This window comes from Helianthus annuus, chromosome 3 (assembly GCF_002127325.2).
Source record: "Helianthus annuus cultivar XRQ/B chromosome 3, HanXRQr2.0-SUNRISE, whole genome shotgun sequence".
Lineage (NCBI taxonomy): Eukaryota > Viridiplantae > Streptophyta > Magnoliopsida > Asterales > Asteraceae > Helianthus > Helianthus annuus.
In genome coordinates, this window is record NC_035435.2 from 79,661,344 (window position 1) to 79,733,432 (window position 72,089).

Consider the following 72,089-nt stretch of genomic DNA (forward strand, 5'->3'; position numbering starts at 1 on the left):
ACATAGCTTGCACATAACATCGCCCCGATAGATATTTCGTTTACGAAGTCCGCATAAAGTCGGTAATCTGTCTTGCTCAGCTCTCCATCCAAAAATACATACTTTTTTAGGCAGCCATTTAACCCATTCGAAAGGATAAAATGGAACCGCGTACCTGCCTAAAACCTCCCGACAAGATCTGACCGAAAACCCGTTATCCAACTCCCACACCCATTCATCCTTACAGTCCCGTAAGTTAGTCTCGCTTACTATACGGTTACACTGATCTAGTTCGTCCAGCTCCTCCGGTAGCATAGGTGACCTACTCCACTCCCATCTCCCAGTCGGGTTATTTTCATGACAATTTATTCTATCAGCCACCGTTATATTTTTATTGGATTCAATCGTAAATAATGTAGGAAATTTGTCTTTCAAAGGCGTGTCTCCCATCCATTTATCGATCCAATACCGGATAGTCTTGCCGTCCCCCAAATTCCCTTTAAACAAATCCCCCACTTGAATATTATATCCTTCTAAATCAGTTTCCAGCTTCACTATTGCATTCCAAACACCAGCAACTCCGGCCTTCACAGGAAAGTTCGACCAAGCTCGTGGTTTATAGTGTATTGCTTTGATTACATTTCTCCACAGTCTGCCTTCTTCATTTTTATATCGCCACCACCATTTTACCAACAGACTCACATTCATATCTCGTAACGATCCCAACCCAACCCCCCCTTTTTCTTTTGGGCCAATTATCCGTTCCCAAGCGACCCAATTCGTCTTCTTTTTTTCGTCGTTCCCGCCCCAAAAAAATCTCCTTCTAATACCTTCAAGAACCTCCAGAACATATTTGGGAGCTCTATAAAGTGAGAAAAAGTAGAGCGGAAGGCTATCTAAAACCGATTTTAATAGTGTTGTTCGCCCCCCAATAGACAACATGGTCGCTTTCCACCTTGATAATCTTGTTTTAATCGCCTCGATCACAACATTCCAATTACGTGCAAGGTTCATATTTGCCCCAAGTACCAAACCTAGGTATTTGCAAGGAAATCTACCAACTTTGCAATTTATAGCCGCTGCCAAACATTCTACAGCCACATCTCCAACGCCGACCCCAAATAAATTCGACTTTTTGTTATTAATTTTCAGCCCAGATATTATGTTAAAACATCTCATCAACCTGATGATATTTTTAACATTTGATTCTCCCCACATTCCGGTAAACACTATGTCGTCGGCATACATGAGATGACTAAGGCAAGGGCCGTTATTTGGTAATTTAATCCCATTTATTATTCCTAACATTTCAGCTTTTTTGATAAAACCCGTAAGGGCCTCCATTGCTAAAAGAAATAGGAAAGGAGAGAGCGGATCCCCTTGGCGCACCCCTTTCTGACACCTGAATTCACGAGTGGGCGAGCCATTAATAAGTACCGAGGCCCTAGCAGACCTTAGTATTCCCCGAACCCATCTACGCCATAATTCCGGGAACCCCATTTGGTTTAAAACTGCATCAATGTAATCCCAGTTGATTGAATCATAAGCTTTCTCAATATCGATTTTCAATACGAAGGCTTTACCTTTAGATTTTTTCACCCACGCTATCGTTTCGTTTAGGATCAAAGGTCCATCTAAAATATTACGGCTCGACAAGAAAGCTGATTGGTGTTCGGAGATCACCCCGTCCATCACCGGTTTAATTCTTTTTGCCAGCACCATCGAAATAGTTTTAGATATAACACCAATTAAACTAATTGGTCGGAAATCGCTAAATGACAGGGGATCACTTACTTTAGGAATTAGCGCCAAAAAAGATGACCCGCAGCCAGCATTTATGATCCCTTCCGAATAAAAATTATGGAAGACATTAGAAATATCATCTTTAAGAACCTCCCAGAAATGCTTTACAAAACCAAAGTTAAATCCGTCTGGACCTGGTGCTTTATCTGAGCCGCACTCCCACACAGCTTCCTTAATTTCCTGAACTGTAAATGGTCTAACTAGATTATCCGCCTCCGCTTCCGATATTTTGTTAAGCATCGGACACAAAAACTTCGGTCTATTATGGAACTCCTCTTTGAACTTGCTTTCAAAAAACTTTTTTGCCTCAAATTTAATCTCAGTAGGATCCGTAACCCATCGACCATCCACCTCAATACCATTGATGCGTTTATTCAGAACATTCTGGTTAATACAGCCGTGGAAAAAACCTGTATTTTCGTCTCCTTCCACTGCCCATTTCACCCTAGCCTTTTGCTTTAAATCGCTCGCCTCCGCCATCTTAAGAGTATCCCATTGTTTTCTATATTCCACCCATGACTCCCGCTCCGAATCCAAAAGTTGTCTTGTTTCCATTATTTTTTCCAACCTCCCCAAATTCTTCTCAATATCATCTTGTTGCGTCTTGTTTCGGGTCTTTACCTCCACCACCCAATTTTTTATGGCATTCTTTATTAGCTAAAGTTTACCCGCCAACACCACATCCGCTGGTCCGACACCCGGATGATTTGAAATTGCGTTAACAACCACCGAATCTATCTCCGGCTTGCACAACCAAGAGTTGTAAAAACGAAACGGTATGGCTCCAAAATTTTGTGCACCAGTAGATAAAATCACTGGACAATGATCCGATGTAACCCAGGGCAAAGCTGTAACCGACGCGTCTGGCCATTTGTTCCAAAAATTACTACACACCAAAAATCGGTCAATTTTACTGAATTTGTCACCCGTATCTGAAACTCTCGTGAACCTTTTACCCCCCCATAGCATACTCGAATAAACCATTATCTTGAATAAAAAAGTTGAACGCATCTGCACACGACTGACTGAACTCCGTGTTGAGGCGTTCATTCGAATTGCGGACGGCATTAAAATCCCCCATTATCACCCACCACCCATTCAAAGATTCCATTGTATCCGAGATTATAGACCATAGTTCACGTTTGGCCCCAAGCCTCTGTGGCGCATATACATTTATAAAGTGTATTGGTTCACTCACCTGAGCAACCAAACCGGAGACTACCAGAAAATTACGGTGTTTTACTGACGAAATTCGCTTGAAAAAGCCTGGGTTCCACATTGTTAACAGACCCCCCGATCTACCATCCGCCACTACCCAATCGAACTCGACAGGTCTTCTACCCCAAATACTTCTAACCTGAAATTCTGGAGAGTTACCCAGCTTTGTTTCTTGGATTGCGGCGAGACACACCCGATTTTGTTTTATCACCTCCCTAACTGCCATAATCTTGTGGTCCTCCCCTATCCCCCTGACATTAAGTGTCATGCAATTCATTGGGAAAATTCTCGATCTCCCTCCTCCTGGATTGATGTATCTAGGATACCTTCAAATCCATTCAACTCGATACCGATCGCTTCACCAACCTCCATCGTGCGATTAACTTCTTCAGTATTGCTTTCAGGTGCCACAATTGGGTCGTCACCGGCCGGCGGATTTGGCACAAACGTATGAGGGAATTGAACATGTGTCGTCAAGTTCGTCAACGGATTTCGTCTAGCACCATACCTTCGGTTTGCCGCAGAAGCAGTCGCAGGTCTGGCTTCATCTTGACACCTTCCCAAAAAGCATTCCTGGAAGTTGAGAGAAGACCTGTTAGGAGAATAATTGAGATCAAAAAAATTTTGATCATATGGACCAGACGAATAAGTAGGCAGCCCATCCATGGCCCAAGTGTCAGTCCTGATTCTTTTCCTAGTAGACAGCCCATTAACTGAAATTTCCGGCCCAACTGCACCAGGCCCGTCAGACCTTTGAGATCCTCCACTAACGTTGGGATTACCACCCCCATGCACCGGCACCTGAATCGTCTCTCCCCCATTCCCCATGCAAACCTTTTCATTAACCAATGAATCCGTTACACCTTCCAAGAACTCCTTTTCCGGCTGCCGTACATCTGATTCCGGCATCTGTTCGTCAGCAACCTCCTCCACCGTTGGACTCTCATTAGATTCCACCGGAATTTCACCCTCCTCCAGACCTTCCCCTGTTGGGATTTTTGAGTTCGGATTATCTTTCTCCACCACCACCTCTTCCTCCAGGATAGGCCGATAAGACCCATCACCTACGTTCAACTTGCTCCGTTTATTAGATTCGTCAGATAAAAAATCAGGGCACCAATCGTTATCAACTTCAGAAACCCATATTTTAACAATGACCTCCTTCCACGCTAACGAAAGTTCTTCCTTAATATGACGTCCATGGTTTAATAGCACACCCACCCTTTCGGAATCTAGATTACAATCTCTACTTGACGCAGGCGAGTGATGCACTACCTCTCCAAACTTGCTAGCAATCTGATCAAACACTTCCTTGTCCCACAGGTTTATAGGTACCCCAACTATTTTCAGCCAAGCGATCCGTTGAAACTGCAAGTTCTGTCCTTCCCAAGCCTCAAACCTCGAGAACCAGTCCTCCCAAACTACCCGACCGTCTTCCAGGAAACTTTTTGTGCTCTGGGAATCTTTGAAAATTAGAAGGACCCTCAAACCACCCACATATTTGATTTCAACCCCTTTCAATACTTCAAGATTAATTAATTCATCAATACAACATAGCCGATTAACATCCCGAACCGTACCGATTAAGGTACATTTTCGCATATACATTTGTATCGGGTAAATCTTACCCGGTATCCGAAGCCACCTGGTATTCAAAGACTTATCTGGCACCTCCTTTCCGTTTACACTTGTGTTTGTGTTATCCTTGGGTCTCCATGCACACGATTGATGATTCGCTTGTGGTGGTTGAACGGCTTCCGGGACTCCATCCACCGGGTTTTTCCCATCTCTCCTGTGTTGCTGTTTATACCCCATACTATCCTCCTTCCCGAACCTCGCAACGTTTACCCTTAACAAGCCGTTTCCAAAAGGTGCCCTGCTTAGTTCCTTAGCAAAGTTTAACTTGTCCACTATCCCGTCAAATCGTATGAATGCAAACACTCGCCCCGCCTTATCTTTTCTCCTTGGTAAATACGCATCGGACATCTTCCCGTGATTTCTGAACTCCTTCCATAAGGTTCCCAGTGTGCAGTTATTTGGCAGATTAGATACAAAGAAGGTGGTTTGCTCTTCCCCTCCCCCGTTATTCTGTTGGACATTAGCGTTAGATCTTTGTCTCCGGCGACTTTGGTTCTCCCATGGTTGTTCCCCTGACGATGGCTGTTGGTCTCCTATCGTTCGAGAGAATATCACCTTTCTTCTAACTTCTTTAACGCTCTCGTGTTTATGAACTTCTTGATCCGATGTTGAGTTGATTACCTTTGTAGAATGTTAGAAGCATCGCCCCTCCAATGCCTACAAGAGTTCCAATGACTTTTGCTTTTCCTCTAATTTTACCTATCTCAACCTTCTCTAACCTTTAATTCAAAATTTATTTGTTAATTATATATAATTAAACTAATAGGATAATAATGAAGTGAAAATATACAAAGTGTCATCACACACACACACACATATATATAGGATAAGGTTTATTTGAGAACCACCTTTATTGTGAGAACCATGAGAACCAATTTAAACACCAAAAAAACCTAAAAAACCTACCCCCCCCCCCAAGCTAAATGCTAAAAACGAAACCCCCCTCCCCCCCAAAAAAAAAAAAAAAAAAAAAAAAAAAAAAAAACCTACAAAAAAACCTAACCCCCCACCCAAGCTAAAATGCTAAAAATTAAACCCCAAAAAAACCTTTAAAAATTATTATTTTTTATGTAAAAATCGCAACTTTTAGTAGCTAAAAAAATTTAATAACGAAATATAGCAATTTTAATTCAAAAAATATTAAAAAAAAATTTGTGGTTTTTTTCAGGTATTTTTGGTTGTGTTCACATTAGTTCTCGCAATAAAAGGTGGTTCCTAACGGATCATTCTCCTATATATATATATATATATATATATATATATATATATATATATATATATATATATATATAGTGGAGAGTTTAAGTGAGAAGAAATTTTTTGTTAGAAGAAGAAAGAAGAATTTTTAACCAATAAAAATGCTTTATTTTGTTTCATTTAATATTTGTATTTAATATTATTGTAAGGGTATATTGGTAAAATTAAATAAATCATTAATTACTAGTCTTCTTCTTTAATTAACTACATTAAATTTATAACTTAATTTAAAAAAAATAAAAAATAATAATTTAGAATGTAGGATACGTTAGACTTGTGTATGATAAATTACGAGCTGTGTATAATAAATTTCGATATGTGTATGATATATTTCAATATGTGTAGGATAAATTTCGAAATATGTAGGATAAATTTTGATGTGTGTAGTCAAAAAAAATTTTTTGTGGAGGGTGATAGTCTTTAGGACTAATTAATTAGTCAAAGATAATAATAAATAACATGGAAAAAAATATTTGATGTTTTACAATTTTACCCTTTGTTCTATTTCTTCTCAACTAATTTTTCTTCTCAAATGAACCGGCCCCTATAAATAAATAAATAAATATATATATATATATATATATATATATATATATATATATATATAAGGGATGGTTCAAATGAAAACCACTTTTATTGTGAAAACTCAAAAACTAACTAAAAAAGCTTAAAAAACACACAAAATTTTTTTTTCCAATATTTTTATAAAAATCGCTAGTTTTTTTATATAAAAAATTAAAAAAAAAATTTGTAATGCACATGTGTAATAATTCACATGTGTATACACATGTGTAATATTACACATGTGCACTACAATTTTTTTTTTGAAAAAAAAAGTTTTTTTTATATAATTTAAATATGGCATGCAAAAAAAATTGGTATGTTTTTTAGGCTTTTATAGTTAGTTTTCGAGTTTTCACGATAAGTAGTGGTTTTCATTTGAACCTTCCCCTATATATATATAGGATTAGGTTCAAGAGTGAACACTAGTGTAGCTTGCGAACTGAGTGAACTAATCCTGGCCATACACGTGTGTAGATCAATGGTCAGGATTTGATGTTGAAATACACTAGTGTATTTTACGATTTGATGATGAGATCCTGGCCATACACGTGTGTAGATCAATGACCAGGATTTGTTCACTCAGTTCGCAAATACACTAGTGTTCACTCTAGAACTGTCACACCCTGTCTTTTGCGGAAGCGTGATTATGTGTGACTTGCTTAATATCATTGCATTCAATCATAACAACAACTATATGATAAAACTAACAAATCATAACAACAACATGATAAACCTAACGATGATCATCCATTAAATAAGTTTAAAAACGTAACAACATTGTCTTGAAACATAGACTTCAAATTCGAGTACAAACCATGTAACTTGTTTAAGAGTTCACAAGGACTCGACAAAAGACATTACATAAAACCAGGCTTTAGAAGATGTGTCCCGTCCAGGATAAGACACACTGACCAAACTCTAAGACCATGGATGACATCTTTTATTCTTAAACAACACTTGGAACTTCCAAACGCCCGCCAGATCTACATTTAATTCCCTGAAATACATGTAGTTTGAAAACATCAACAAAAGTTGAGCAAGTTCGTGTGTTTGTTTATGTGCACGAATAAACCTTTCAAATCAGTGAAAGTATGTATGTATGTTTGTAAACTCCTGGTATGAAAGCAACAAGGAAAAAAGATCATTAATGGTTTGCAAGGCCATTAATATGTGTGACGTGATGCAGGAAGGCTCAAACCTAGCAGACTTTACACCGGGCATCCGGCTGTAAGACATAGTCATCCCATAGGCCAAACCCTGGTCTAACATGGGCGGGGCTTGCTACACCCAAATAGATCTATCACTCATGTCCCTCGGTCCTACAACGAGGATTAATGGTCTTAAGCGTCATACCCACCACTCACATGATCTAGCAGTACCCTTCCTTAGCTAACCATACCAAATAATAGCGTTTGTAAACAGTTGTAACATGTACTTAACCCCCGAAGTTATAAAACTGAAAACAGTTAAAAGAAAAGGGGGTCACGAACTCACAGTCTTGCGTCTTCATATCACCATAACTCAAGCTTCGCCTATGTGACAACTGTCAAATTTGCAGGTATCCGTACGACTATTAAATAATGATTAGTGTTTAATGATGGTGCTGAACTACAATTAATGACTTGAATTTCTTTTTGATTATTACCATATACATACATGTGCATCATATATTGCAAATGACATACCGTTATTGTATGCAAACTTTATTGATTCAAATGATGCACGAAACACGGCTAGCACAACTATCAGAAAATGCCGACGGAGTTCAATAGATAGACAGACAGTGTGCTAAGACACAGAATGACCCAGAAACTAAGTCTTACACTAGTATAGTGTGTAGGAAAGTAAGGATCACAAAACTACCTTCCTAAAGATAGTTTAAGTGCCGGAAAGTGCCTAAAACTCACATAAACTGCAGAATTCTGCAGAAAATAAGCAAATTCAGCATTTCAACCCTCTAATATCATGCAGAAATATGGTTAAGTGGTCCTGAATGCTTTCCTAAGTGTCGGGAATCAAAAGTGTCACAAAAGGGTACATAAAGCACACTAAACTACAAAGTTTAGCACTTTAACGAACCAGTAACCAACCGAACAACCGGACACTACCCGAAACACCAAATTTACACTAGAAGCATTGTTTTAACATTACCAAGCTAGTTATGGTCCCTGAACATCATAACACCTCATAAAAATATCAACTAGAAGCATTGTACCAGGAACCCGCACCCCAATACCCAAACCCAGTCCCAGCACCTGCACCCCCAATAAGTGCAGTAAATGTGCAAGAGCTCCGAACTTTCGGAGAAGAGATTTTAGAGAGTAGTGAGAGGATGAGGTAGGTAGGAGAGTAACTCGTCTGGAAGTACGACGAGCGCAATATGGATTCCTGGATGAATCCATATCCGTGATGGTGATGGTGGAAGTGGTAATAATAATAATAATATAATAATAATATATAATATGCGTGTATGTTTGAAAAAAAAATCTAAATCTTAACTATGGATGCCTACTAGTAGTGTAATTTCAATTTCAGTCGTATTGTAATTTTTAATTTCAGTACTGGTTTGTATTAGAAGCATATATATAAGAAAAGACTAAGTCGCAATGATCGACGTTTTTGACCAATATGCGTGTTGTGTGAATGGTTGTATCAAGTATTATTTTGTGATATTAATACATGGTAAATGTTTAAAAATCCAGATGGACAACGAAGTGAATCAAGAAAACCAGAATAATAACAACCAGAATGAGAATAACCCGAATAATGAGAATCCGAACAACAATAACAATGGAAACCTAGCAGATAATAGTGCCATCCAACACATAGTGGCACAAGGAATCATAGATGCAATGTCATTTATTATTCAAACAGTTAGGGAAGTGGATAATAAAAGTAAACATAGCAGTAAGCGACCAACTGAACCAGAACACAGCGTAAACAATGGACCGTTACTTCAAGCGCCCATTCCCAAAAGAAGAAGAACCATGCCTTATGGTTGTTCTTATAAAGAATTCTGGTCCTGTAAACCAATGGAATTCTCGGGCAATGAAGGGGACATTGCAACTCTATGCTGGATAGAAAAGACTGAGGCTGTCTTAAAAATAAGCAAATGTGCTGAAGAGGATAAGATAATGTTTGCTTCTAATCTATTTAAGAATTCAGCCTTAGAATGGTGGAACACTATCCTCCAGTCTAGGGGAAGTGATAGGGTTTACAATATGGAATGGGAGGAATTTAAGAACATAGTGGAAAGGAAATTCTGCCCTCCCAATGAAAAAGAAAGATAGCAAATAAATTCCTAAACCTTAGAATGACTGAAGTAGATAGCAAAGGGTATACTACGTTATTCTTCGAATATGCTAGAATAGTGCCAACCCTTGAATCACCAGAACCGGTATTAATCTCCCGTTACATCTGGGGATTAATCAGAGAGATTAGGCATGTAGTCAAGGCAGCTAGACCTCAAACCATAGAAGAAGCTGTAGAACTAGCAAATATCTTGACAGATGAATTAGTGCGTACATGAGAAGAAGACCAGAGAAGAAACCTAGCTTAAAGGCTTACCCAAGAATTTCGTTATGGAAATTCCAACCATAGGAATATAGGTTCTACCTCTGCACCTTACTGCAAGGCTTGCAAGAAAAAGCATTCGGGAAAAGGCTCCACGTACTGCAATTTCTGCAAGATACCAGGGCACAAGGAAGAAGATTGCAGGAGGAAACCTAATAATGGAATGTGCTTCAACTGTGGAGAAAAAAGCCATATCAAGCCCAACTGTCCGAAACTAGTTCCAGCCATGGGTAGCAAGAAAACTAAAAATGCTAGAGCATTTGTTCTGACAGCAGATGAAGCCAAGATGATTCCGGACGTGATAGCTGGTACGTTTTTAGTTAATGATGTTTTTGCTAAAGTATTATTTGACTCTGGTGCAAACCAAAGTTTTATTAATACTTCATTTTTCAAACTTCTCAATCAACCATTAACTAAACTCTCACAAGAATGTCTAGTAGAGACAGCAAATGGGGAAACCATTAAGATTTCTGAAATCTTGCAGGGAGCAAGAATAGAATTTTTAAATCAAAAGTATATTGCAAACCTTTGTCCAATGAATCTGGCAGGATTCGATGTCGTTTTAGGAATGGATTGGTTAATAGTCAACAAAGCCAGTATTTTATGTGATCAAAAGTCAATCCAAGTAAATTCACCAAAGGGTGAAAAGATCATAATTAAAGAAGATAAGCCGTCTAGATCCACAAAATTCATCTCTGTGATGAAAATAGCAAGTTGTATAAGAAAAGGATCTATAATGTATTTGATTTCTATAATTACTAACACTAAAGGAAAAGAACTGAAAGATATCCCAGTAGTATGTCAGTTTTCAGATGTATTTCCAAAGGAATTACTAGGACTACCTCCAGACAGGGAAGTTGAATTCAGAATCCATCTGCTACCAGGAACAGCACCAATTGCCAAAGCAACTTACCGTTTGGCACCCGCAGAAATGCAGGAACTGAAGAAACAGCTAGACGAATTGTTAGAAAAAGGATTCATACAGCCAAGTTCATCACCATGGGGAGCACTTTTATTCGTCAAAAAGGACGGATCAATGCGTATGTGCATTGACTACCGTGAGTTGAACAAGGTCACGATTAAGAACCGGTACCCATTACCAAGGATCGATGATCTGTTCGATCAACTGCAAGGAGCTCGATTTTTCTCTAAAATCGATTTAAGGTCAGGATATCATCAATTAAAGGTACAGGAAGAGGACATTCCTAAGACTGCTTTTAGAACAAGGTACGGCCATTATGAATTTATTGTCATGCCATTTGGTTTAACCAATGCCCCAGCTGCATTTACGGAAATGATGAACCGAATATGTAAGCCATATTTGGATAAATTCATAATTGTTTTTATAGATGATATTCTCATTTACTCTAAAAGTAAAGAGGATCATGCAAAGCATTTGCACGCACTTCTAAGTTTATTAAGGAAGGAAAATCTTTATGCTAAATTTTCGAAATGCGAATTTTGGTTAGAACAGGTACAGTTTCTTGGACATCTAGTCAATCATGAAGGAATTCATGTGGATCCTACCAAGATCGATGCAATTATCAAATGGAAAACCCCTGAGTCACCAACCGAGGTTAGAAGTTTCTTAGGACTGGCCGGATATTATAGAAGATTTATTCGAGATTTTTCTAGAATAGCCATTCCCTTAACTAAGCTAACTTGTAAATCTGCTAAGTTTGAATGGGGACCAACACAGGAAGAAGCCTTTAGATTTCTTAAGCAAAGATTAACCCACACACCCATACTAGTATTACCAGAAGGAACTGAAGACTTTGTAGTCTATTGTGACGCTTCTAAGTTAGGTTATGGATGTGTATTGATGCAACGTCAAAAGGTTATAGCCTATGCGTCCAGATAACTTAAGAACCATGAAGAGAACTATTCAACCCATGATTTGGAGTTAGGAGCCATCATTTTTGCCCTTAAAATTTGGAGACATTACCTCTATGGTAGCAAGTTTACCATTTTCACAGATCATAAGAGTTCAAGGTATGTTTTCGGGCAAAAGGAGTTAAATATGAGGCAAAGACGTTGGATGGAAATTCTTAGTGATTATGATTTTAATATCCAGTATCATGCAGGAAAGGCCAATGTGGTAGCTGATGCTTTAAGTCGAAAGTATCATGAAAAGCCAAAAAGGGTACGTTCTCTTAAGTTAAAGCTACAAGTAGATTTAAATGATCAGATTAGAAAAGTACAAGAATCAGTAATCAAGGATGATACTGAAAAGTTAAAAGGAATGATTAAGGAATTAGAACAAGGAACTGATGGAATTTGGAGATTCCACAAGAAAAGAATGTGGGTACCCAAATTAGGAAACCTACGTCACCATATACTAGAAGAAGCCCATAAGTCTAAGTATACGATACATCCTGGAAGTGATAAGATGTATCAGGACTTAAGAAAGAATTTTTGGTGGATAGGAATGAAAAAGGATATAGCAGCTTATGTTTCTAAGTGTCTAACTTGTTCACAAGTTAAAGCTAAACATCAGAAACCTTCAGGTTTGTTGCAGCCATTAGAAATGCCAGTGTGGAAATGGGAATCGATAACAATGGATTTTGTTACCAAGAAAAGGTAATGATACAATCTGGGTGATTGTAGACAGGCTAACTAAGTCAGCTCATTTCCTACCGATGAAGGAAACTTTCAGTATGGAACAATTAGCTAAGTTATATGTAAATGAAATAGTTTCATTGCATGGAATTCCTTTATCAGTTGTTTCTGACAGAGATAGTCGTTTTACCTCTCATTTTTGGACAAGTTTCCAAAAAGCAATGGGAACCAAGTTGAATCTAAGCACAGCTTATCATCCTCAGATATACGGACAAAGCGAAAGGACAATTCAGACAATGGAGGACATGCTTAGAGCTTGTGTAATTGATTTTGGAGGTAATTGGGATGATCACTTACCGTTAATAGAATTTTCTTATAATAACAGTTATCACACAAGTATCAATGTTGCACCCTTCGAAGCACTTTATGGACGAAAGTGCCGAACCCCAGTCTGTTGGGCAGAAATTGGGGAAAAGCAACTATCTGGACCAGAAATAGTGTAAGAGACAACCGACAAGTTATTCAAGTCAAGGAACGACTGAAAGCAGCACGTGATCGACAAAAGAGCTATGCAGATAACAAACGCAAGCCATTGGAATTTCAGGTAGGAGACAAAGTGTTATTAAAAGTCTCTCCTTGGAAAGGAGTGGTAAGATTCATCAAGAGGGGAAAGCTAAGTCCCAGGTATGTTGGACCTTTTGAGATTATTAAAAGAATAGGACCTGTAGCCTATCAGCTACAACTGCTAGAGGAAATGGCAGGGATACATGATGCATTTCATGTATCTAATCTCAAGAAATGCTTAGCTGATGAGTCACTGATGGTATCTCTTAAAGATATAGAGGTAAATGAGCAGTTAAAATTTGTAGAAAGACCCCTACAAATTGAAGACAGGAAAGTTAAGAACCTCAAACACAAAAGATTAGTTCTGGTCAAAGTGAAATGGGATCCAAAAGAGGACCAGAATACACATGGGAACTTGAATCAGAAATGCAAAGGAAATACCCGCATTTATTCCAGTAGATCTCGAGGACGAGCTCTAAAATAAGGCGGGGAGGATATAAAAACCCTCCTAATTATTTTCGACACCCTTATATATATTAAAATATCCCAATATGTCTTAAAATACACCCCATATGCAAAAACGGACCCCCGATACCTTTATTTTTATAAAAATTAAATAAAAACAAGTTTTATGTGTCGCTCGCGGGTCGCGTAAGACCACACCTGGGTCTACGCGGGGCGCGACAGCCCTGCAACGAGGCGTAGTCCTGAGCCGACACATGTAATGATCGTGTCGGATCTATACCAATGAATCAGCAACCCTAGCAGCTACAACCCTACTACGCGGGCCGTGTAAGCCTCAGCCTAATCTTACGCGGGCTGCGAGGAACTCGATTCAGGCCCTATATAAAGGAGGCATTAGCAGTTCATTCGAATTCGCTCACATTTCTTTTCTCACTCAAAATTCTAAATAGTAGGCACTATAATCGGGTATAATACCCCCCCTAAATAACGAAGTTATGCTCCGTTGTAAGTATCATAACCCCGGTTACGTATTAGATACGCTGCCGATTGATCCAGGGTTCCGTAACGGCTGTCGTGGTTCTGCCCGACGTAGTCGTTGGAATGCCGTCTCGGGGAGAGTATCGTTAATATCAATGTTGGGTTATTATACTAACGCGTGTGCATTTGTGTAAATTATAGATAATCACCAGGAAACCCTTAAAGAAAACCTAAGACAATAATGTGAGTAATCTCCTTTTTGTTAACTGTTTTTATAAAACCTCACACAATTAATAATATATTAAACCATTATTAAGTAATTGTATTCTACAATTATCGTCGGTATGTTGGGGTTTTGTATACAAAATTTGTTACTGCCTTGCGAGGAGTAACATGACCACAAGTCGGGTTGACAGTACCGTGGGTGGTAATTGAACCGATGGAAACAAATGTAGTTGCGCGACCGCCCTCAATATTGTACAATGGTCTTTATTAAACTTGAATAAACTGGGATTCACTCACCAGTATTTCCCACTGACAAAATGTTTTTAAACGCATTTCAGGTAACAAAATGTGAAAGCCAAATAGAAGCCAGCTGGACAGCACTGAAGGCTTGAAAAAGTGGCAATAAAGTTACCTAAAAATAAAGAGATGTTTTATTAAATAAAATAGGGTTTAACCCTATGAAAATGTGTGTACTGAAAACTTGGGATTTTTCCCACATATTTAATATATTAAAAGTGTGGTATTTTACTCTGATAAAATATTTCCTAACTACGGTCCTGATGTAATTTCCGCTGCCAAAATGGATAAAATAAGAGATACCACCCAAACTGGCCGCAGCCGCCCGTTCCCGGGTTGTTAGGGGATGGGGGGTTGCGACAAGAATGGTTCGTTAGGAAGAGTTGACCATGGGATTAGTTCATTTGAGTGATTCGATGCCCATGTAGAGAGGTAATTTCGTCGTAATTCTTCACAGTATACAAAAGCAAATTAAACTAGTAAAGGTTTCACAAACAACTTGAGACGGGCTCAGGCTTTATTGGTCTCGGGTAATTTTGACTAAGCTTGATGTCACCTTTACTACTTTATATACCTTCATGATGCAGGCTAGACGACTCAATGAGAATTCAAGATCAATTTGAGCTCGACTCAAAAGGATTAACTATCTACGTTAAAAGTATTTCCAAATTCCAATACAAATTATATTTCATAGCATAACTCATTTCGTATTTCCAAATTCCAATACAAAATATATTTCATAGCATAACTCATTTCAAACTAAAAGACACAAAAATCTGACTTCAAATTGAGCAACATTTATATATTCATTCTGAAGACAATGAAAGCCAATAATAATATCAATCATTTGCACATATCAGTGTAATATATTTATATATGTCCATAATTATAAACCTAACTTATTGAATCTTATAAATTTTAATCAACAAATTAAACTTAAAATCAACAATTTACAAAGTATAAACAAGCCTCCAGAGAGTGAGAGAAGGGGCTGGTGCGTGTGATGGCTGGAGTGGCTCCAGGATCCGGCAAGCGGTGGCTGGAGGTCAGGAGGATAGTGAAGGGCTGAACAAAAAAGGAAAAAAAGGCCAAGAAATGAAACAAAAAACGCCAACTAGAATCAAACTCGGAACCTCAATGTTATATACCAAGCAGACCACTAAACATATTTGATTATCGGTTCCGTGACAAAATATTAAAGGGTTCCTTCGTAATTTTCTATATGCTTTTACACTATAAATTACAAACCGAACGGGTTCCTAAAAACTCCCTATTTGACTCTAGATCCGCCCCTGAATTTAACCATCCATTGACAAAACGTGTTTGATTCTGTTCAGGTTCACCGTAGCAATTTAATGGTAATGGGTTTTTGCGATGATCGTTGTGATATACATGCATACATAATTGCGATTTTTCTTAATGAATGCTTTGATACAAACAAACATAATCACAATTTTTCCCTATTAGTTATACTTATGCAATAAAAATCCTATAAACAATAATATTTATTATTTATTTTCCTTATTATAAGTTTTACTTAGTCAGCATGCCATTTGTTGCAACAACAACTATGTCTCTATTAGTGCTTTTGTTTCATATGGCATTTGGTTGTAATTAAGAAAATAATAATAGATAAATAGAAGTTATAGCAAAAACAGATTGATCCCTTACAAAGAATCAGGTGGTATTTGTTTTCTTTGAGGTAAAATGCCTGTAGTTTGCGGATTATATCTACAAACATCTGTAGAAAAAGAGGTGGACCAAACCTCTGCAGTTTGCAAGAAGGAGACTCTTTGTGTTTTAACGTATGTAGAGTTCTAAAATAAACTCGTGGTGGTGGTGGGTGGTGGACATGGACAGTGGTGGTGGGTGGTGGGTGGTGGTGGTGGTGTTTAACCCTCTGCAAATATTAGAAGATCTTAGAAGTGGCTGGGCTAAGTCTGCATCAAAAAGAGTTCACGCAGACATTTTTTGATAAGACGTCTTCGAAGAAACAAACAGTCTGCAAATGACAATGTCTGCGTGGCTCAGACAGAAGTGCCTGCGTAGAGGTTTTTTTTTTTTTTTTTTTTGAAAAACAAACACCACCTCAGTAAAATGACTTGTAGTTAAAGGAAAACTAACATGGAGTAAATTATTTTCATAAAATAGGTAAATCTTATATGCTGAGAAAAATCTTGCTTTCAGTTGAATGTAAAAATTTAAGATTAAAATGCGTGAAATTGTAAAAGTTTTAACACATGGTTAAACAATCATATATGCTATTTCACAGTGGGAATTTCTATTAGAATAGTCTTTAGATCCGTGTTATTCACTTATTCTTACATGTATGTATATTCACTTATTTTACATGTATATATCATCAAAGATCAAGAATATCAGCCAAAGATCAAATAAGATATCAGTTAAATAACGTTTTGCTATTACATGATGTCTGGATTAGGGGTGTTTAAAACCATCCGTATCCGAAAATCCGATCCAAAATATCCTATATCCGAATCCGAAATATCCGAAAAATCGGATATCCGAAATTTCGGATATCGAAATTTTTCGGATTTGGATAGTGATTTTCAAAATTTTCCGATATTTCGGATATCCGAAATATCCGAAAATTTAATTTTCATTTTTTTCGGATATCCGAATATCCGAAAATATCCGAACTATCCGAAAATATCCGAAAAATATCCGAAAACATCCGAAAACTTATATTTGGATATCCAAAACTATCCAAAATATCTGTTCCGAATATGAAAAAATAAAACAAAAATAAAAATTAAATAAAAAGTTGGATTTTCGGATATCCGATTCACTGTCCGAATCCGTATCCGAAATTTCGGATATCCTAAATTCGGATATCCGAAATTTCGGATACGGATTCGGATAGTGAAATCTGGTATCCGAAAATTTCAGATATCCAAAATTCGGATATCCGAATTTTCGGATATCCGATTTTGAACACCCCTACTTTGGATTACCATCCAATTCGTCAAATGTGCAATGTAGGAAGGCTGCAATTATGATGGTTGGAGCTAAGTTATTTGTAGCTGTGTTCACCATCTCATATGAAATTGCTGAACATAATGGGATGAATAGGGGAGTACTCATATACTACTGTTACTTATTTGCTTCAGTATTATGTTTTCCACTAGCTTTAATATTTGATTGAAGGAGATTAACTCGTTTTTCAACTTTTTTTTTCTTGCAAGTTAGCTTGGTTTTTTTTTTTTTTTTTTACGTTTTTATTACTATGGATAATATTGCAGAAACCAAAGACCAAAATTTACATGGAGGGCATTCATCCAATCTTTCCTTTGTTCCCTTTTCGGGTATTTAATCAATTCATCAACTATATATATATATAGGGTAGAGTTCATACGAAAACCACTTTTATTGCGAGAACCGCGAGAATCAATGTGAACACAACAAAATCTACCCACTACGTCACCACCCAAAATCTAAAAAAACCCAACACCCCACCCCACCCCACAAAAACCTAAAAAAACTAACCTCCTATATATATATATATATATATATATATATATAGGTAAAGTGTAGGGTACAAATTACCTAATCGTACATTACATACGCGACAATATTAGCCATACACGTGTCCTGATTCGTTTTTTCTTAAATAAGGTTAAATCAGACAATTAATTCAATCATCTGAGGGCAAATTCGTCTCTTCATTCAATCAGCGGGTAAGAAGTTCGTTACACTAATATCCCGGTAATTATTATTTGAATCAGTTTAAAATTTTTCATAATTCTCAAATTGCAGTTTTCGGTCTTCTGTGTTAGGGTTTCATTCAATTGTTTTTTTCGATGGATCCATAGAGCAGCACTAGACGAGCAAATGTTGATTTTGAAGAAAGTCGACCGATCGGTGATCATGCTCAATTATCTGCATATCAAAGAGTTTCGATTGAGGATGTTTTAAATCCGCGACCTGCAAATCCAAATCCAAATCCAATTGCAAGCACAAGTGCTGTAAACGAGTGTTCTAATGGTAATTATGTCAATTCAGATCTCTAAATTGTTCGTATACTTGTTTTTTGTTTAATCGTTGCACTGATTTTACATTGTTGTAGCTGTTTTTGAAGTTTGAATGTTGAGTATATTTTTGACATGAAAGCAACAAGTACAAATTCGCATGTTATGAGTCTTTCAATTCACATTTGATGTTTATTTTCTTTACGTATTTTCGCATGTTATGGTATAATAAATCGCATATATAAAACAGATTAATCAAAATCATCAATTTCGCATGTTCTTGTTCATACATTTCGCATGTGTTGTTGTTCTTTACGATGAAATTATGTTGTTATTAATATATCGCATGTAACTAGTCCGATAATTCGCACGTTTTTTGTTTTTCTGATTTGATTCATGTAGATGAAAGGGTTTACACTCCGGAGGTTCAAGCATCAGCTACACCTGTGGTTGGAATGCAATTTATCTCTATTGAACAAGCATATGCGTTTTACCAATCATATGCTAAGTTAGCTGGTTTTTCTATTCGGAAAGGTGGTGAAGTACACAGTGGTGGTATATGTCACACCCCCAAAATACCACATGCGGAATTACCACGGGGCGTGTGACATACCAGGATCCAAGCCACCAATCATGTTGAACTCATAACAATTATTCCAATTAAAACTTTCATTTATTATTGATAGAAGTGTTACAAAACAATATTTAACGTTCAGCAAAAGCATAATACATTAATTGAGAAATTCATAAACCAAGTGTGTGAAAGTCATTAAGTTCGTCTCGCATTTCCACGTATCTCGACCCATGACCACTCCAACCTCCCAGACAGCAAGTTCCAGTCAATATACACCTAAAGACCTGCAAGGCATGTGACAACGAATCAACAACAAAGTTGAGCGAGTTCACAGTTGGGTGTTCGTCTTAAGTTGTTTCCGAAAACATAGTTTGTCTTTAGCTGGCTTACTTGACGTGGGGGTTACCCCATAGTTGAAAACATGATTACCAGTTCTTTCTTTCCCATACCATAACCAGTGTCTTTATTTCCCAAACCATATCCATAATCAGTGGGGGCTTCCCCATGTGAACCACTAGACCCGTTTACCATATCGACCACTGACTAAAGTAAGTTGGTGCCCTGATGTCAATGTCTATCATCATTGACTACTGCCCAGATCCATTAGTTAGCGCCCGTCCTTTGCGGCACGGTGTGAGGCTTGTCAAACCTAAATAACGCTATCTAACTAATGACCCGCTCACCATTAGCCCGACGATTAAGTCGATATAAAAGGAGGGACTTCATGATAGAGAGTTTTGGTCTAGTATCCGTGTTGTCACCCTTCAGTAAAGAGGGTGTGTACGTAATCTCCAAACCAGGAGATTATGCAGGTTCTGATTAAATACTTATCACATGTTGTCACCCTTCAATAAAGAGGGTGTGTACGTGTTCCAAACTAGGAGATCACGCAGTTTCAGTTTCAATCCTTTACCCATTCCCAACCCTTGGGAATCCCATGCCTTGTGGAAAGTGTGAACTCACCTTGGTTTGCTCGGTTGGTTAAGTTACTTTCTTCCAATTAATCAGTCGAAGCCTAGGGTATGCACGTATACATAATCAGTTCACGTTCGCATTGTTTTCACGTAAGATAGAATCATAGAATGCTTGCAAGATAGTGATCACCGATTCAACACATAGCAGTTATATAACTTATTCACATTCACAGTTTACATGTATGCTCCTTGGCCATGATTAACAGTTAAGTGTATTGATCAAAAATTAAATCACGATTGATCTCATTAACAGGCAATAATTGGCATATATTCATTCATTATCATAGTTGTTTCAAGTCTACAGTCTGTTTGTGACAACTCATGGGCGGCGAAACTCCATACGGCGAAACTCCCGGAGTTTCGTCGAGATACTAGGTGACGAAACCTTCAGTGTTTCCTCGAGACTGTAAGTGGCGAAACCCATGGAGTTTCGTCAAGTTTAACCACGACGAGAGCCTACCCAGTTTCGTCGAACACAACAGTTACAGATTCAACATGGCATTATTAGATTCAATCAGTTACAACATCTCATGATCCTAGAACCCTAATCATCAGTAGCAGTTTCAATGAAATCATCATGATTCTAATGATCTATTAACAAAAATCATCATCATGTACTTAACCTTATTACAGATTCAATAATATACGTAACATACAATAGAACATCAATCTGTAACATCAACTTCCGAGAAGTGAAACATGGATATAATCACAACATCAGATTCAATCCAAAAGATTAGTAACCAAATAACAAACCCTAATAGACCACATATGAGAGTACAGTTTCTCATAACATACTTAGATCCCAGTTAACACATGGCAATCTTCAACAATGAGTCAAGCATATTAAATCGAGTAATCTAATCACATACTAACCGTTCGCAGGACAAACTAGCAAGAACACGAGAGAGATGATGGTGGGAGGTGATGGTTGCCGTCGCACAGGAGAGAAAGAGAGAGCTAGGGTTTTTCAATGGAATAGTTACGTGACAACAGGCAAGCGTTCTAACTAATATACCCAAGAAATAGCATTGGGCCCTTACTGGGCTTCGAAGAAACCCTGGGCCGACGAAACTCTCACGTTTCGTCATGATGAGCATGACGAAACCTCATGTTTCGTCCCTATGTTTCGTCGTGATGAGGGTGATGACAGGACCTCAAGTTTCGTCGAGATGGTCGTGGTGAAACTCTAGTGTTTCACCAAGTGTGATCTTTAACTTTTAAGTAATACATAAGTTTATAAAACTAGTCACATTAACACATTAATCATATAAATACTAGCACAATATCCCAGCATATAACAAATGTGCATAATCACCGAGTAACAAGTTATGCAAACATAATTGTGAAACAAAATAACGTGTCGAGAAAAAACCTTGAAAACTCGAGTTGTCACAGTATAATCAAAACTAAGTATTTTGTTTGTTCTAAAGAGGGACATAAGCCACTGTGTATTGACGATCGTTATTCGAAGTCAAAAAAGCAATTCAAAACAAGGAACAGGGGGACTATTAGAACTGGATGCAAAGCTCAACTTATGATTTGCACTGTGGATGGTAGATTATATAGAGTAAAGAGATTTGTTGATGGGCATAATCATAAGTTTGTATGTCAAGATGATATTCACATGCTGCCAGCTTACAGACAATTGTCAGATGTCCAGGAGGAGATGGTATGGGAATTAGGCACTCTAAACCTTGGTCCTGTCAAAGCTTTCCATATAATGAGGAAACGTTATGGTGGTTTCGAGAACGTTGGTGCCACAGTTGATGATTGCAAAAATTTTAGGAAGCGAATTAACAGCTATATAGGAGAATATGACGCTGACATGGTGATTAATAGGATGACTGACAAAAAACGGTATTTAGCTGATTATTCGTTTGAATATTTTGTTGATGATGACAAACGGTTAACTGCTTTGTTCTGGGATGATGGTTTATGCAAGCTTAACTATATGGAGTTTGGGGATGTGATATCGTTTGATGCAACTTTCAAGACAAACAGGTAAGTGTTTCAAGACAAACATGTTTTTTACTAATTTTCGCATGTTATGTGACTTCCTGAATTTGTAATATCGCATGTGTAGACATTGAAGAGGTGGTGTTGAATATATTGCATGTTATACTGTTTGTTTTCGCATGTGATTTTTGTCTATTTCGCATGTTTTCAATGTGTTTTCGCATGTGTTTGTTTAGGTACAAGATGGTATTTGTTCCGTTCACTGGCATTGACAACCACTATCGAAATGTAACACTTGGAGCTGGGTTGTTGGCATTGGAGAGCATTGAATCATATAAATGGCTTCTAAATTCATTCTTAAAGTCATTTGGTCGGCAACCAAAGGTCGTAGTGACGGACCAAGACCCTGCTATGAAACAGGCTATTGAGGAGGTTTTCCCTAACAGCAGACATAGATTGTGCATATGGCACATAATGAAAAAAGTGGCAGATAAGGTATAGTATGCTATATTGTCTTTCGTTGGCGTTTTTTTAGAATATACATTTTGTTATAGGCTGATATAAAAAGCATTTATTGTTATAGGTTGGACACGAGTTGTGCAATAACGATGAGTTTAAAAGGAGGATGTGCGACATTGTATGGACTGATTCCATTGAGCCTGAAGAATTCGAGAGCCAGTGGAAGTTGGTGATGATTGAGTTCGGTCTCACTGAAAACAAATGGATTGATGATATGTTTTCGATGAGAAACATGTGGATTCCTGCTTTTTACCGGCACGAGCCAATGTCTGGACTTATGAGAACAACTTCAAGATCAGAGAGTGAGAATCATTTGTTTTTGCCAGGTGGCTAATTCACAACTCACTCTCGTAGAGTTTATGAATCATTTTGATGGTGCAATGGATGTCCAAAGGTTCAATCATAGAAAGAATGATCATATTTCAAGATATACTGAGCCTGCTGATTGGAGTGAAACTACATTGGAAAAAGATGCTGCTAAGATATACACCAGGTCTATATTCTTTGATCAGCAAATAGAGATTTATGGAAAAATTTCTGAATGTCTGCCGATGGACACCAAAATAGAGGGTCCACAGATCAGGATATTGTTGAAGGACTTTAAAGCCCATGGTGATGCTTTATTGGAGGTATTATAGCATATATATTTCAAACATGCGATTTTTGATAACCTATATGCGAATTTCATTTTTCAGATCATGATTTTGCAATATGTGATTTTGATATACTCATGCGATTTTATATTTATTCATTTAAATGATTTTTAGACATGCGAAATTGTTATGTTACACATGCAATTTTAATTTTTAATATATTTTTCTTTTTTTTTTTGTTTTCCTAGGTGTGGTTCAAGAATCTTGAAAATGATGTAACTGCACAGTGTAGCTGTTTGCGTTTTGAGCAGTATGGGCTGCTTTGCAAACACATCTATTTTCTTTTCAAGATGTTTGGTGTTAAAGAAATACCAAACAAATATGTTATGAAGAGATGGACGAAGGATGTGGTGCCGAATGAGTTAAATGTGAAGTACAATCTAAATGTGGGTGGCAAGGATGTGCAACACAAGGCTAAACGTATTGCTCGTGAAATCATCCACACAGGGGAGTATTTGGTTAGCAATTTGATTTCCGACCTTGATCAACTTGTTTTAGTGAGGGATCAAATGATGCAGCTTAAAGAGAGAGTTGATCAGAGTCGTATAACCAAGCAACTTGATCCAAAATTTGACCGATTTTCAAAGTTGATTGGTTATCAACAACCAGTTACTAATGCTCCTCCTACTGTCCGTGTATCGGCTGGTATAAGAAACAAAGGTCGTGGCTCGCATAAAAGAATTAAATCCAAGAAGGAACAAATGATCAGCCGCAAAGGAAAATGGTCAAGGACATGTAGTGTATGCAATGAAAAAGTTCATGATATTCGGACTTGCGAGATTCTTAAAGCCAAACAACAAGGTAAACAACAAAAAAAGAAGATGAAGGGTGTCCAGATTGAAAATGTTCCCAGAGACAAAGATAACGAGGTCGAAGACGACGAAGAGGAAGATGAGTTTGAAGATTACAGTTGTAATAGTGATGATGGATCTGAAGAAGAAGATCAGTGGGAGGAGCTTTCAGAAGATGATGAGGATGAGTAATTTTTTTTAAATGTAAATGCGAATTTATACGAAACACATGCGATTTTATATTCATATGTTTATTTCATTTTTTCATGCGATTTTAGTATATAAACATGCGATTTTATATGCGACAAAGGATATAATTAGGCCTATATGCGATTTCACTTTTCATACATGCGATTTTGAGTTATCTTGTTTTTCTTTTTTTTTTTTTTTTGTGGCAAAGATGTCTAAATCATTCATGCGATTTTATATGATAATCAAGCATAAGATTTGTTCAAAACATATAACCAAAATATAAAATAGTTGTTATTGTCTAACACAGCTACAACCATAAAACGATTAAACAGAAATTTAGTTACTCGAAGCAAAGATTTTGTCACGTTCAGCAGAGCTGAACTCCATCTTCTCCTTCACAGTGTTTAGAGCATCTTTCAGGAAAGAGAAGGCCAAGTCATAAGCACGAGATTGCTCCTTTATGTGATTCAAAGCTACGTCTCTAAAGCTTGATGGTGGTTCTTCAAGTAGTCTCTCCCACATTTCTTGATTTTTCTTGATTTCTTCAAGAATTTTCCCCTGCACATCAAGAACCAGATGAGAAGAGTTGACATCGGTGCTTATTTTTGTCAACGTGCGAGTTGACAATAGCTCTTTTATTGCAATGTTTTTTATTTTTTTGAATCTTCAGATGCCATTTTTGTTGGTCTGTTGTGTGTGTTTTTTTCGTGTTCTATGTCTTAATATGGAAGGTAGTTAAATCTGTGTTTTTTTATATCAAAATAGTAAATTTATTATGTAGGTAGGGTGGTAAGTTCAGTCGTATTTATTGTAAAATTATCATTACATGTCAAATTACAGACACATCGGTAATAAATTAAGTTTTTCTTATATAAAATAGTTCTATTTTAGTTATTAATTCGTATTTTTTTTTTTTTTTTTGCATTTTTTAGGACAAAGTAATTTGAAAGTATTAGCAGTGTTTTATTCAAAATCGCATTTGAATCGAAAACAAATTCGCAAACTTTAAGAAATCTAAAAGATAATTAACTTTTTTCTGAATTCACAAGTGCAAAAGCATGAATTCGCAAACCATAAGAAATTTCAAAGATTATTAACCTTTTTTGAAATCATATGTGTAAAGTCATGAATTCGCACATCATATGACATCTTAAGTGTTTTTTCGCATATAATGTTATATGAATTCGCAAACTTTACCAAAACCACAACCTTTCTTTTTGCCTGAAGTGTTTTTCGCACGTTTGATATGTATTTCGCATATTTTTATTTGATTTTCACCCTGCATCATCTTCTTCTATAGTCGGTCTATCGATTTGTTTCAGTTCTCAACTTCCAAATTCAGCAGAAGTTCAATTCGCAGGAGGATTTGGTGAATAAGAATCGATCGATTTTTTATTACTTATTCCATTTCCGAATACGGTTTTGATTAAGAATCTTACGGTATGATTTTTAGGTTTTGTTTGCTGATTATCATGGTTTTTTGATTTCGTAATGGACGATTTTAACCTTGGCGGTTTCATATATATATCTTTATTTGATTAATTTAATAGTTAAGCACGGGGGTTAATTGAGATGATCTGACGGCTGTGGTTATAGCGTACGTAATGTACGATTAGGCATATTGTATGATAACCGGCCTCTCTCTCTCTCTCTCTCTATATATAGGGGATGTTTCAAATGAAAACCACTTTTATCGCGAAAACTTGAAAACTAACTAAAAAGGCTTAAAAAACACACATTTTTTTCAATTTTTTTAATTAAAATTGCTAGTTTTTTTATATAAAAAAAACTTTTTTTCAAAATTTCTTTTTTTTTATAGTACACATGTGTAGTGCAATTTTTTTTTTTTATACATAAACCCTAAACCCTTTTCTGCCCATCAGCATCCAAAGGCCCAATCAATAATCTACCATTTCAAACCAATCTCAAGAGCATCCCAGATTGACGTCCCATAGCAGGTTCCATTCATTAAGTCTTTATCTTAGATTAAATATCAAACTGTCCAATAGTAGTTAGTTTCCTCTTCGATAACTAGATTTCTGGCTTTACTTGCAAAGCTTCATGGATGATCCAAAATTACTTCATATTTGGGGACTCGTTTTTTAGGTTCACATGTGCTTTTATGAATTCAGATACTCAGTGGCGGAGCCATGAATTTTTTATTATGGTGTCATTTTTTATGGATACCCCGGTTTATAGTAACCCGAAGTCGAACTTTTTGGATAGGTTCATTTCTAGTCGGGTCAAATCACATAATTAAAGCAAATATCCATGTAAAAGTACAATGTTATTGAATAAAAACACATAATAAAATTACAAAGTCATTTGAAATATATAAAAAATGCATTTAATAGTTGCTCTGTAATCATTTTCGTGTTTTGAAAACGATTCATAATGTTTTCAATGGCAACTTGCAAAAAAAAAAAAAATCTTTTTCATTATAACAAACAAGTGCACGCATCACTTAAATGATCATCAAACATCCTGTTAGATTAAACAATTGAAACAAAACCAATTAGACATGGGGCTATAATGCTTACTGGATTAGAAAAAATAAAAATTAAGCATGGACCTTTAATGATTTAAAATATACTAATTAAATTAAAGTAACTGGGCTTAATTTTTTAAATATAAATTTGTTTATTATGTAATTCTTTTAGGAGAAAACAAAACAATGGTGTCGTTTGTAAAAAGACAATGGTGTCGCTTGTAAAAAATCAATGGTGTCGCTCGAATTTTTCCTGTTATACGTTGTATTTGATACACAAAATTCAATGGTGTCGAATGACACCGTTGTTCAAAGTGTGGCTCCGCCACTGCAGATACTACATTTAACCTACATTAGTTCTTGATGTTCATTCTTTACATTTGAAATAAGCTATCATGAATTTAACAATCAATCTTTATTGCTGCTGAGTTGTTATACTTTTTCTATTAACTATTCTTCAGCGGCCCGACTCGATTTGGCCTCCACTCACAAAACTTTCTGGATCCGCCACTACATGTTTTTGGGTTGGTAACATTTTATTTTAATCCAAAATTTAAACAACCAAAAGAGTTTTTATTTTATTTTATTTTATTTTATTTTATTATTATTATTATTATTATTATTATTATTATTATTATTGTTTTATTTATTTTTTTTTTTTAGTATCAAGGGTTTTGTTATTACAGTAAGATTTAACTGTATGTTGTTGCAAATGGCATCATATGAACATGTTTATATGTTTTTAGTCTCTTATTGACAGCTGCAGCTGTTTTATATTTTGGTTTTCAGTAAGTAAGAACTCACTGAAAAATAAAATGGAAAATCACAAATTTACATTGTGATTTGCAAGATTAAATAGATCACTTCTTTAACTGATAATTGATATGGATTTACTCACAATTTTAATGTCAATATTTATGATTTTCTCATTACTTTTGATGTATTTATAGCTCAAAAAGTGTTATGTTCAGTGGCGGAACCAGAACGATTTAGTTAGGGGGTCATCATAAACTTATATTCTGTACTGGTTTAAATTAGGGGGTCCATCTCTAAGTTTGTTCTTCAAGAACTCAAAATTTATAAATAAAAATTCAAAAGGTTCAGGTGACCGAAGGGTCAACGGACCCTCTTGACTCTCCTCTGGTTCCGCCCCTGGTTATGTTAGATCACAATGGGTTAATTGCATACAAAGGCATTGAACTTTAGATCACACGGCAGTAACTTTGACCATTTTTTTTTTTTTTCAGATATCAAATGTTGGCCCCACGCCAAGTGCTCACTAGAGCCCTACTTTTCCGCCACATCAGACAATCATCCACTGCTGCAGCTTTAGTTCAAGTGAATAACGAACTGCCGCTCACTTATCTTGAAGGTTTCCCAAAGCCTGATGCGAAACATGCAGAGACAATTGTAGCATTGCCACGTGCGCAGTCCGGGAAAAATATATCTGCTAAAGAGCGTAAGGCTGGACGGGTACCGAGCATCGTGTTTGAGCAAGAGGATGGCCAGCATGGCGGTAATAAACGGCTCATATCTGTTCAGAATAATCATATCAAGAAGCTTGTAAATCACCTTGGTCGTTCTTATTTTCTGTCACGCCTTTTCGATCTTGAGGTTCGGCCCGATGTTGAAAGTGAGGATATTATTGAAAAAGTCCGCGTTTTGCCTCGACTGGTAATATGCTCCATCTCACATCCCATTTTATTACATTTTGAATTTTTTTTATAGGATTAATTTCATATATACCTTTACAAATTATACAAAATTCATATATACCCAACCAAAACTGAAAATATCATATATGCCCTTACAAAGTAGTTAAAAACTTAAAATTATCAAATATACCCAATTTATTAAAAACTATCTAATAAATGACCATTTTACCCTTTTTTTAACTTCAAGTTTTCATATATGCCTATCTTTTAACTTTATATTTTTATATAACACATATTTGGCTTCAATTTATTTTTACCCATTTTTTTACCCATAAATAATAGTATACTCCCCATCACCCACTTTGGTGGGGTGGTAGAGGCTTTGTGCCTCTTGAAGAGAGACTAGGGTTCAATTCCTGGAATGGGGTAAAATTTGGTGTAATTTAAGAGTAGTGTATTGTCGTTCAAGAAAAAAAAAAAAAAAACAATAGTATACTCCATATATATTATATTTAAGCTACAAATGAGTAAATATAATATTTGAAGTTAAAGATCATATATGAGATTTCAAGGTTTTAGAAAAATAAAGGTAAAATTGTCATTTATTAAGTTGTTTTTAGTGAATCGGGTATATATGATATTTCAACTACTTTGTAAGGGTATACATGATATTTATAATTTTGCATGGGTATGTATGATATTTTGCAAGTTTGTGGGAGTATATATGAAATTGCCCCTTTTGTGTAAAGCTATTCTTTTAGATATGTAGCAATATTTACAGAAGCATTTAAGATTTTTAATGGGTATAAGTAATCTGGGTTTATGGAAATTACTTACAAGCGTTGTTATTACAAGTCAAACGTATGCATACACGTTATTAATTTGTTTTTTGGTGTCAGCTTCATCTCCATGCTAGCACAGATGCTGTGCTTAATGTTACATTCATGAGAGCACCATATGGTGCTTTGTTGAAAGTTGATGTTCCGCTCGTGTTTATTGGAGATGATGTGTCACCTGGGTTGAAGAAAGGTAATAATAATCTCTGATTCGAGTTTTTTTGACATCAAACCTTGTTCTTTTCAAGTTGTTTGTCATATCAGTGTTTTTTTTTTTTTTTTAACAAACTCAAATTTTTCATTCATACTTGCCAAGTTACATCAAAACAAAAGGTAGACGGGCAACAAAACTCGAATCAGTGTTTTTAAAACCTTAAAAAACTTTTCATCACCCATAGTTGTTAATAGCGGCTATAGCGCGCTATGTAGCGATGCGATGTAGTGTCGTTATATGGGTCATAGCGACAAATAGCGATGATAGCGATAGTTTTTTTTTTTTTGAGTTAATTATTGTTTTCGTCCATGCACTACTAGAAAAGTGGTCATTTTGCTACAGAATTTTCCTACGCAAAAAAATGTGTCACAAATTCTAACACATTTACTACCCATTTCCTATAGAAAGAAAGCCTTGATTTTTTTGGCCAATTTGTGACGCAATAGCGACAGAAAAACTAATTCTAAGTATTTGCGTCGGAAATGCGTAGCAACTTGCTACGCACTTACGACGGATGCTTTATATTTGTATTTGATTATATTTAAATGTTTAATTATTGTCGTTATTAACTATTGCGTCGAAAATGCGTAGTAACTTGCTACGCATTTCTGACGAAACTATTATTTATTTTTTGTAATTATATTTATATGTTGAATTCATTTAAATATTAATTATTGCGTCAGAAATGCGTAGCAACTTGTTACGCATTTTTGACAAAACATTTATTATTATATTAGGATCATATTTAAATGTTTAACTAATATTATTATTAATTATTGCGTCTGAAATGTGTAGCAACTTGTGACGCATTTGTGACGAAACGTTTATTATTATACTTAAATTAAATTTTAATGTTTGATCAGTTTTATTATTAAAGATTGCGTAGGAAAAGCGTAGCAACTTGCTACGCATTTGTTACGGAAAGTTTATTACTATATTTAAATATTTAACTAGTTTTATTATTACCATATTTTAAATATTTAAATTTGTACTGAATTGTTTTCGGTACCCGCTATTTGGCGTTTTCAATACCAGTACTTTCAGTTCGGTATGGTATCAATATTTTACTAAATTTTATTTTCAAATACCAGTGCCGATAAGGTACCATACAATACCATATATACTGAACATTTTCTGTACTGGTAGCCATATTAGCGATTTTCGATACCGGTATGTTCGGTAGCAAGCTCATCTATAATCATATATGTATTGAGCAGTATTAATATAATATGTATTATTAAGTCTTACAATCCAGTCTGGTTTTATACGATAGGAACTGTAAACCAAACCTCTTCATGCCCTTATAACGCACAAGAGAAGAGGGTTGGAGTGTTATCAAGCTTCTTCACGTCGAAATAGTGCCCTTACACATATGATTTTTCAATCTTATATTTTATTATTTGGTATATAAAATCATATTTATTCAACCCATGTAATACACGAGGGTTTTTAAAAATATAACCTTTTTTAGTATTTGGTAAACAATGTTACATTTATTCAACCCGTGTAATACAATGGTTTTAAAGATATATATTTTTTTTTTGTTATTTGGTATACAATATTACATTTATTCAACCCGTACAATACATATGGTTCTTATAGATATAACTTATTTTATTATTTAATATATAAAATTACATTTCTTCAACCCGTGCAATAAAGGAGGCTTTTAAAAAGATAATGTTTTATTATTTTGTATATAAAATTCATTTATTCAACCCGTGTAATACACGGGGTTATAACCTAGTATTGTATATTTATTACAATTTTTGAAATATATAGTTTAAAAAAATGTTTTATAAAATATATTGTTAATTTATGTGTAACAATAATAAAACTTATTGATAATTTAGTGTTAAATAAATCACTTTCAAATATAAACATGTGAGCCAATCAAAATGCTTGGTTAGCCATCACATGGATTACAATCCTAGGGTAATCCATTGCTCACATACTTTTAAATCAACGGATGAAAATACACTTCAAATTTCAAGAAACACAAAATCTTTATACATAAACACATACACAACACAAAGACAAATCTTCTTTTCCCCTCCCATCTTTCTCCCTCCTACTTATCCTCACACAAAATAAAAGTAAACATGGATGCCGGCCGTAATGTATAATCTATGGAGTTGCTTTTATAATGATCACAATATACGTTACTAAGTGGGGTTCTATTATCTTAGATGTGCTAAGAGTAGTAACTGGTTTCAAGTTTAGGCCCAGAAAACATATGCTCTACCGTAAAGAAAATTGAAAGTTTCAGATGTTTTTGTTATGATCAGTTTTGAATCTCAAGTTGCATTCGGAGATACTTTTTCTTTCATGGTAGCGGCACCGCAGTCTATGGCGGTGGACGACAGTGGAAGCCAGCGGCACCGGCGGCGACGAGGTAATAGGGGTGGTTCGTGGTGCTCAGTTTAGGTCGGGTTATGCTTGGTTCGATTTGTTTCTCGACTCGGGTCTCGATTGACAGTGGCAGCCGTTGAAGAGGCGACAGTGGTGGTGGTTTTCCGACGATCCGACAGCGGCGGTGGTTATTGTGGTTATTCGGTTTCGAGTACAAGTCTCTGCTCGGTCATTTGCAAGTCCGTCTTGTGCAAAATAAGCTAAGAACATGTTTCGAAGGAAAGCACCAATGTCAAACCCCATCGGCCCATAGAAAGCAAACTCTGGATCAATGACTTGAGTTGAATCTTGAGTAACCATGACTGAACTTGTATGCAAGTCACCATGTATTAGAGCTTGTGTTTTCTCACTGAACCTAACAGATTAAAATTAATATAATGGGAAATTTAAATAATATTGAAAAAATAACAAAAGAAAAGAAAACGAGATGTACATAGACTTGAGCTCAGCAACTTCTATCGGAAATGTGTCAAAAAAAAATTATAATTTTTTTTTTTTTAAAAATTGTGTTTGTCAGAAATGCGTCACATACAAATACATGATTTTTATGTTTTTTCGTAGGAAATGTGTCACAAAAAAATAGATTTTTTTATTTTATTTTTCTATTTGTCGGAATTGTGTCGATAATAAAAAAATTATAAAAAATATTTATTATTTTATTATCATTATAAATAATATAAATATAAATGAGAATTAAGAAAAGTGGTAGAAATTGCGTAGCAAATTTCGACGCCCATTTTCTGTCAGAAATGGGTAGAAAAATGCGTAGGAAATGCGTAAGAAACCAGTTTCCTACGAGTGGTTTTCCTACATCATGTATTTGTCACAAATGCGTGGGAAAGCCTGTTTTGTGACGCATTTTCTACGAAAACTGGTGTAAAAAATTTTAGATTTTCTAGTAGTGATGTGGTTTGTCAAAAATCACTATTACAGTCCATTAGTTTAAAAATTGCGATTTCAGTCCCTGTGGTTTCACTTTTGTAACCATTTCAGTCCACCTCTGTTAACCCCATCCATTTACTCTTTTAAGTACACGTGAATTGACCTTAATGCCCTTATTAATAGAAAACAAAAAGTATCTAAATGAGTTAATTACTGTTTTCGTCCCTGTGGTTTGTCAAAAATCACTATTTCAGTCCATTAGTTTAAAAATTGCGATTTCAGTCCTTGTGGTTTCACTTTTGAAACAGTTTCAGTCCAGTCTTCTAACACCGTCTATTTTACCGTTAAGTTTTTAATGAAATACCTAAATTACCCTTGTGTTAATTAAATATGGACTTATATGATTTTATTATTGGATTTATATGATTTTATTGTTGTATGACATATGGACTTAAACTGGATTATAGGGTTCGACCCATCATGGCTTACATAGAAGTAGAAGTCTGGCACTATTTTTACATATATGGTTCCAAAATTTTAATTTTGGATTTTAGAATGAGAAAATGTCCAGGTAAGCATTATTTTTCAAAATTATTATGTTAATTGATGCTGCTAGGAAGATATTAATTGGGGTGGGGTAATAGGTCGTCGGACATTAAGAGGGTGGGGTTGTGATGCCGGAGAAGACCGGAAACTTTTGCCGGAAATGAGAGCAGGGATGGAGTGGGGGTGGGGTAGCGTGGGGTTGTGTTTTAACAAGTGGGTCCTAGAATACAATCTTTTATATTTCCATGGTTTTTTTATTTAATTAACACAAGGGTAACTTAGGTATTTCACTAAAAACTTAACGGTAAAATAGACGCGGGTAGGAGACTGGACTGAAATGGTTACGAAAGTGAAACCACAGGGACTGAAATAGTGATTTTTGCCAAACTACATGGACGAAAACAGTAATTAGCTCATTTAGATATCTTTTTGTTTTTTATTAATAAGGGCATTATGGTCAATTCACGTGTACTTAACAGAATAAATGGATGGGGTTAACGGATGTGGACTGAAATGGTTACGAAAGTGAAACCATAGGGACTGAAATCGCAATTTTTAAACTAATGGACTGAAATAATGATTTTTGACAAACCACAGGGATGAAAATAGTAATTAACTCTTTTTTTTTTTTTGATGTAAATAGCAATTAGATATAGCTATAAAATAGCTGGATTTATAGGTTTTTGTTAATATACATGTAAAATAGTATATATACCAAGGTATTTTGATATAATATACAAATAAAAATTTTTAAAATTCTTTTCCTAGTGTATCGCTATTTACAAAATAGTGGTCGCTATTTGTCGCTATTCGTTATGTAGCATATAGGTTCCTTGTCGCTATTCGCTATTAACAACTATGTCATCACCTATAATTACCATACTATTTGAAACGGGTTCATGTAAAAAAGGCCGTTCTTTTGATACTGGTCCAAAAACACTTTTTGTTCTTTTTTTAACTGCTTAATAGATAATTAGATACGACTATAAACAACATTATAACACAGATAATCTAAGACTTTGAATAAAGTGTTTGACTCAGTTGGCTTGTTTACTTTTAGCTATTATTTATATTTAACTCGTGTGAGATTTAGACACATAACTAAGACCGACTCGTTCATTAGGAAATGATACTTCTACTGATTATAATTGAATGTTTTATGTGAATTAGTTTATCTAGACACATAATAATGTATCCATGTTTAATTGCTTGTGTACATACATTTCTGGTTATTAATTTAAAACCCTGCTGTTTCATTTCAAGCCTTCAAAATTTTCAACATGCTACAATATCTTTAGCGTCTGAAAAAAGGCATTAGAAATGTAACTAGAACTCATAGAAGTGCAATATATACATACAGTATCTAAATGTATTTACACTGTTATTTGTATCTCATAGAAATGCAATATATACATACAATATCTAAATGTATTTACACTATGTTATTTGTATTTCATTCATGTAATCTTGATAGGAAGTGAAGTCTCAGAAGTCGGGATAGAACCCGGTTGGAGAAGGCATTGTTTCACTAATCAAACGATGCATTATTTAGGATTTTATGATTTCCATTTTTAAACAGAACTGTCATTTGTAATCACATATGTTCTTATACTTGAAACAATAAGCGAACCTTCATTGACAAACACTCAACCATCCGATTGTTTGATTCTGATTATTCAATATCTCATGATCACTTTTAAAATTCATTCAGAAACCACTATTTTATGATAGAAAACTCTAGATAGTATGGTCTTTCTTTGAAGCTATAGATTCCGCTAATCCAAACGTAATAAACGGCGGATTTCGAATAATGGCAGGGTCTTATTTAAACATCATCAAGAGAACGGTGAAGTTCATATGCCCTGCGGACATAATCCCGCCCTTTATTGAGGTAGATTTGAGCGAGTTAGATGTGGGGCAGAAGCTGGTAATGGGTGATCTCAAAGTTCATCCAGCTCTAAAACTTGTTTGGCCGAAAGACGAACCCGTTTGCAAGATTTCAGGGGCAAGGGCTTCTGCTGAATCCAGAAAGTCTAAATAAATTTGCAACACTTATTTAAAAAGATTTTGAAAGTTCAGATTGTTGTTAGTTAGCGCAGGTGGTGCTTCCAGTTTCATTTATCTATGCAGCTTGTCCGGGAACCGCCTTGAGCCAAAATAAAAGAAAAGTTGGTGCGCATCGTAATGAAATTTTATTTTTCTTGATTTGTTTTCCTCTCTCAGCTTTCACACGTAACGCTTCCCACACAGATTTTGATGAACCATCATGATTAAGTAATGCAAAGATATCATCTCTAATCGACTGTTGAATTAAAGCAATCATTCTTTATTCATCAGAAAATGTTTGTTTATCTTCTTTACTAAAACCTGTAAATGGAATTTCTTCATCTCTGTCATTTACTAGTCTTTTATATCTAAATTCCAGACAAAACCAACAATCATATGTGCGTAAGCTTTTACCCAGTTAATACACCTCTTTTTCCACCAGTTATAATCTTCAATGTTATTAAGTTTCGATGGTTTAGTGTGAGTTCCGTAAAAATTTTCATGTTTTAAAGTTTCAGTAATAGCTTTTGAAACAGTTTTCGGTGTTGTTTTGGATGAATCAGAAGTGAACGCGTTGTAAAACTCATTGTAAAATTCCCCAGCTATGATCTTGATCTTTTAAAAATCACCTGCAAACAATCAAATACTTGATCAAACTTGAAAAACAAACAACACAAAATCCCGGTTCGTACGAACGTGGAATCGTGGGTTCGTACGAAGGAACACCGAAAAACAAGTTGATTCTCAAACCCCAGTTCGTACGAAGCTACTACTTGGGTTCGTACGAGTGCGCTTGGAAAATAATTTAATTTTTATACCCGGTTCGTACGAAGGCACCCTCTGTGGGTTCGTACGAAGTAGACTTGGATTTGTAACAACTTTTCTGGGTTCGTACGAAGCTGTAGGTTCGTACTAGCACATCAGCGCAAACACAGCCTGTTCCTCGTGGTTTTTCGCAATTTTGAACATGATTTAGGTCGAATTTAATCTTGAAAATTTGTAGGGTTATTCAAAAACAGTTTTCGCACAAAATATTTGAAAATCAGACGTTTTTAACCGTGAAAACTCCTTGAATTTGAGATTAAAGTTCAAAAAGAATGAGTAGAAGATGAGTAGAAAAAGATATGTGTAGAAAATGATGAATTCAGCTCTGAATCTGATGAAGATGCTTGAATCTTTGTGTCTTCAATCCGTGCAAACAATCACCCGCTCTGATACCACTTGTGGATTTGCTCCTAGGATCGATTCGTTAACCGTTGAATGCGATGAACACGTATCTTGTGCGGAATCCAAATACGTGTGTAGATTGAACACAAAGATGTAATTAAATGTTGATTTCTATTGATAATTGACAAGTAAAGAACCACGAAATCAAACGACAAGAGTTTCCCCTCTCAAGTCACAAAGATTACCAAATGAACAAGACCCTACTATATAGGCCCAGTGCCTTCGTACGAAGCTAACTACGAATGGGCCTCAGTTCGTACGAACCAGCCCTTCGTACGAACCAGCTATGATTTCCCCTTCGTACGAACCGGCTTCAATATACATGAACTTTATGTTTTCTTCTGTTCAGCACTAGTCTTGTCTCATCTGTTTAAGCTACAATACGTGATTGACGGAAGTGATAGACATATGCACTCACAGTACGGGTTCCCAGGAACCCATTGAGTTTTGAAATTTTACTAAGAATATACATATAAATATAATGTGAGGTGAACCCGTAAACAAGACTGAAAAGTAGTCCAACGGATAAGGCATGTGTTTTCAGATGAAGGCTTTTTGGTTCGAATCCCGTCTCCTTCACTTTTTGTAGATATAATCTTTTTTTTAATTCCATATATCTAAGCCCAAATTATGGTACCATTTAAACCCAACCAAATATCTTAAGCCAAACTTAAGTCACCATTTTATCTAATGCCCAAATTATGATTCCATTTAAACCCCCACCCAAGCAGCATCACACAGTGAAGCTCTTAAAGCCAAACCCAAGTCATCACACCATTTTGCCTAATATTGTTTGATGTTGTGATTTCTGTGTTGGTTGGAGATGGTAATATTATAAAACCATTTCGTTGTCAAAGTAATATTATAGTACTTTCAGTATACCCACAGGTTCGATTACACATGTTGCGTTTTCTCTTAACGGTTTTAACGGTTAGGTTTTAAGTCTATGTGGGCATAAGTGTGTAATCTGATTCATTCAGTGTGTTTGGCATGTGTGTAGTTTGATTCATTCAAAATGTTTTGCATAAGTGTCTAACTCAAATACTTAGTACATGATGAAATTTGATATGAACTTGTTTGTTGTGATTTGTGGTTTTTATACAATAGTTATTTGATATGAACTTTAGGTCTTATGCAATTTTAGTTAGTTAAATTTGATATGAAATTTAGGTCTTTATTATGTTCCGCAAGTCGTGACCTTACCCGACCCAAAAATTATGACGTATGGTCGTAAAAATTTGATCACCCAAAAAAAGGAACCCATAAAAAAACATGGATCCGCCAGTGCTTAAAAAACATGGATCCGCCAGTGCTTAAATGTACCTTGAGATCACATCCCTCTAAAAAACTTCATTTCTTTCGAGCTTTTTATAAATCCCTTGTCTCAACATATATGTACATAAATGTTGCGCAAAAAGTTACATATATTTTCCCATTTACTAAAAAATCTCCTAATAATCTCCCTATTACCATCCTGAAACTAAATGTTCTCAAAGAACTAGAAAATAAAACATTATCTCAACGACCAAAGTAAAACTCATTCCCACATACAGTGAAACTATGATAAACTCATCACAAAAAAAGAAGCAGGTATTTTTATAGTTACAAATAAGATTAGTAGTTTAAGATTGAAGAAAATTATTTATCTAAATAGATATATCAATTAGATTATCCTCTATTAATCTTGTAAGAGAGTGTTTGGGGTTGAGTTTTGAAGGAGATTTTTAGATTATTAGGTTTTGGAATCGTAAATAATCAGTTTTGAGTGTTTGGGTAAAAAAAAATTAAAACATTGATTATTTGCGTTTAGAAAGTTACAAAACGCAGTTTTCTATAAGCAGCTCTCACCTACTGCAACAAAACGCAGTTTTCCAAAAAATTGATTATTTGTGTTTAGAAAAGGATTTTCACTTGTTTATTTTTTTAAATATATATTTGCCAAACACTCAAATAGTTGATTATCTGATTATTGTGATATCAAGCAACATAATCAAATCCAAACACTATCTTTCAACATCACGTGTTGTTACAGTTAATTATCTGATTCTGATTATTCAAAACGCATAATCTATTTTCAAAACTCAACCCAAACACCCTCTAAATATCATATTCAGATCTCAGTATTGTTACAACCAATCAAAGCAATCTATATAGGTAATAGCCACAAATTATGATTCATATTTATGGTTAAAGAGTTCATCTAAAATAACTATTAAAACCATCCAACAAAAGTTACTAGCGGCCATTATTGTATTGTTTGAAATTAGTTAAGCTATAAAAAACCCAAACATGTAAGCACCATTGGAGCCTTCACACTTCCTCAACAATTTCTTTCTCTTTATTCTTTTCCATTTGAGAATTTGTATCTCCTTCATCAATTTTAGCCGAGAAAGAAGTTGGAGCCACGGACACATTCTCGAGAGTTGTCGTATTGGCGTTGGTTTTCGACACAACATTCCCATCTTTTGAGCTTCCTGGAGGCGTCAGCCTCTTAGTCTCTCTACCTTTGCCCCATAGCACCAAATACAACCCCACTATAATTATTAGAGATCCTAAGAGACTGCATATATAACATCAGTGTTTTATTTTATTGTTTGATCACGATTTCGTAGAGTAAATACATTCAACAAAAATAATGGGTGTTTAACACAACGATTTTTAATGGTGTATTTTGTTCACTTACCTTCCAACATACAACTTTTCATCAAGTAGAAGAAAACCAGCTATTGCCACAAAAACAAGCACCAACGGGTTGAAAGTTGACACGAATAGTGGACCTTGCAGATGTACAGCTGCGGTGACAAAAAAAATTGTTCCAAGCGAACACATTCCCTGTGATACATATACTTAACTAGTAATTCAATATCTTCGAGTATGATACCAAACGATCAAGTTAAGCCAACCACATACATGATAAGGAATTACCTGAAAAATAGCTGAGAATAGTCTAAATTTCGAACCAAGCTTCCATTGACTCAAAGAGCTCTCGGTTGGAACAGCATACACGAGGGACTGTATGAACCCAAACACACTAGACAAAAATGTGTTCGAGTAATGACAAGGATAATTTGCACTTAATTTTCTCTGTATTTTAAAAGTTCACAACATCAAAATATAATCAACATTTAATTTAGATTGATTTCTAATTTACTTTTAAACATAGTGAATTTAATGTGGAATCTTCTATAAAATAATAATTGAAGCCAAAACATAACCGGTGTATACTATATCATGAATCTAGGTGAAAAAAAAAATGTGTTTAAGTGTTTCGTGTCTCATGATAAGGGTGAAGTATGTGTGAGTTTGACGTTTAAAAAATATAAAATAACAAATGTCTTTTGTTTTCTAAAATTATCGAAAATCAAACACTAAACATAACATAACCAATTCCGATAGGCAATCTTGTTATGGGTTTTTCAACTTTATTGTTTGTGTGAATGATGAGAACTAACCTGAAAGATGTAATAAAGGGCAATAGAAAGAGAATAACCCAATGCCAATATAGAGCCAAAGATATGATCATGAGTAGAATTCTTGTGGGTTGCAGCCACATGTCCACCCATGCGTTGGCCATTATGTAAAAGGTTGAAATGGGTTGACCCAATATTGAGTTGATGACCTTTGTAAAAAGTTAGAACCATTGCCCCTCCAACCCCTACAAGGGTTCCGAAAACCTTTGCTTTTCCACTAATTGTACCTATTTCAACCTTCTCCAACCTTTCATTTCAAGTTTATCAGTTAATTACTTTAAATTAGAAATATTACTTTTACAATAAGAAAGTGAAAATATATGAACTGTCTTCTCCTATATTTATGTATGTAAACACACTAAAAATATTTATATCACATAAGTATATAGTTTCACAAACATAGATTCATATCGACGACATTGTTTTGGTCTACGTTTTAGCAAGTCAAATGAAATAACATGTATGATTACTGGGGCGAGTATAGGAACTACAGTTAAACTAACATGTATGTTTTGCCTAATTATCATCTGCGAAGTAACGTTATTGAGACAAAATGTTTTGCATTCATAAGATCAATAAACTTAATAAAAAACCTAATAGAGATATTTTCCATCAATTATAAAAATGACTAAACACAAATCCACGTGATTATTGTCTTATAAATATTAAGTATAAATAAATCACTATAGCAATGTTTTTAAGGCGTATATCTGCTTGGAGTTGTGAGAGATCAGTATTTTTGGAATAGTTTTATTTATCCCCGAGTCGACTCAATGAACTAACAAGTCATAAAAAGCTCGAGCTCAGTTGAATTATATTTAGGCGCATATCTGCTTGGAGTTGTGAGAGATCAATATTTAGGCGCATATCTTCTCCTCCTCTTCACGCCGAACACAGTGTGCAAGGACGGACCCACCCTTTGGCCAAGGTGGGCGGCCGCATCGCTTGAGAAAAAATATTTAGTTTATATTTTAGACAAAAAACTCGACCGCACCACTTGAAAATATGATTGAACACAATATCCCCGCTCCCAGCAAATAATTCTTGGATCCGTCACTAACCGTGTGGTCTTATGATTGTGATATATAAATATTGATTTGTAACTCAATAAAAGCCGAATCCTAATGAATTTAAGTCAAGCTTGAAGTCAAGCTAGTATGAGTTGTTTTTTGGTTTTAATCATGTGTAATTTATTGTTAATATATGTATTTAATGCATAATTTATATAAAAAGTATTTTTTATGATTGTGATATATAAATATTGATTTGTAACTCAATAAAAGCCGAATCCTAATGAATTTAAGTCAAGCTTGAAGTCAAGCTAGTATGAGTTGTTTTTTGGTTTTAATCATGTGTAATTTATTGTTAATATATGTATTTAATGCATAATTTATATAAAAAGTATTTTTTAGTATATAATTTAATTCCTTTGTAAACATACACATAAGTACATAACTAGTGTTGAATTATTGAAAAAACAATTGCTTTTAACAAGTATACCTGAGTAGAACAGCTATGATGAAGGTTAATGGAGGAATAAGATTGGTAAAAGCCGCAGTAAACGTTGTAGATGTTAGAACCAAGCTTTTACTATACATATTTTGCGCCATCGGCCCCCTACATTATTAGAACTTTCAAAAGTAAGCATCAAATTAAATTTATATTCTGGATAATATTTATAATTACATTTAGGTTGAGGACATACGCGAAAGTCGCACAAATAAAAGCTTGGAAGAGTATCATCCATGTTAGCTTTGGCCTTTTGTTTCTGCAGTATTTACAATGGCAAGTTCACAACCATAGCAAATTATACATCGAATATTCTACATGTACGACATGTTTTTAATTCTTAAAAACAAACTTCACTGTTTGCAATTATGTCCCTCATTACATTTAATTATCGCAACGCACTCATTTTAATTCTTGAATAAAATGGTTAGAGAATGTATGTATAATAGGCAATAGTGAAGAAATAATTGATAAAATTAATGATCCAAGAGGTAGATAATTATACCGAGGTATGTTGGTTCCACTAGCGGAGCTTCATATATTAGGGTTGGGTGGGTCTCTGGCCCCTCTGTTTTTTTTTTTTTTTTTTTTTTTTTTTTTTTTTTTTTTTTTTTTTGCTTTTAGTGATCATTTTAAAGAAAAACTTTGAAATGTTTATTTAAATGTAAAATATAGGATTTTAAGATTTCCGCCCAACTATGATCTTTCATTCATCTGTTAAGAACCCCCGCGTTGCGGTGGGGGCGTAAACTGTGTCAAATAGTATCAATGTCACATCACCGTGAGCGACCACCAACACTGAATTTGCGGCGTGTTAATATGAAGCAATTAGATAGAAACGTAAAACATAGAAAATAATAATTAAGTCGATCTAGGACCCGCATGTTATGACGAACTTGTCAAACAGAAATAGACGACGTAGAAACGTTGGTCGTGTTAACTCGAAAAATTTAGAACGAAACGTAAAAATGTTGAACCACACACACTTTGCGCGGTGACAACGGGCAAAATCTAGAGCGAAGCGTAAAATGAAAAATTTGCAAAATATGAAAACTATAGAGGACCAAAGTTGAAACTAAAAAAAGTTGTAAGGTTAAACTCTAAAAGATGAAAAGTTTTGAGTTAAAAGTAAAAAATTCAAATAGTTTGGATTAAAAGTAATTTATCAAATACCTTAGGACTAAAAGTAAAAAATCAAAATATTTTTGATAAACTCCCCAAGCATAGAACCCTATTTGCACATATAACTTACTAATTTATAGTATTGAAATATATATAAATAGATGAAAGTGTACTACCAAATAAACATAAAGTATAGATAACAATAGCACAATAAACAACTTATGCAAAGTGTACAATCCTCTTAAGCCAAATTGTGTTACAAATTAATAATATATAAATATAAATATGAAATCAGAATGAAGTGACAGAAGGCAAAAGTGTGATAGCATCACTACACTTGCGACAAAGTATATATGGAACAGAATTATAAAAATGCCATATTGGATTAACAAACATTGGTGGGTGGTTAAGAGGTTGAATTCGTTCAAGAACATGAAGATGATTGGACTATAAAATGAATGTTATTGTAAATTATATTAGGAAAAAGTGAGGGGCTCCACATATTCCAAAAATGATTTTAAAGGTATGATTTCAGGTGCTTCTAAAATTAATGGTTATAACAAATTAATGATTTAAGAACGTCATAAATATAATCATGATTGTTTTTGCAAAATCTTTTAAAGCATAATAAAAATATTGATTGTAAAACGTTACAGAAAAAAAGTTAAATGTAATCAATAATAAAAAAAAAAGTTAATTGTAATCAATAATTAAAGAAACATATTTCAATACATATATAATTATTTTTTTACATAGTATAATTTTTAAAATTTCATATTTTTATGTGGCATAGTACATCACAGTTGTCGAGTGATTGTAGAACAAATAGCCAAGACCTCTCTAATGGACATTTTTCACAAAACCTAATGTTTTTCTCAATTTGATCAATATAAAATAGGCTAACTCAAAAAATAACATATACTAGGTATCTTTGTCAAAAGTAGCTGGTAACTGGTAGCTATAGCTGTAGCTTTTAGATATATATTTTGGTGTATCACAGAGTAGCTGTAACTTTTAACAAAATTTAATAAACAAATTGGACATAACATGATTTCGTTTCCTCTTGCTCTTGTTAAAATAAAAAGGAAAAACATTTTTTGTTAGAACTTATTATTTTCTAAAATAACATTTTAATATAAAATAATTAAATAATAATCAATTTTAAAACATGTTAAAAACAATTAAATAAATATAAATTTAAGGAAATGATTGTGAAATAAAAAATAATTATTAAGTAGGGTTGAGCACTAGATACTCATAAAATGTATAAAAAAAATAAAACACATCAATCATTATTATGGAAATAATTATTTTAATAAAGTGACGGAGGTGTACTAAAAAATAATTATTAAGAAAATAATTATTAAAATAGAGTGACAAAAGTGTATTAAAAAATAATTATTAACTAAAATGTATAAAAAATCTAAAAAGGTGGTTCATAAAAAAGTTCATTATATTTAGAGGTTAAAATAGTTTTTTTTTCTAAAAGCTTGTAGCTCCTCCTAAACATTACTATTAGGAGCGTTCAACCAAAAGCCTTCAAGCTTTTAACTAAAGTTTCAAATTCCTTCAATCAAATAAGATTTTTTATTAAGTATTAACTTTTTTTTTAAGTTTAAAATTTCTTAAAAACTCCATACCAAACATACCCATAAAAAGATTGAGAAATTGCTAGAATCAATCACCACTTACCTTTCAAGAAATAGAGCTAGAGGAAGAATGAGAATGGAAGCAAATAAGTAACGATAGGTAATTAAAACTTTCATATTCATGCCATCATTTGCGGCCAATTTATACGAAATTGTGAATGCTGCTACGGAAAACTTGGCTGCCACCATACACAATGTTGCCTTCAACCTTTGCATCTTCGCCGATTTCAGTAGTTTCTATAAAAATCAGTTCAGAACAAAACCTGATAAAACAGAAAACCTTTTCCTTTATACCACATTAATACTAAGGTTATTAAGGTACCAAGGCATTTTGCATTTATAAGCCAAAAAACAATATAAAAGAGTTAATTAAGTGTCACGCAATAGCAAATATGAATTTATTGGGAGAGAGATATAGAGACTTATACTATTATCCTATATATTATTATCCTAAATATTAATAATACAAATTATTCTTATATAACAATTATGGTAGGATCTTAGTTACAGTATAACATTTATCCATGATTTGAAACTTAATTACAATAGGGGAAGGTTCATTTGAGAAGAAAATTTAATTGAGAAGAAAAAGAACAAAGGGTAATTTTGTAAAACATTAAATAGTTTTTTCACTTATCTCATTTATTATCATTTTTAACTAATTAATTGTCATAAAGACTAGTATCCTCCACAATAACTTTTTTTGCCTATACACATCAAAAGTTATCTTACATATTTCGAAATTTATCCTACACGTTGAAATTTATCCTACACAACTCGTAATTTATCCTACACAACTCGTGATTTATCCTACACTTTAAATTATTTTACTTTATTTTTTTGGAAAAATATATATTTTGAAGTTAAGTTACAAAAAATTTAATGTAGTTAGCTATTAAAAAGGAAGACTAGAAATTAATGACCTATGTAGATTTACCAATGTACCCTTATAGTATCATTAAATACTTATATTAAATGAAGTAAAATAAAGCATTCTTATTGGTTAAAATTTCTTCTTTTTTCTTCTTACAAAAAATTTATTCTCATTTGAACTCTCCACAATTACAATATTGTTATTTCTTTACTTTTCAATTGGATTAAAGCTGTGTGTTTTTATTGATGGTGGGGTTTGATGGTTAGCATCATGACTTTATGACAGTGTTTTAAAAATTATTATTATTATTATTACTATATGATAAAATGAAAACTGAATGAACAGTGTCAATCAGTTTTCATTTTTTAATCCTTTATTTATTATGTGATATATCTTATATTTATTTATTAGATTATAAGGCATGGGGCGATGATTGGGTCGTGGTTTGGGTACAAATGCTCAAGTCACCACCCCGGGTGGATTTGGGTTTCGGCGTCGCCCCTTGAGCTGGAGTTTCAGCCCAGACGTTGGGCATGCCTAGCGGTCCTCCGTGGCCGGCTCTCATTGGCTAAGCCATAGCGGCTACGTTTAAATTTTAAAAAATACCCGTTTGGCGCTAGGTCCTCCGTGGCCGGCTCTCATTGGCTTGGTTGGTTAGGCCATAGCGGCTAGGTTAAAATTTTAATATTGAGCAATACTTTATATTCATTTATTAGACTATGAGGTATGGGGCGAGGGTTGGGCCGTGGTTTGGGTACAAATGCCCAAGTCACCACCCCGGGTGAGTTTGGGTTTCGGCGTCGCCCTTGGGTGGGAGTTTCAGCCCGGGCGTTGGGCATGCCTAGCGGTCCTCCGTGGCCGGCTCCCATTGGCTGGGTTGGCTAGGCAATAGCGGCTAGGTTTAAATTTTAAAAAATAACCGTTTGGCGCTAGGTCCTCCGTGGCCGGCTCTCATTGGCTTGGTTGGCTAGGCCATAGCGGCTAGGTTAAAATTTTAAAAAATAACCGTTTAGCAAGTCACTATAAAACTCCCCAACCCCAACTCCTGTCCACATCGCTACCCCAACCCTTCACTCCACCTACCCGAACCCGCTACCCACACTTGATACCGGCACAACGCGATGAAGGGCCGCCAACCCGGTGAGACCCGTTACTGGCCGGAAGCCTTCGCTAGCTATCGGCACAACGTGGGGAACGACCGGCACAATTTAAACGCGTGCCAACACAAGTGGCGCGAGCTACGACCGAAGCTCGACCGTTTTAAAGCCTACTACGATAGCGTCTCAGGTGGTGATATAAGTCACGAAAACCGGGTGGCGGTGGCCAACATCGAGTTCCGGGGCAAGGAGCGGAAGCCGTTTGACAAGCTCGCCCTCTTCGAAATCTACCTAACTCACCAGCGGGGAGGCTCGAAGTCCACGTGTCAACCCATGCCCCAAACATGAATCCTGTAATTTTTACAGTGATTAAGTGGTGAAACAAGAGTTAGGGTCTACGTTCAGTCTTTGCAAGAAGTGAAACAGTTAAAAGAAGAGTTGCAGGATGATGTCGGTCGAAAACACCAATGCCTTTCGCGCAACGCGCGTCATTGAAAAACACTAGTTAATTAAATATTAAATATCAAACAGTTTTTATAAATTTTCTTCATTAAATAAGTCATATTTGTCACTTTTAAAATTATGTCTATGATCTACTAGTATAAATATATAATTAATCGTTTTGGTTAAATTTGAGTTTGTACGTCTTTGACTATGCTTTACGTCACGTATAGTATAAATTTGCATTTTTGCTTACGTCACGTATAGTATAAATTTGCATTTTTTGCTTTGGATGTTTGCTTAGCCCCCGTCGATGTTTGCTTACTACTTAGCGCGGGACGGGGGCTAAGGAAACAAATTCCCGACGCGTAGCGTGGGGTGTTTTTGCTAGTTATCATATATATTAATAATACAAACTTATGAATAGTGCTTTTTATATTATAATAACTAGGTTATATATCCGTGAGCTTCACGGGTTATGGGTTGTGTTAAAAAAATCTATATCTATAAAAGTATTTTTTTTTATGATTTCTAACCTGATATCAGACCCATGTTTGACAAACCTTACCAAGAAGAAAAAAAAAACAGAAATTGAATTATTTAAGGCATTTACTTCAATATGGCAATAAGTAATAGAAATTGCACGGGTCACGCAACATCAAATGTAATTTATAATTTTGTTATATAATATTTTGAAATGAAAAGAAAACAGTAATAAATAATAAAAAAATTGAAGTTAACACCATTGCTATTTTTATAATTAACTTTTTTTAATTAAGAAATAGAGTACAAAAGGGTGAAATAAATAAGGTGGGAAAAAGAATCTTAGCCTCGCGTAATCGTGACATATGATACAACCAATTACTTGGTAATTATGAGATGCGCTAGCTAGTGAACCAACACAATGATTCACAAATGCGCACGAATTAACTAAACAAAACACTACCCTTAATGTTAGTAATATATTATTAAGGATATTAAAAGTTATGAAATGCCACTAATATATTATTAAACTTATATAAGCAGTATTAATAGTTATGATATAAGTCAAGATTAAAATATTTCCAACGTATTTTTCCCATGAATCAACTTTTGGTCATTAATGATGAAAACTGTTAGAAATGAATCTGCATATTATCTTTAAACAATTGATTTTTTTTAAATAGATACAAACCAGCGAAAAGCTGGACTACAAAGACAAAAGCAAAAGAACAAAGAGAAAAAAAGCAAGAGGCGAACAGTCTAAGTAGAAAGAATCAATGCATAATTCTCTAAACATCGAAATAACCAGCATTTAGAGTATTGTTAAAATTGGAAAATGCTCAATGGCATATCTAGTTAAATTTTAAACAATTGAAATTGTCATAATGAGAGGGTGAGCCTATCACCTAGACATTTAAAAAGCAAGGCACACGTGTTATTCAGGACATATTTAGGTGTTTTAGGCTACTTTAAGCTGTTTTGGACTTGTTGTAGGCTAGTTCTAGACCTGGCAAACGGGTTGGGTCGGGTCGGGTCGGGTCATGGGTTAAAACGGGTTCGGGTCAGAACGGGTTCGGGTCAAAACGGGTCAATTATAAAAAAGGGTTGTTTTGGATCGGGTCGAAACGGGTCCAGGTCAGAACGGGTCTGGGTCAGAACGGGTCCGGGTCAGAACGGGTTTCGGGTCGGGTCGGGTCTTTTTTTTTTTTTGGATGATTACTATTACTATTACTAATATGATAATACCAAAACATACGTAAATAGCACAACTACTCATATACACACCTTCCTTTATTTTGGTGAATTTCAAGTCATCAGGTTCCACTGTCAAATAAATAAACCAACACTTAATCACATAGAACAATGCAGACACTTGTTTACCTTAGTTACAAGAGAAGTTATTTCATACCGCTATCAGGGGCATTATTCGATGTCAAATAACAAGGCGTCAAAGGTCAAATATAGTGACATACCGACGCGACAATACACATAAGCCTCCAACACCACTTCGTCCACGCAAGAGGCTGGTAATGCCGCACCAGCAGCCATGAAAATATCCGCCGAGATCGGATCCTTGATCCGAACAGCAAGATGAAGCGGCGTTTCTCGACCCGGAACATCACGACAGTCGATCACAGCCGAAACTGTATACGCATCAAGCTCAGCAGCTACCGATTCATCCTCCGTGTTAACCGCACCGGCTTTCGCCAACCGCGGTAGAGTAGCGATAAGTTTCTTAAGCGCGGCATGGTCTCGTTGCGCAACCGCTAGATGCGCAGGACTATGTGAATACTTAGAATAATCTTCCATTGATTATTTGTGCACTAACCAGTTCAGATACAATAATAATTCACCAAACAAATTTGATCGTTGCCTAAAACAACTCTAAATCTGTGTAGTAACAGATTACTGTAACAAATGTATTTAGCTTAATAATGCCTTAATAATCACATAATAAAAAACATTCCTACAAGGCTGTTTATCAACTAATAACAAATTACAAATGAAAACAACTAATCGCATGAAATTAAAATTGCCGATGTTCACTATTACCGTCAAAATAATCAATTCAAACGATTGTAAAATCCCTAATCCTATACGTATTTTCAGTAAGAACATCCATAATTCCGTAATCCAGATTGATACAGTATTGGTACATAAAATTAACAATAGATCTGTATAATTTGACAGATAATTATATGAAAGAATGACATTAATTCGAGTGGAGTACCGCTGCAGTTGCTGCTATGAAGGTATCGGAGAAACGCTGGAGTTGGTAGGGTGTATGATGATGAAGACAGTGGGGGTTTGTGCCGGAGGAGACTTCGGAGACGGTGGGGGTTTGTGCCGGAGAAGACGTCGGAGACGGTGGTGGTTTGTGGCGGATGAGACGGCAGAGGTTTGTGCCGGAGCGTCTCAGATTTCATTAACCCGTTGTTGATGATGCTCAACCCTAAAGAACCGTTCCTTGAAAATGTTCAACCCGTATTGACCCGTAGTTACCTTCCTTGTTTTTTTAATTAACCCATTTCAACCCTTTTACTTAAATTACTTTACTCAAACCCACCCATTCTATTGTATAAATAACCCAAAATGACCCATCTCAAAGACTTTGGGTCAGAACTGCCCCCTCTAGCTAGTTTAGATCATTTTAAGTTGTTTTAGAGCTTTGTTTTTCGGGTTTTCAAACTAATTCACTGCGCCTGTGCACCTAGGTGGTGCACTCAAAGTGGTGTGTCTGAGCCGAGTCGAGCCTGACCTGCCTTTGACCACAGAGAAGTAAATTTAAAACAATTGCCATTAAAGCATCTGTATGTATAAATGATCACAATTACATGTAGACCTGGCAAACGGGTCGGGTCATGGATCAAAATGGGTTCAGGTCAAAACGGGTTCGGGTCAAAACAGGTCAATTATAAAAAAGGGTTGTTTTGGTCCGGGTCAGAACGGGTTTCGGGTCGGTCGGGTCAAAGAATTACTTGTTTTTGACCCGTTACCCAACCTTGACTTTACCATAACTTCCAAATATTATTGCTAACATTTTATGGTCATTTCAGTAGAAGATGCAAATTGCTGGTATTTCAGTCCCAAAAACCACATAGAATGAAAATTTCTGATGTCATAAGCAAAAGAATTCGTATTTGAAATGGTCAAAGAAAGTGCTTATATTACCGTTAAGCCCAGTTCCTTTTGGATAGAAGTTGAGTGAGCTTATCCCTCCATTATGCTATGACATAAAGACACTACATGATTATGTGAAGAACAGAACGTGTGGCAGTATTATGAGATAAAGTATTGTGAGAACGGGTTCGGGTTGAAACAGGTCCGGGTCAGAACAGGTTTCGAGTCAGGTCGGGTTGGTTAAAAAATGTTTCTTTTTTAAAAATAGAGATTGTACATCAAGGGGCAATTTTGTCGAGTTGAAACGGGTCCGAGTCGGTTCGGGTTGAAACAGCTCTGGGTCGGCTACGTGACTCTGCCTCTGGTAGGTGGTAGCGTTTCAGTTCAGGCGCAAAATTGTTTATCTTTATCATCTTTTGGGGTTATAATCATATATTTTTCCCGTATGATGCTCTCTTCTCTTTTGTGGCAAGTACATGAGAACATCAACCTCTTCTGCACATATAAATTTTAGAATTATAATCATATACAATTCATCAACTACTCATAAAAATTGAGCATAATATGAATGTGATTATCCAGCCAAACCCAATTGTAGTTAACAATAAAAGAAACAAACAAAAAAACAATTATACTATATAACATTTTGCGTACGTTCTTAGCTACAGTTTCAGTTTCCAAGTTATCATGACCTACATCTGTCGGTCATTACCACATAACATTCAATTATTAGCAAGATGATTCTCTGATTTGGGTTACAAAGCTTAGACATGGAGGACCGAAGTTGAAGGTGGGTTAGAGTCCAACAGGACGTTTGTTATATAATGTGATTTAGTAGCATGCATAATTGTTGCCTCTATTAACAGAGTATCCGAATACTTCATCAAACACCTCGTATTCATCACACGACCCTCAGACCACGACAACCATTCGCGATCGACGACGACGTATTATCCAAACACGCGCGACAAGAATTCGGGCTTAAAGTCCTCCAACACTCCGCCAACACGTAAACCGACTCATTCCTACTACCCACCAACATCTGCACCCTAAGATATTATTGGTTTTGAAATGAACACCCCTATACATATACACACATACACAATATACACTTTTTTGGTACCATAATGTTACTCACAAGATTAAAGTGTAGCAAATATCTCCGCAAGGCAGCCATCTCTAGCTTTCTCAGATCAATCTTCTGCATAAATTACATTTTAAATTTGTCAAAATCAACATACTACTATTTGTTTGGAATGAAGGAATAAAGTTAACATACCACGGACCCACGAGAAGTAGTAAAGGAGGCCTTAGATTGTGAGTCATGATGTAGAGACCGACCAACGGTCTTGTTACGTGGTGACCCTGTTGTTGATTTACGCAGGCGGAGCCTTGATCGATGCACCTTTTTAGTATCATCAGATGTTGAAAACATGGTCACAAACACAATTAGTTTCTGTAGGCGGCGGGTCCTTATGCAATGCATAATAGAGTTATAAAGATATATAAAGTATCCAATGTAAAAAAAGATTCAACAACATCAAAATTATGATGCAAATTAACTACTTTGCCACCCTCCTGGTTTCAAATATTAGTTCATACTTGCACAAATGAGAATTTAGAAACCGAAATTATGAAATTCGAATAGTAAATTATGAGTTAAATACGAAAGCAACACTGACCCATATCAGAGCCATTCGACTGACCGTTTTCAAGCTCAAAATCATCATCTTCATTACCAGTAGGAGCTTCAATCACACTAAGCGCGTTCCTTCGTAACTTTACCTCTATACCATTCGTAAGAACCTACGGTTTAATTAAAAGAAAATCAGGTCAAAATCCATATATGACAAAGAAAAATCATATTAAAGACAGATCAAGATCATAAAAGCAAATTAAATATAATGATCCTTAAAACCCTACAAATAAAATAACTGCAGACCAGTAAACATTAATTTAAGATTGATCATACATTGTTCACAAACATTTAAGATTAAAAACACTCAAATTAAACAGGATGTTCATGGAAATTAACCATTTAGAACAAAATACCCTATTTTTTTCTACATTACATATCCATATAAATCAACAAAATCACAATTGGGATCACATGCATGCAATAAACTTAAATTGTCAATAACAGAAGCATCATCAGTCAACCACCAATTACCATAAAATTACAACATAAAAACCAATAATCCAACCAATTTATAAAAGAAATTACCAGCCGATCCAGTTTCATACGGCATCTAGTGACGATGTTCAATCCAAAACCGGCATAATTACCCTACTCTCAAAGTTGACTTTCTTCAAGTTCTCACATTTTTTAATCTGAAAACATCTTCACAAAAAACAATTCTCTTGCTCGTTGTTTTGATTCGCCAAAGCAATGCAGCCCAAATGGTTTGAACTTGAAACCTGCCCTTTAACCCAAAAATTCTAAGAGAAACTACAGAGTATGAATGGTCTAATCAAACAATATACGTGAGGCAGTATTCAAGAATGCAACATACCTTTTTGATGATGTTCCATCCAAACTTTCATTGAGACATTTAAACAAACGCTTGGTCTGCATCAAGAAACCCATACGTAAGAAAGAAAATTTAAAACATATCATAGAAAGAACCACACCTTATTTCACTAATCCAGTTTCACTAATCATGTGGGTAAACCCAAAAATTCAATATTTGAGAAAAGAAAAAGATGATAAAAAGCAAAGATTAGAACAGGTGAAATTAAGGCTAGTAACAACAAAAATCACAAACACAAATTGTATTTCAGAGCACAAACCAGTTTCAATTTTATTTCAGAACACAAATTAAGGTCAGTTCTCCGAGACAAAATATAGGGACATCAACTTGCATACCTCAATCGTTGGATTGTTCTTGACGTTTACCCCTACAACCATCATCGATGAACTTTACCCTATCTCAATAAGTTTCTTCACTGATTCAGACCAGTGTTAACACCATATCTAGCCAAAAAATGGCCATATGCCACCAATCTAAACAAAACCGAGGCATTGACTTACCTGTGTTGCCGGAATCTCGGCCTGAACCCTAACCAACTTCGCCGGAAAAGTCGATTCGCCAACCCTAGACACCGATACCACACCCCAGATCTCCTACGATGCTTTTGATATCTGTATCCCAGGAACATATACACCGAGTTTAAAAATCGCCAGTGTTCTCTGAGGAGAGATGAAGGTAAAAAATTTGAATTTTAAAAATTTTGTGAAGAGGAAGAAACAACTGGGGATTTCAAAATGTGAATTCAAAAGCATAATGGAACTTTGGGAGAGATCCAAAACACATTTTGCCATTTAGGGTTTAAAAAAACGAAAATTTCTCAGAGATCGACACGTACCATGAAAATAAAGGGAGAGGTTTGTGAGATTGACAACTAGGAAAGAGATAAGGAGAGAGGCTGTGGTGATGACACCTCACCCACAAATACTTTGCTTTATTATAGTAGAGATATATATATAGTTTTTTTAATACTTTTATTATTTTAATATTATAATACTAAGTAATTTTCATACATTTTTAAATTTTTCTTAACTTTAATGATTTTTTTAGTATTATGGGTTGGGTCAAACTTGATGTCAATTGGTACTGTACTAATACTGGTATCAAAAATATCAGTACGATCCTGTTCGGTATCGGTACATGAAGGTAAAAAACGACATCATCCTTGTACCGAAAACGCCAATAGTCGGTACCTAATTGATATTGAAAATCTTTTAGTTGGGGAAATTCGGTACTGCTACCCGGTACCATTTGTTCATCCCTAATCACATGTACCGTACGAACAATAAAAGTATCGTACAACTTTATTTTGTTGATTTTCTTCAACTTTTAATGATTTATTTTTTTCAGTTTAAGATGTAGGGATGAGCTCGGTGCTAACCGATACCGAAAATACCGGTTTTGGTACTAGTATATGAAGGTAAAAACCGGTAGCAAACCGGTACCAGGAACGCCAAAAGTCGGTACCGAATTAGTACTTAAAATCTTTCGGTTCGGCAAATTCGATACCGGTACCCAATACCATTTGCTCATCTCTAACCACGGGTTTCATACGAATAACATCATTAATATACAACTTTTTTAGTTGATTTTCTTTCGGTTATCTTTTAGTGTTTTTTTTCTACATTTTTTTAATGTTATCAGTGGTTTCATGTGCAACGCGCTCGTACTGATTTAAAAACACATGTAAACGCAGACCAAATAACAAAAGAGTTCGCCGCAACGCGGCGACGGTGATAAACCTAGTTGCATCAAAAAATATTTTTAATATATATGTATATATATATATGTCTATAAAATATTTTTTAATGAAATAATACTTAATTTTAAAATGTGAAAAATAGATTTTTTATAATATTAATTTACAAGATTTTTTTTACATTCACACCCCCAAAATCCACATGCGGAATATCACCGCTGGAAGGCGTGACTGACCAGGATCAAGCCACCAATCATATTGAACATTGTAAGTAAAAAATAAAATTCAACCACACAATATGAAAGGTGTTTAAAACAAAGGCATAGTTAAAGTATTTAGTGGAAGCATAAATGTAAAAACCCCAAAGATAAGTAATAAGTTTATAAAGTGTAAATGTTTAACATGGATTCAACATTCCATGTTCCCACAATGATTTCGCCTCCCGTGCAAGCTCCATGAATACCTAACGACCTGCAAGGCATGTAACAACGAGTCAACAACAAAGTTGAGCGAGTTCACAGTTGGTTGTTCAGTTTTACCAGTTTGTTTTGAAATCGTAAGTTGTTTCGTAAACCACGAGTTAACCAGTTCTTTTGTTTCCCAAACCGTAACCGAAACCAGTGGGGGGCTTCCCCTGTGAACCGCTAGACCATACCATATCGACTACTAACGAAATATAAGTGGTGCCCGACATCAGTGTCTATCATCACTAACAGTTTGCCATAGTCCATTAGTACACGCCCGTTCGAACGACACGGTGTGAGGTTTGTTAAACCTAATAGTGCTATTAACTAATAACCCGCTCGCCATCGGCCTCGGCGATTAAGTCGATATAAAGAGGAGGGACTTCATGATAGAGTTTTGTCTAGTAAGTTGAGGTTGTTGTCCTACCCAAGGAGGACGAACGTACGTAGTTCTACCCAAGGAGAATACGCAGGAGTTATAGTGGCATCCTACCCAAGGAGGATGGCCGTACGTATCCTACCCATGGAGGATATGTAGTTTCCGTTTTAGTTTATTTACCCATTCCCAACCCTTGGGAATCCCATGCCTTGTAGAAAGTGTGAACTCACCTTGGTTTGCTCGGTAGGATTATTACACGCTCACAAATAATTCAATCCAATCCTATAGTTGCACGTACACACAATCAGTTGACATTCACATGTTCGACTAACAGGCAAGATCATCACTTACATGCAAGTAACAACTAACACATAGCATTTATCAGTTATACAAGTTCATACAAGTCATGCTTATCTTTTAACAACAGTTAACTAACCCAGTTAACCCCTAACAGACTTAACTGAGTTCACTGTACAGATTACCAATTTGACGAAACACACTTGTTTCGTCATGCAACCCTTCGACGAAACACCCTCCTGTTTCGTCGTGATTCCTTTGGCGAAACATCCTCCTGTTTCGTCGTAAGCCCCATCGACGAAACCTCCGAGTTCGTCGACGTGTGTTTCGTCGACAGACAGCTGTTACGTCATATCACATATGTTACGTCGCGTATTAGTTTCAAACACAGAAAACCCTAATCATCTACCGTCGTTACACAATGATCATCAACATCAGAACTTTATCCACGAATCATATGTTACCAGATTATTGACATGACATAACTGTAATACTTATTCACTTAACCAATCTAAACAAATAACAACATGATACAACAACATCAACAGAATATGAATTATGGGCATAAATCTCAACATCAGATTTAGTTTCATAGGTATTATGACAGAACATCAAACCCTAACTAACAACCAATTCATCAACAAGCAATCAAATCTCGACATACGAAGCCGTCATAACCATCTACTCATTTATACCCTTCTAGATCATCAATCATCAATACAAGCCATGAAATCATATTTATCAACCATTTGCACTGTGACAATCAGCGGATCCTATCAAAGTATCATGCAACCTAGAATGATGTAAAGTTGAATCAGACAATTATATTTATACACTAACCAATTACTTGGTGATCCGACAAGAATTCGAGAGGAAGGATGGTGAGAGATGATGGTTGCCGTCGCACAGAGGGGAACTTCTAGGGTTGAAAACTGATTACTAAGACTTTTGCGTAACCCTACCTCGTTAAATATGTAGTTGCAATGTGTTGGGCCCTAAATGGGCTTCGGAGAAACTGGGCCAGCGAAACACCCGTTTTGTCGGGGTGCTTATGACGAAACAACCCTGTTTCGTCGACCCTTGTTTCGTCGAAGTGGATTATGGCGAAACACTTTGTTTCGTCGAGCTTATACAAGGTGAATTAGTTTTAAGTTTTTTCAAACAGGTTACATGGTATATCATCAAACACTTTAATCACATTAAACAGATAACATATCCAACAAACATCTCAACATATAATCCAACGTGTACAATTACAAGGTAAACAAGCAAACAAGCAAACAACTAAACAGTTAACGTGCAATTAATGCGAAGATGGAATCTTGGAAACTCGAGTTGTCACATGATAATAGGGCCGTCTTTAAAAATCTTTGAAAATCTATAAGCCCTAGACGAATAAGCAAAACAGGCCCTAAAATATAAACAATTTAAATAGAATATATAAATAAGTTTTGAATATACGAAAATAAATTAAAAACTTGTGGAAATCGTCCGCATATTGCGGCGGGCCGCTTTTTTATGTGGTACTGTAGATAAAAAGCACATCAAACACGGTTTATGGATCCAAATGTCAAATAAAGTCGATTTATGGATCAAAACTTGTGGAATAAAGATTTTCTGTTAGCTAAATTTAAACTTCTTACAATCATTATTCCAATTGTAGGCATGATATATGCTTGGAAGGCTAAAATCATTACTCTAGCTTGGTATTGATCTGTTTGCTCATCAGGCTATTGGGTGTGGGGGTCGTCGGTGGGACGTCGAGTCCCATCGGGGCATGTCACGGCCCCCGTCCCGGTTTTACCCGGTTCAGGAGTCGCGGGACAGAAACCCGTGGTATTTATTATTTGATTTGACAGCGGAAGTTTACCAGGATCTTTAAATTTGAAAATGCCCGATTATTTTATTTCATAATTTGGGACGAACCCCGTAATTTACAATAGAGGAATTTCACGAGGAAATTCCCTGTTTTACAAAACATGTTTATTTATTTAACTGAGCCACCACTTCAAGCTTGATTAGTGCTCCGTAGCACTTTTCCTTGATTCACAGTTGGTCACCTGAAACATGTTTTAAAAATATTTTATCAGCGGGGAAATACTGGCGAGTCACTCAAATTTGATAATACGACACATAGCTATTAGTTACAGCATAAGAGCGATTACAATGGCTTTTATCTTATTTTTGTCTGGCTCGGTGTCACACCCTGGTGACGATGGTCATACCACTATTGGGTCCTTTCACCCAAGTAGTGATGATTATCACTGTTAGGTTGATGAGCCTAACCGTGAGAACTTAGTAATGTGCACAATACCCCACTTGCCAGTGATTCAAGATAACCACGACTTAATCCCTCTGATTATAACTTTGAAAATAATTTGGAGTATTGTAAAATATTGTTAATAAAAGAGAATGACTCACATTGCAAGTTTAAACGGGCAAAGTTTAGCCCTACTGATAAGCCTTGTAACCTAAATTACTTGACAATGCATACAAACTAGGTCAATAACTTAATACAACATTTACGATAACTCACGAGATCCAAACCCTCACGACGAATGACAAAGTATAGCCCTAATTTGGGCAGCACTTAAACATCCATCGGATTGGTTTCAATCGATCGGACATTGAATCGTAGCAGTGATCGAGTTAATACCCTGTATCGTAGCAGCGTCTTGATACCTTAAGACTTCGAATTTAGGCAGTATACTTCGTTTTTATCAAAACTTTCGAACACAGAGCAAGTCCCATGCACAGGCTACTTATAGCCACATTTTGAGTTTTACGCGGCCCACGTAAACCTTAACATAGGTTTTACGCGGCCCGCGAGAGCCCCTAGTCTATGTGTAGGGCATATGTGTCACTAGTAGGGTTGCCAGGTGTTCGACACGTGGCTGGAATGCTTATCCGGTCAAATTATAAGTTGACGCGGCCCGCGTAGATGTTCCTTATGGTTTACGCAGCCCGCGTGAAAATCAAAAATCTGATTTTCTTGGTTTTTCATGCACACTAGGGTTTCCGGGGTCCGGGTTTTCACTTACGGGTCGATTTGGGGCATTTTTACAGTCCTTACATCCTCCCCACCTTATTTAAAATCTCTTCCTCGAGATTTATTGAAATAAGTGAGGATACTTTCGCTTCATTTCCGATTCCAGCTCCCATGTGTACTCCGGTCCTCTTTTTGAATCCCACTTGACCTTGACTAGTACTAGTCTTTTGTGTTTGAGAAACTTGATCTTTCTGTCTTCTATTTGGAGTGGTTTCTCAACAAACTTTAACTTTTCATTTACCTCTATGTCTGGAAGAGGTACTACCAGTGATTCGTCGGATAAACATTTCTTGAGGTTGGATACATGAAACACGTCATGTACTCCAGCTAGCTCTTCTGGTAGTAGTAGGCGATAGGCAACTGGTCCTATGCATTGAATTACTGGGAATGGTCCTACGTACCTTGGACTTAACTTTCCTTTCTCACCAAAACGGACTACCCCTTTCTAAGGAGAAACTTTTAAGAGTACCTTATCTCCAACTTGAAACTTTAGCGGCTTACGTCGGTTGTCTGCATAATTTTTCTGGAAATCTCGAGCCGTCTTTAGTCTTTCCTTGATTTGAGTTATCTTGTCAGTGGTTTCTTGTACAATCTCGGGACCTGATAATTGGCTTTCCCCTATTTCTGCCCAGCAAACTGGAGTTCTACACTTTCGTCCATACAGTGCTTCGAACGAGGCAGCTTCGATGCTTGAATGATAACTATTGTTATAGGAGAATTCAATTAAAGGTAAATGGTTGTCCCAGTTTCCACCAAAATCAATCACACATGCCCTGAACACGTCTTCCAGGGTTTGGATTGTCCTTTCACTTTGTCCATCTGTTTGGGGATGGTAAGCTGTACTTAAATTTAACCGCGTCCCCATGGCTTCTTGGAAACTTGTCCAGAAATGCGAAGTAAAACGACTATCCCTATCCGATACAATGGAAAGTGGTACTCCATGTAATGATACTACCTCGTCTACGTATAGCTTGGCTAATCTTTCCATGCTAAAGGTTTCTTTCATTGGCAGAAAGTGAGCGGATTTGGTTAATCGATCCACAATCACCCAAATCTCGTCATTACCCTTTCGGTTTTTGGACAACTTAGTAACGAAATCCATAGTTATTAGTTCCCATTTCCAAACAGGCATTTCTAATTGTTGGAGTATGTAACACCCCGTGTTACCGAATGTCAAAGTCAAAGTCAAAGTCCAAGTTAAGTTTGACTTCTTTGACTGTAATTAGTTATTCTATGTTTATTATTTGTATTATGTGGAGTACGTGTTATTAATCAAAGTAATCGAACGAATCAAATGTTTAATCGACGCAAACCACTTTACGACTGTCAATAGTAGAAAGTAGCAATGCGATAAAGTTAATCAATCAATAATCAAGCTAATCGAATCATCAATCGAACTCGAAACTCGAATTATGCGAATTTGGTGTTATATTATGTGTGTGTGTGCCTTACATGTTACCTGGGCGTGTTTACTTTATGTTATGTGTGGTGATCAATCAAATCGAAACTCGAAACTCAATCAAACTCAATCGAAATCGAATTATGATGAATGGTAACAAAAGGATAGTGTGAAATATAGATGCTTGTATGTAGATATAGTGGTTAGAATTAAAAGTAATTTGAGTAGGAAAACTCTATCGTATTCGTATCGTCTTCAATCGAAATCGAAATATCAGAAATTGTCGCACCGAACGCTCAAAGCAGGTTGTGGATCGATCAGGCTCCTAACCGATCGAACAGCCCAGCCGATCGAACGGACTGTCCGATCGAGCAGGCTGTCCGATCGGGATGCCTGGCCGATCGGCCAGCTCTTTCTCCTTTTGGAAGCCTATAAATGGGCTTGTCATTGTCATTCTTTCCACTTTTGGAAACCTTCTGACCGACCAGCTCGTGTTCTTCACTATTTCTCAGATTTCTCTCAATCCCGGTAAGATTTCATCCTAAATCTTGTACGATTTTGATCTATGCACACTTCTTCACCTTTCTATCTTTCAAATCTTGAATTCTAACCGTGAAATCATTAAGATCTAAGTGTTCTAGGATGATGTCACCATGGTGTTCTTCAAGAACTTCATGTTTTGGCCTCAATCCACCCAGAATCACTTGGATCTAGAGGATTTCCACATAAACAAACTAAGATCGATCACAGATCTGAACATTTACATGATGTAAAGGATTGAAAGAAAGATTTCCAACTTTCTTTCAACTCTTTTACACTCAATGCCTTCAAAACCGGTAGAAACGGAGCTTGAGCCAACTCACTAATCATTCTAATGGTTGTGTGGTGCAAGATCCAGATTCTATCTACGAGGTTCACCGATTTCGGGTTAAACGTTAAACTACCGTTCTGAAACATTCACCGGCCGGACTTGGGTGATTCCTGTCCAAGCAAGGGAAACAAGTAAGAACGAAGGTGCCATGGTTCAGCTCGTTGTCAAAACACCTCGATAAAATGTCAAACAACCAGAACAACCAAGTGTTAGACGAACAGGCCGACCAAGTCAGAATGCTGACCGATCGAACAGGCTGTTCGAACGAACGACCCAACCGATCGGACATGTCAGTCGATCGACCAGGCCAGCCGATCGGCTAGCACATGGCCCCACACTTTGACAAATTCATGAAGTCTAGTATTGAACGAAGTGCTGATCGATCGAACTACGAGTTGGGTTGAATTACTCTTCGGATCATGAAATACTATGCTTCAACACTTAGTCGATTTTCAACTCGTTCGATGTATTGGAGTGCCACCCGATCGAACATGTTGTTCGATCAGGTGACATCCTGCTGAGGACTCACTACTGAAGTGTCTAACCAATCGGTTAGGCCGGCCGATCGAACAGACCGACCGATCGATCGACCTGAAAGGTAAGAACACTTCAGTGTTCTCAAATACTACAACGAAAACCTCAAAAGGACAAGCCATCATACACAAACACATCCTACTCAAAGGAAGAAACAATCCACTCGAACAGTCCAACCGATCGAGCCTACCGGCCGATCGAACAGGCTGCCCGAACGGGCTGACCAACCGATTGAGCCTACCGGCCGATCGAACGGGCTGTCCGAACGGACTGTCTAACCGAACGAACAACCCGTTCAATCGAAACTACAGTTCGATCTACCAGGCTGTTCGACCCATCATCACTTGCTTCCATTTAGCATGTTACTCATCGTTATGCTATCGAACTATTCAGGCTAACCCTACTCTCAAGCGCTCCCTTCAATCCATAAATCAATCGCTATGAGTATACTCGAACCCTTTTTGCTTTCGCACTTTTGGGTGTTACATACGTTACTTATCTAAAATCACAATCGAACACACTACTCAATTATTTAAACGCTAACCATTCTGCATGTATTATGTGACTAAATGAATGCTTGTTGTTATGTTTACACGTGGAATGCTGTCTACCTGCCTTAACGACGTAGTACTATAGTTTGGACTCAACACCCGTTCACACGGGGGTTGTTAAGGACAATTACTTTCATGGACTACAGTGGTAATCATGTATTGCGAACTGTCTCGGACAGTCAACCCGCAGTCATTGGTATCGATAGATCCATGTCGATAATTAACATGCTTCGTTTTCCTCTGTGTATGTGCTGGTTATGCGTAAACTATTTCGAACTCTATATGCTATTATCAAACTTGTATGCTCACCTTTACATTTTATGTATTGACTTTATTTTAACATATGTGACAGGCAATTAGGATGCTTATCTGCTAGGGAGGCGAGCTTAGAATAAGCGTCTAGAGCATAGTTCTCTGTAGATCTTGCAGATCGAGTCTCTAAAAGCAACTGAACAATTTTTATATTTATATTTAAATCTGAGTTGTCGGAACAGAATATTTGACTAGCTGTTATCTGTAATAATTTGTTTTACTATTTGGGATACGGTATGGGACGTATTAATTAAACTAAATAGTAATGATATTTGTTGTGGAAACTTCTGGACAATCTGTTTCGCTCGGTGCCACGCCCCGATGATTCCGCCATCGGTTGGGGTGTGACAGAGTAACCCTGAAGGTTTCTGGTGTTTTGCTTTAACTTGCGAACAGGTCAGACACTTAGATACATATCTAGCTATGTCCTTTTTCATTCTTATCCACCAGAAATTATTTCTTAAATCTTGGTACATCTTGTTATTTCCTGGGTGCATGGTATACTTAGATTTATGAGCTTCCTCTAGAATCTTATCTCTTAAGTTTCCTTGCTTAGGTACCCAAACTCTGTTCTTGTGGAATCTCCAAATTCCATCGGTGCCTTGCTCTAGTTCCTTTATCCTTCCTCTCATTCCTTCAGCTTCATCCTTGATTGCTGTTTCCTGAACATTCTTCAGTTGTTCCATTAAATCTACTTGAAGATTTAATCTAAGAGCACGAACTCGCTTTTGCTTTTCGTGATACTTACGACTTAGAGCATCAGCGACTACGTTTGCTTTTCCTTCGTGATATTGAATATCACAGTCGTAGTCACTTAGGATTTCCATCCATCTCCTCTGCCTCATGTTCAATTCTTTTTGCCCAAATATGTACTTTAAGCTTTTATGGTCTGTATAAACGGTAAACTTACTTCCATACAGATAGTGTCTCCAAATCTTAAGGGCAAAAATTATCGATCCTAGTTCTAAGTCATGTGTTGTATAGTTTTCCTCATGCTTTTTCAATTGCCTTGAGGCATACGCAAGTACCTTTTTGCGTTGCATTAGCACACCTCCTAATCCTAACTTAGAAGCATCACAGTAAACTTCAAAATTTTCTGTCCCTTCTGGTAAGGCTAGAATCGGGGCGTTTGTTAATCTTTGCTTTAAAATCTTAAAAGCCTCTTCTTGCTTAGGCCCCCATTCAAACTTTACTGATTTACAGGTTAGCTTAGTCAATGGCACAACTATTTTAGAAAAATCTTTAATGAATCACCTATAGTATCCAACTAACCCTAGAAAACTTCTAACTTCCATAGCGGATTGCGGGACCTTCCATTTGGTGATCGCTTATATTTTAGAGGGATCTACGTGAATACCTTTGTGATTCACCATACGCCCTAAAAATTGTACTTCCTGTAGCCAAAATTCACACTTTGAGAATTTGGCGTAAAGCTTTTCTTTTCTTAACAAAGTTAAGAGTGCATGTAAATGTTTACAATGCTTATCCTGACTTTTGGAATAAATAAGTATGTCGTCGATGAAGACAATCACAAATTTATCCAAATACGGTTTACAGATCCTATTCATCATAACCATAAATGCTGCCGGAGCATTTGTTAACCCAAATGGCATAACTGTAAACTCGTAGTGACCATACCTAGTTCTGAAAGCGGTTTTAGGTATGTCTTCTTCTTGTACCTTCAACTGATGGTATCCGGAGCGTAAATCTATCTTAGAAAAATATCTGGCTCCCTGAAGTTGATCAAAAAGATCATCAATCCTAGGTAATGGGTATCGATTCTTAATTGTAACCCTATTCAATTCCCTATAATCGATACACATTCGCATCGAACCATCTTTCTTTTTCACAAACAACACTGGTGCTCCCCAAGGGGATGAACTAGGTTGTATAAATCCTTTGCTTAATAATTCATCTAATTGCTTTTTCAATTCTAACATTTCGGTGGGTGCTAACCGATAAGGTGCCTTGGCTATCGGCGTAGTTCCAGGAATTAGATGAATTCTAAATTCTACTTTCCTATCGGGTGGTAATCCAGGTAGTTCTTCTGGGAATATATCTGGGTATTCTGATACTACTGGAATATCCTTAAGTTCTTTATCCTTAGTGCTAATGATTACCGAAATCATATACACTATTCATTGCTTTCGTTCATAACTAGCAACTTTCATTACTGTAGGATCGTGTAACTGACCCAAAGGAGTTGTTCAGAGGAGTTTTGATCTGTTTCAAGTGCGGAAAACAAGAAATAGACTTAGAAATAGCTTGTTCTTCACTTTAAATCACACTATCTAATTGATAAAACAATGATTACAATCAGAATTCAAATCGGCAGCACCTCGGCATGAAATTCAGCAACTGTTCAGACTAATTTCGCTCGAATGACAAATCCTCTATATATAGTGTTCTGATTCCGCTTGGAATGACTTCAAGCGGAATAAGAAACAAGTTGTTTCGCTTGAAATGTCACAAGACACTTTCAAGCGGAATCTCCTTTTCAAGCAAAATCACAATAAAATCAACCTTAAATCTCCTATTTTCTCGAACAACGTGCCCTGATCTAACCTATCTAGTATAAGACTCGATACAAGACGAAGTCAACAGATGCATGCACTAACAGACTCCCCCTCAGATGTTGACGAGTCTTACTATGTTGAGTCTTTGCAACTTCAGTCTTGAACAGTCTCTGGGCTTCACTCTTTCGATTTGCATCAACAGACTCCCCCTAACAATGTGCTGGCATTCCTTAAGTTCATCAGCATCATCAGCTTCAGGATCGTAGTCTGGCTTACCTTTGTCCACCAAATCTTCAGGCATTGGAACCTGACTCAAACTTCTCAGGATCGATCAACTTAACTCTTCTATATTCAAACACCCTTTGATGCTGTTCCATGATTGTAACATGGCTCTTATCTGGTTCAGAATCACCACCTGGCTCAGACTTACACCTGCACAATCTCTACCTCAAAGTAAATCTCACACATTTAGACATTTCAACTTTAGGTATTCAGACTCCCCCTCAAGGTTAACCATAATCTTGATGAACCATTTGTAAATTTGATCAAAAACACATTTGCTTTTAAACACAGGCTCCCTTTCACAAAAAAATGTCATCATGTTTAGCACTTGGAACTTTGAAAATCAGCTTTTTAACACCAGTTGTCAAAAATCTTTTTGGATTTTTCAAAATTTATGCTAAAACACACTATAAATCTTTTTGGATTTTTTTTAATAAAACAAAATGCAGTAAATAAATATTTACAGACAATATTTTTGTGAGTTTGTGTAAGAGGATCTTTTTGAGACAAATCACCAACACCGTTAAGCTTCATTTCATTTTAAGTTCTAAACAATTCACTTAGATTGTCAGTATATTGGTCCACTTAATTTTTCACACAAAGTTCAACTGTTTCGAGATATGATATTAATGTCTTAAACACTTAAACTTATTCATGTGTCCCACTACTTGTATATACTCCCGTATCCAGATCCCAATATTCAGTCTTACAGGTGAGTATACCACAGATGATATATGTAAAGGGGTTAGGTGCGAAACCGTGAGAGCTCAGGTCAGAACTTCCGTTCAGCAGAGAGATAACGGTTCGACTTTTGGTGTGTCCCCTTTAGAGGATTTCAACAGCAATGATTATCAATTTTATTGTTTCATCATTTTGCTGAGGGCGGCGCTATATTTCGAGCATTGTGAAAAGTATTATATGGGGACTAGGTTAGAATTTCCATTCAGCAGAAGTCCCGGGATAATACCCCAGATATCACTGAGCATAAAGACCTAGTATCTCAGAAAGAGGGACCTTTCAAACAAGATTTCGGGGGTTACCCATATATCCAAGAAGTTGTTGCCCACGAAATAAGCAAGTTTGAAGGTTTATATCTCGTTACGATCTACTAAATGTGCAAAAACCTACTGACATATCCGCAGTGAGATTGTTTATCACATTTTACTTTCCATACCTTTAGCATGTTGTGACAGTCCACTGATGTACTATCATTTCCTCTTTTATACACCAAAACTCATTTTTGATTTTATCATGTTTTTGGCTTTTTTAAATTTTCTAATGTTTTTGGATTTTCTGAAAATTTTTACTCCCCCTAAAATACAAGCACAATTAAAGAAATTTGAAAAACAAACTGAGCTCTTGACCCACTTTGTAGAAACAAATGTTAAAAACAAACTATACAAATAAAATGACAACCGATATCGAATTGCTTCAATTCGCCATCCTCCTGGCATAAACAATCATAACTCCCCTTTTCAGCAACTATTTTCTCATTATGATTTCAAAACACTTAAGTTTGTTTAAATCAAAATGATTTTTCTGGAAAATGCGTTTGTTTTTACCATCTGTAGGGACTGGTTCATCATCTTGTTCATCAATCACATATCTGAGGATTACATCAAGTTCAATTTAATGACCTTGACGAATCACTTGTACAACTTGTAAGAACAAAACTATACTAGTTGTAGGAACACAATCACCTGTATCAAGTGTAGGAATAAAACATCTACACTCAATCATTTTAATAACTAGAATGCCGATTCCTGCTTCGCACTTACCAACCTGGAAGCTCCGGCATAGTCCTTCATCTGTAAAAATTTAAACAACTTTAAGTCTTTCACAAAAACAATCTTTAAAAAAATGATGTCGATTCCTGATCCACGTTTACAAACTTGGGATCTCCGGCAAGTCCGGTTTTCACATATTAAACACAGACATCCAAGCCTCGGCAAGCTTGGATGATAGCTTATCAAGTTCACTTTCAGTCGGGGTATATGTTGCTTTCTTTGTTTCATAAAACTTTTTTACCCCTTTTACTTTTCTATCAACCATTTTTCCAAAAATCCTTTTCACACTACCATTAAACTCTTTATCGACATCAAATTCTTTCTTTTCAGAATAGAATTGATTCGATATCTCAACTTTACCAACTTTTGATTTAAAATTTTCAGACCTCAATGGTGGAAAGTTCTCATCATCCATTGGAGGTACTGAGTTTTCCTTTTTAACTTCAACCTGTGGCTCCTCTGATTTTGTGGAATCAGATTCATCGCCGACTTTTTCAGAAACATTCTTAACAACCCACACTTGGTTGTCTTTGGCTTTCTTTTTGTAAAAATTTTTCTTTGAACTCTCACCAACTTCATAAGTAGAATTTTCAGAAATTTTAGAATTTTCAGTTGGTGGTTCATCATCAACTACTTTGTCTTTCAATTTTTTAGAAACTCCATGTTTTGGTTTTGCCGTTTAAGAACAAGTTGATACAATGTGACCAACTTCATTGCAGTTGAAACAGGTTCGAGTCTCTATTGGATGAAACACTCCAGTTCCTTTCTTTTTCTTCTCAGCAAGAAACTCCTGCTTTGATTGTTTCTAGAATGGTTTCTTTTGTTCATATTCAGCACTTCCACCTGAAACAAATTCTGTTTTTGTTTTAGAATTTTTCTCATTTTTTTAATTTTCTGGTGGAATAAAACGTAATCCTTTCTTTTTGAAATTACCATTATGGTTTGGTTTCTTTTGAAAACCAGAACCAGAATTGTAACCCTTTTTCTTGTTTAATCGTTGTTGTACTCTTGAAGTGTATTTTTTAGGTTTTCCAGTAAGATTTAAATCTTTTATTTCAGAAATATTAATTTCTGTCATTTTGAAAACCTTTTTAATCATTTCAAAACGAACACTTCTTATTGGAAACTCTTTGTCAGAATATAATTTGTCAGAATCATTCAAATTATATGCAACTTCAAATGTTTCATCATCCAAATTTGATTTTGATAATAAAAACTCTTTACTGTAAGCCTTTTTAACCATCGGTTTTGAATTGTTGACTGACGAACTTGACCCTCCAGACTCAGACTTTGACTCAGACTCCTCATCAGTATCCAACACCTGATCGACCACCTTTTTGATTAACTCAGACTCATGATCAGTGTCAGACGATGTGAAAGTAACATCAATGTTTTCTGGTAATTCATCAGTTGTGTCGGTTTTTAACTTTATATTGACTGCCTTTTCGAGTTGCTCCTCATTTGGTTTTCTGGGAGAATAACCTTCCCAAATCGGAGGCGGACACTTGTTATAGCTAACAGTCGGTTTCTTACCAGTATCCTTCTTCTTAGACTTGTCATCTTGAAAAGCTTCCATACCTGCAACAGTTGGATAAATTCGATCAATAAGATAATCAGAACTAGAATAACTCTGCAATAAGCGTCTGATTCTCTCATTCTCAATTTTCTCGGTCTCCAACTCTTGCTTCCACTTTGCACTTTCTTCGATGTAGAAGTTTATAGCTTTCTGTTTTGTCATCATCGTTGCGTTCATCATTCTCAAAGCATTTTCTCGTTCAGTATTAGTCTTTTGAAGACTAGTTACTGTTCTGTTCAAAACATCGTAAGATTCCTTCACGTAGTTGAGATTGAACAGTAATTGCTCCTTCATCATTTCATTCTCAGCCAACTTTTCGTCTTTAGCTGTACATTCCTTGCATGGTTCTAAACACTTTGAGCAAGACTTGATGACTTCCACAATCTTTTCTACTTCGATGATCTTCTTAGTTTCAACAGCTTTTTCAGCTTCAGTCACTTTTTCTGCTTCACCAACTTTCTCAGCAGCACTTTTAACTTCTTCACCTTGGGCCGTCTCATCTTGTTGAGTAGCACTTTCAGACTTCATCTGCTTTTGTTCTTTTGCTGCTCTTCTCTCCTTCAGTTTCTCCAAGCGATCTGCAAAATAGAAATGAAAACTTTCAGGAGAGAGATGAGATTTTACAACATTAATATGTCTTTCTTCTTCATCGTCACTGCTGTCATCAGTTGGAGATTGATCAAACTCTACTGATTTGTTAGAAATATCATCCGAAGATCCAGAATCAGATGGTGTTTGATCAAAAACAGCTTCTCTTTCTGAACTTTCATCTGAACCTTGTGAGCTTTCATCAGATGAAACAGACTTTTCTTCTTCATTCTTCACACTCTCACCGATAGATTTCATCCATTCAGTAAACATGTCTGGTTCTTTCACAATCTTAGCAATGAAAGCTTTGAAATCTCCCTTCTCATCTGTAAACATATCCCAGCTAAAACCATCAGGTAACCTTTCATCATCCTGATTGATTAAGCATGCTTTACTGACAGAGGAAATGTATTTGTTCCAGTCAAAATTTTCTTGGTTCACCAAACATGCTCTCTTTGAATCCTCTATCACTTTTCTACCATGAGCCACTTGTGGTTCTTGTTGTTGTTGTTGACCAACTTGTTGATAAATGGCTTTCCGATAGTAGTCATCTTTTCCAAACGGATTCTTTGCATCATTTGCTTCTCTGTTCTTGCATTCTCTTTTGAAATGACCTTTCTCCCTGCATCGAAAACAAGTAACTTTAGATTTATCAAAACCCAAAGTTGAAACATGTGCATCAAGAAAGTCATTTCTTCCAGTAATCAGCTTAAACTTTTCTGCTCTTCTTAGGACACTAGCTAGACACCATTTGATGTCCATTAGCTCCATCTCTTCAGCGTCGATTTGATCGTAATCCTCCTTTGTGAGCATAGGGTTTCTGATCCTTCCTGCAACCAAGCCTTCATATGATAGTAGCACGGAACCAAGTAATGCCATGTGATCTTTTGCAACTTCTTTAGAGAAACTTTGACCATCAGGAAGATTCAAAGCAATGTTGCATTGTATCACATAACCGTTTCCACTTTTAGAACTTTGAGAACTGAAACTTGAAGTTGAGTTCTTTGGATTGACACTTGGGTATGAAGAGAAACCACTGCTTTTGTTTGAATTTTGATCAACTTGTGCAGATGAGTCTTCAGCACTAAAAGCAGTTTGTATTTTCGGACTTTTTTCAACCTCTGGAACACTGCCTTTGTAGTACCTTTTCACGTCTTGTTGACCACTCGGATTGTTCATCCTAGCAATCTTTTGCTGTTCCAGATCTTGACCCTCAATCTTTTCAATGAACTGAGAAATTGTCAACCCATCATATACTCCAGTGTTCTTCAGAATCATCAAATAAGTTACCCACTCTTTTTGCGGTAAAGCGTCAGCTAATTTGTCGACCTATTCTTCACGATCTTTGGTTATACTCAACATCGACATGGATCGCACTAAATGGCAATATCGTCCAATTAGCTTCTTTGTATCTTCTCCAAGCAGACTGCTGAATAGATCAAATTCTTTCTTAAGCAATGCTTTCTTGCTTTTAATCATATTCTCACTACCCTCAAACTTGACTCTAAGAGCATCCCAAATTGATTTTGAAGTCTTGTCATGTTGTAGCAACACAAAGATGTCTTCTTTGATGGCTTGCTGAAGAAGACTAATCATCATCTTTTCAGCTTTGTACATATCACGTTCTTGGTCACTAAACTCAGAAATTGTTTTCTCAACTTGCAGATCAGTACGTGGCAACACATACTTTTTCAAAATACACTCCCATGATCTCAGATGGTTAGCTTGAACCCAGTTTTCAAATCTGTCTTTCCATCCGTAATATTCTTCTATGCTCATTAGCTTCGGGGGCTTTTGTAACGTTCCAGTCTCGTTTTCCAGATTCATGTTCTGAGCAATGGAAGCCGGAGTAGTCGGGGATGTGGCAAATGCGTTGTAAAACTCTTCACTCATGATTCTTGTTCAAGCGAAATAACCCAATACAGTTCAAGCGAAATCTCCCAAACTGTCTTTTCGAGCGGAATAACCAAATTCAGGTTCAAGCGGAATAGCAAAGTACAGTTTCGAGCGAAATACCCACTATATTTTCAAGCGGAATAACTTGTTGGAGCGGAATTACTAGCAAACTTCAAGCGGAATCTGATATAGAAGCGAAATATTTGATTTCGCTTGAAACTTTCAAACGGGATTACACCTTTCAAGCGAAAACAGAACTAGTCCGTTCAAGCGGAATCACTTCGAGGGTCCATTTTGGTCATTTTTACTGTGAATTATGGTCAGTAATTTTCAAGGCTTTGTTAATATGCACTTTACACAATCTGTGAGAAATTTAGTCGATTTTGACCGTTAAATTTTGTTCGAATGGTAAAAGAAGGTGTAGAAGACAGAAAACACAACAAAATCCAGCTGATTTCTGCAGAACTCCTCCTCCTGGGCTCTGATACCACTTGTAGGATCGTGTAACTGACCCAAACGAGTCGTTCAGAGGAGTTTTGATCTGTTTCAGGTGCGGAAAACAAGAAATAGACTTAGAAACAGCTTGTTCTTCACTTTAAATCACTATCTGATTGATATAACAACGATTACAATCAGAATTCAAACCGGCAGCACCTCGGTATGAAATTCAGCAACTGTTTAGACTAATTTCGCTCGAATGACAAATCCTCTATATATAGTGTTCTGATTCCGCTTGGAATGACTTCAAGCGGAATAAGAAACAAGTTGATTTCGCTTGAAATGTCACAAGACACTTTCAAGCAGAATCTCCTTTTCAAGCGAAATCACAATAAAATCAACCTTAAATCTCCTATTTTCTCGAACAATGTGCCCTGATCTAACCTATCTAGTACAAGACTCGATACAAGACGAAGTCGACAGATGCATGCACTAACAATTACAGAAATGAACATTGTTGGCTTACGTGGCTTATCTCCTTTAACCACGATTATTTCTCCTGATGGCGCATGAATTTATATG

General features: G+C 36.0%; 4 protein-coding genes across 19 annotated transcripts; 1 reads left to right on the plus strand and 3 right to left on the minus strand.

Moving 5' to 3' along the window:
* Positions 1-2,439: 2,439 nt before the first annotated feature.
* On the minus strand, positions 2,440-3,226 carry LOC110931438. The gene is made up of 3 exons (XM_022174831.1): positions 2,981-3,226; positions 2,754-2,938; positions 2,440-2,668 (listed from the first exon to the last, which is right to left on the minus strand). The coding sequence occupies exons 1-3, from the start codon at positions 3,224-3,226 to the stop codon at positions 2,440-2,442; spliced, it is 660 nt and encodes a 219-aa protein (XP_022030523.1).
* A 24,786-nt stretch (positions 3,227-28,012) lies between these two features.
* Positions 28,013-35,344, plus strand: LOC110927654 (50S ribosomal protein L25). The gene is made up of 3 exons (XM_022171150.1): positions 28,013-28,432; positions 29,313-29,442; positions 35,121-35,344. Exons 1-3 carry the CDS (start codon positions 28,013-28,015, stop codon positions 35,342-35,344), a joined length of 774 nt encoding a protein of 257 aa, XP_022026842.1.
* Positions 35,345-38,818: 3,474 nt separating this feature from the next.
* LOC110931439 (WAT1-related protein At1g68170) lies at positions 38,819-49,030 on the minus strand. The gene is made up of 9 exons (XM_022174833.2): positions 48,694-49,030; positions 48,477-48,544; positions 44,370-44,563; positions 41,752-41,814; positions 41,547-41,663; positions 40,029-40,293; positions 39,502-39,660; positions 39,260-39,408; positions 38,819-39,136 (listed from the first exon to the last, which is right to left on the minus strand). The coding sequence occupies exons 1-9, from the start codon at positions 49,028-49,030 to the stop codon at positions 38,887-38,889; spliced, it is 1,602 nt and encodes a 533-aa protein (XP_022030525.2). The 3' UTR covers positions 38,819-38,886.
* Positions 49,031-49,143: 113 nt separating this feature from the next.
* LOC110928935 lies at positions 49,144-53,686 on the minus strand. Of its 16 annotated transcripts, none has more exons than XR_002586745.2 (8): positions 53,208-53,678; positions 52,855-52,910; positions 52,566-52,759; positions 52,024-52,147; positions 51,621-51,766; positions 51,480-51,542; positions 50,393-50,836; positions 49,144-49,979 (listed from the first exon to the last, which is right to left on the minus strand). XR_002586745.2 is itself a non-coding variant. In XM_035988525.1 (8 exons), exons 4-8 carry the CDS (start codon positions 52,581-52,583, stop codon positions 50,726-50,728), a joined length of 462 nt encoding a protein of 153 aa, XP_035844418.1. In that variant the 5' UTR covers positions 52,584-52,759; positions 52,855-52,910; positions 53,208-53,266; positions 53,373-53,678; the 3' UTR covers positions 49,144-50,725. The 16 variants fall into 16 exon arrangements, 12 of the variants coding, with proteins under 12 accessions (XP_035844418.1, XP_035844420.1, XP_035844421.1 ...); XR_002586744.2 differs by having other exon boundaries at positions 49,144-49,983; XM_035988525.1 differs by having other exon boundaries at positions 49,144-50,836; positions 53,208-53,266; positions 53,373-53,678.
* Positions 53,687-72,089: the final 18,403 nt, after the last annotated feature.

Bases quoted from the DNA above. Each gene is read 5' to 3' on its own strand.
- LOC110931439 (XM_022174833.2), bottom strand. From the start codon at position 49,030: ATGGAAGATTATTCTAAGTATTCACATAGTCCTGCGCATCTAGCGGTT. The intron at 40,294-41,546 runs GTATACTTGTTA...TTGAAATGAAAG, and splicing joins ATCATAGCTGTTCTACTCAG to GTTGGAGAAGGTTGAAATAG. The intron at 39,661-40,028 runs GTTAGTTCTCAT...TTTAAAATACAG, and splicing joins CCCTTTATTACATCTTTCAG to AGAAAATTAAGTGCAAATTA.
- LOC110927654 (XM_022171150.1), top strand. From the start codon at position 28,013: ATGTTGGCCCCACGCCAAGTGCTCACTAGAGCCCTACTTTTCCGCCAC. The intron at 28,433-29,312 runs GTAATATGCTCC...TTTTGGTGTCAG, and splicing joins TCCGCGTTTTGCCTCGACTG to CTTCATCTCCATGCTAGCAC. The intron at 29,443-35,120 runs GTAATAATAATC...GAATAATGGCAG, and splicing joins GTCACCTGGGTTGAAGAAAG to GGTCTTATTTAAACATCATC.
- LOC110931438 (XM_022174831.1), bottom strand. From the start codon at position 3,226: ATGGCAGTTAGGGAGGTGATAAAACAAAATCGGGTGTGTCTCGCCGCA. The intron at 2,939-2,980 runs GTGAGTGAACCA...TATGCGCCACAG, and splicing joins TCTCCGGTTTGGTTGCTCAG to AGGCTTGGGGCCAAACGTGA. The intron at 2,669-2,753 runs GTATGCTATGGG...TTTGGTGTGTAG, and splicing joins CAAGATAATGGTTTATTCGA to TAATTTTTGGAACAAATGGC.
- LOC110928935 (XM_035988529.1), bottom strand. The intron at 51,543-51,620 runs GTATGTTAACTT...TAATTTATGCAG, and splicing joins CTACTTCTCGTGGGTCCGTG to AAGATTGATCTGAGAAAGCT. The intron at 50,837-51,479 runs GTGAGTAACATT...TTATATGTGCAG, and splicing joins ATTTGCTACACTTTAATCTT to AAGAGGTTGATGTTCTCATG.